At 42.2% G+C, this 72,089-nt stretch overlaps 1 protein-coding gene across 2 annotated transcripts; it reads left to right on the forward strand.

Annotated features, from left to right (window-relative positions):
- Window positions 1-25,980: 25,980 nt before the first annotated feature.
- On the forward strand, window positions 25,981-51,263 carry MMD (monocyte to macrophage differentiation associated). Of its 2 annotated transcripts, none has more exons than XM_081028369.1 (7): window positions 25,981-26,257; window positions 33,323-33,404; window positions 36,796-36,956; window positions 39,987-40,061; window positions 41,664-41,765; window positions 43,641-43,710; window positions 49,311-51,263. In XM_081028369.1, exons 1-7 carry the CDS (start codon window positions 26,232-26,234, stop codon window positions 49,509-49,511), a joined length of 717 nt encoding a protein of 238 aa, XP_080884495.1. In that variant the 5' UTR covers window positions 25,981-26,231; the 3' UTR covers window positions 49,512-51,263. The 2 variants fall into 2 exon arrangements, with proteins under 2 accessions (XP_080884495.1, XP_080884496.1); XM_081028370.1 differs by lacking the exon at window positions 25,981-26,257 and adding an exon at window positions 30,135-30,462.
- The last annotated feature ends 20,826 nt before the right edge of the window (window positions 51,264-72,089 follow it).

Genomic DNA, 72,089 nt, shown 5'->3' on the forward strand with positions numbered 1-72,089 from the left:
TCATTGGGGGCCAGATCAGGTGAGTAGGGAGGGTGTTCCAGTACAGTTATTTGTTTACTGGCTAAAAACTCCCTCACAGACAGTGCCCTGTGAGCTGGTGCATTGTTGTGATGTAAGAGCCATGAATTGTTGGCGAAAAGTTCAGGTCGTCTAACTTTTTCACACAGCCTTTTCAGCACTTCCAAATAGTCAACTTGGTTAACTGTTTGTCTGGTTGGTACAAATTCATAATGAGTAGTTCCTCTGGTATTAAAAAATATATATATTAGCAACATCATCGCAATAAGTTCGCAAACTTAACTGTTAGGCCTCATCTACTATCTTTCCCTTTAGTGAGATAGCCAGATAAAGATCTTGAGAACTGTCAACAGGATTTTTTTTTTAATACCAGCCTATGTAAACACTGTTCTTAATTTTCAGAGAGCATGTATGTATTTTCTAATAATGCAGACTTATTTGAAAACGGCCTGGTTTATCCTCTCCTAATCTATTCCTATCCTATGAACTAATCCCTTAAAAGTCTGGTTCATGTGTTGGAGGAATAATACATTATAACTGCTTACTGATTTGCAATGCTCTCTCTGACTGAGGACATCTGCAATTACAAACTGCTATGTAGGATTCACCAAAATGCCTGATGTTTAATGTTGCCTAAAAGACTAAAGGTCATGGCTTATTCAAATGTACTTTGGAAGCCTCTCACTTTGCCTTGTAATGTGTTGACCGGAGTGGAGATTTAATACCAAAGGTGACTGGAAAGTAATGAAACTTATCCATAAGCCCCAAAGAGTAAACTTCCATAATTATTTTTTAGTTTTACTACCTGTTTGACTACGATTCACAGTCACAAATATTTAACAAGCCTTTCTACTATATTTAAGAGAAAAACAAAAATAACCAAACTCAGACTTAAAGAACCACAGTTCTTAAACTCAGGTCCTTAAATGGACTTCTACTGTTGGTTTAATAGCCATAGTGTTATTAAATACCCGTATCTCTAAATCTCCATGGGGGAAAATTGGGCCCCAAACTTTCATCAGATTCTCAAAGGCACCTATAGCTTCAGGATATTTAAGGATCACTGTCCTAGTTGAGGAATAAGTCATATATAAAGGCTGAATGATAAATTGTTAAAGGCAAAATAGTACTTAAAAGTCATCTAGTCTAAAATCAGGCTTCTCTCAGTTTACAAATGAGAGAATTGAGGCAGGACAAGGAAAGAAGACTGGCCCTTAATACCAGATAGAATTTAAATATGGGCCACGGGTCAGACGGTTAGCTCAGTTGGTTAGTTGCCAGTTTGATCCTTCATGGGCCACTGTGAGCTGCCCCCTCCACAACTAGATTGAAACAACAACTTGACTTGGAGATGATGGGTCCTGGAAAAACACAGTTAAAATAAATAAAAGTTGTTTGTTTTCTTTTTAAAAGGCCACATCCCTCATTCTGGAACTAACTATAGATAAGACAAGGGTAGGGAAGATAGTTAACAGAAAAGAATTACAGGAGAAAAGGGGAACAATTACTTTTGCTTGGGAGTGTCAAAAAAGGATGGGATGAGGGATGTGGCCTTTGTAATCAAATAAGTCTCAAATAAGGGATTTTGAGACATGTAATTGGGAAGGCCCCGGTGAGAGTGGATGGAGTATGAGTGTCATCTGGGGAGAAGAAACTTAGGAAAAATAAAGTTAGGATGTATGAATTCAATCTGACCAAAAGTCAGTGTGTGTGTGTGTGTGTGTGTGTCTGTGTCTGTGTGTATCTGTGTACTCAGAGGAACACATGGAGATGGAACTGGAAAAAAGTATCAGAGAAAGAATGACAAATTACCCTCCACGCACAACACAAGTTAAAGAACCCATGAAGTATCTATCATATATCCCCTATTCAATTTCCAAAGACTTCTTTGAATGCTTATACTTACTCTGCATTGGCAAAAGCTCATAGAAACTGCTGGTGGGATTGTTCATCGGTACAACCCCTCTGGAGGGCAATTTGGGAATCAGTAATAAAAAGCTTTGAAAAGTACATAGCGTTTGACCGGGCAATACCTCTTTAGGAATTTATTCCAAGTAAACAATAATCAATGTGCGTAGAGATTTCTAACACTGTCCATTGCAGTGTTTGTTCTAGTCATGAATAACTAGAAATCACCTACTGTGACATGTAGGGGATAAGCTAAATAAATTATGGTACTTGCACAAGATTGGATAAAATATGATCATTAGAAATCATATTATAGAAGAATAATTAATGGGGAAGTGTCCATGATAAATTGTGAAAATTTTAAATTTGTTTGATTATTTTAGCTTCCCTATTATGTTTTTCTTTCTTTTTTTTTTTTTATTGGAGAAGGGGAACAGGACTTTATTGGGGAACAGTGTGTACTTCCAGGACTTTTTTTTCCAAGTCAAGTTGTTGTCCTTTCAATCTTAGTTGTGGAGGGCGCAGCTCAACTCCAGGTCCAGTTGCTGTTGCTAGTTGCAGGGGGCGCAGCCCACCATCCCTTGTGGGACTCAAGGAATCAAACTGGCAACCTTGTGGTTGAGAGCCCACTGGCCTCAATATGGGAATCGAACCGGCAGCCTTCGGAATTAGGAGCACGGAGCTCCAACCTCCTAAGCCACTGGGCCGGCCCCTATTATGTTTTTCTTAGATAAAAAAGCAGAGGTACTGAACTTCCTGTGTGTTTTATCTGCACAGAAAGCCCATGACACATTTTTAGAGAAATAAAGCAAGTTGCAAAGCAGCCATTATACTATCATCTTTAGCGTAAAAAGGCATGTAATACAGGTATATAGACTAAAAGGATATTCATCAAAAAGTTGATAGTGGTTATCCCTGATTGTGAAATTAATATTTAAACATTTTCACTTTCTGTTTTTCTATGTTTTCTAGGTTAAAAAAACAACAACAACAGGTGATAACTTAAAAAGTAAAACAAAACAGGTGTTATTTTTAAAAAGAGGGTTTCCCTGAAGGCTGTTTACTTTTAGTGAGGAAGTTAGCCTAACCAGGATGAGGTCCAACCTCAGCAGTTCTCTTTGGTATAACATATCAAAATGCCACATGTCACTTCCCTTTCTCAGACCTTCCTCTCTTATTTTGAAGACTTATTTAGTCTGGGCTAATTTGTTTAGGGGCTTCTATCTCTCAGTACTTCCTCCCTTTTGGAAGCGTCTCTACAAACCAGCTTTTTAAATATGAATATTCCAAAGACTCCTACCAAACACATATTCAGAACCTACTTCCTAGAAAAGTTACTTCGGGTGTTGTCAAAAGTTCCATCGCTGACCAGATGACACTGAATGATCAGATAGTTACTACCCTTCTATTGGAGAGAAGAGGAAGTAGCCTTGGCTCTAACTTGTCCTTCTGTCCTTCCAGCCTGACGTCTCTTTGCACAGGGAACTGATGAGTCAAACTAGAAGGCAAATTTCCATAATGTCACATGGGTAGATATTTCCTACAGAATCAAGGCTCTGCCACAGACTGTCAAAGGAGAAAAACTAATTATTCCAGATATAACCCAATGAAGATCCATCCCACTGCCATGCTTACATAGTCTTGACCAACTGCTCCAAACATCTGTAGAGTGTACTGTTAAAACCTGGGGACCTACCATTAACAGTAACCTGGATACACTGTGGTATATTCATACTTTCGAGAAGAGGAGGGAGTAGTGGGGGTTCCCAGGGAGCTAGTAATGCTCTATTTCTTGTTCTCGGTGCTGGTTACAAGGGTGTGTTCATTTCTAAAAATCCATTTAGCGTACACATGCGCCCCTTTTTGTATATATGATCTACTTCAATAAAAAGATTAAAATAACCAACCTAGGGACCACTACTGCTGTTCTCAGGCCAAAGATCCGTAGTTGGCAATACTGAACTTGCCAAGAGGCCTGCAGGATAGACTATAGAGGAGAGCTCGTTCTTTTATCTCTTCCAGCTCCTGGTGGCTCCAGGAGTTCTTAGCTGTGGTTATATCACTCCAATCTCTGCCTCCGGGGTCACGTCTCCTCCTCTTGTCTCAAAACTCCCTCTGCCTCTTTTGTATAAAGATACTTGTGATTGCATTTAGGACCCATTCAGATAATCTGGGATAAACTCCTACCCTCAAGATCCTGAACTTAATCACATCTTTTGCCATATAAAGTAACAGTCAATCTTTTTACCACATAAAGTAATAGTCACAGTTTCTAGGGATTAGGATGTGGACATATTTTTTGAGGGGCCATCATGAAATCTGCTACAGATATTAATTACCACCCCACCCCCAATATGCCCTCACATTCTTTTCATTATTTATTCATTATTTCAGTATTTATTATTCCTCTCCAGGATCCAGATCCCATCATGACTTCCATTTCTTTTGTTTCTCCTTCAGAGGGCCCAATAAAAGGAAGCTATCCCAGGGGTATTGCTCCCAAACAAAACTGCCGGAAACCCTTTAAAAAGAACATCCTGGGCACTTCCCTTACAACTCAAAGATCAGAAAATCAACTAGACATCAGCTGATTTGTAAAGCAACAAAAGATCACACTCCGTAAGGCCTGCAGAGATTTGGGTTTTAGTCCCTCCTCTACATCAATCTGTTTTATCACCCTGGCTGCGCAGTTATTTTCCTCTATCCATCTTAGGTTCATTGGCTGGGGCCCTGAAAATGAGACTGGCAAAAGATGGATCAACAAGAGAAAAACAAACAGAAGTTTAACAACACGCGCGTATACGCACTGGAGTATTCAGAGATAAGTAGCTCAACCGGTGGTTAGTATTTGGGCTTATGTAGCATCTTAACAAAAGAACACTACATTTGTAGAGAAGCCACAAGACGAAGGCAAAGGACTTTGAGTTTTCAGGGGCGGCAAACTGTGGGAAGGTAAACATATGGGGGAAACTATGGAAAGTAAGGGCTAGTTAGTCAAGTCTGCTATAGATATTTCTGGTGCCATCTAAGAGCTGGTAAAGCTCTAGAGTTGTCTCCATTGATTAAAAATCATCCTGCCCTTCCTAGGAGGAAGGCAGAGAGTTTCTTGTGTCTGCTTTTTCTCAATTGCCATCAGCTTAAAAATAATCCTTATGTCAGAGTGACATATTTTGGAGTGGCATATTCTGAACTCCTTCAAATTCAAGATTAAATATGTTCTTTCTCGGGATCCTTTGAAACATATGTCTTCTAAATTACAGCAGAAAAACATAGCCTTTGCCTTCTCCTGCTGCAATGTGTGTGGGGGGGAGGGAGGGGAGAGGAAGAATCTGCCCTAGAAAGAAGAAAAGGATGAAGCAAGATAAAAATCTTCATTTCCCAGTCCTGAGGACACAGATCTACACACTTGAGTCTTTTGCAATAAGGACGGTCAAGTTTCAAAGATTAGTATCTCTATTAAGCTCCATTGCTGTTTTGGAAAAAGTTAGAAAATCCTTCAGTTAACAAATGTTCTCAGGCCTAGCAACATATAACCCACTGAATGTGTGTTTCTATCTTCCACCCTCATTCTGTCCCCCACCGTACTCCCTTCCCACACCCCAGCATACCCTGAGGAAAACTTCCTTCTCTAAGTTATTGAAAGAGCCAAACTATTAATTAGACCAATTATCACAGAGGATCAGAAAAGGCACAGGAAAAGGAAAAGAATTATCATGACTTTTTCATCACACTCCGTTACTTAAGTTCTAAAGCAAATATGTAAATTTTTGTACCAGGGAGAAAGGAACAAAATAACATTAACTGAGCACCTACGATGCTCCAGGCCTTTTCCTACCTAGTTATCTTCACAACAACCCTGTGTACTAGACATTATCATTCCCTTTATAAGATATGGGCACAACAGCCAAAAGGTGGAAACAAATGTCCATTGCCAGAGGAATGAATAAACAAAATGCAGTATATATATACGTGCACCAGAATATTATTCAACCTCAAAAAGGAATGAAATTCTGATCCATGCTATAGCATGAATGAGACATTATGACATCATGCTCAATGAAATGAGCCAAACACAAATGGACAGATATTATGTGATTCCACTTACATGAGGTACCTAAAATCGGCACCATAGACACAGAAAGTAGAATAGAGGTTAGAAGAGGTTGAGGGGAGGGGGCAAAGGGGAATTATAGTTTAATGGGTACAGATTTTCTGTTTGGGGTGATGAAAAAGCTCTGGAAATAGTGGTGATGTTTACACAACATAGTGAATGTGCTTAATTTTACTAAACTGTACACTTAAAAATGGTTAACATGGTAAAATTTATGTTAAGTATATTTTACAATTTAAAAAAAGGATATGGAAACTGTGAGATTAATTGTCCAAAGCATATAGTCATTATGAGGTGAAGCCAGGGTTTGAACCCGTTGGTGGAAAAAAGAATCAGTAGATAGAAGTAATACTGATCTCCAGACAAAGCAAAAACTGCAGTTGAATAAACACTCTGTCTACTCCAAGCTAACTTCCTGACCCGAGGTGGTTTTTCAGATGATTACTGGGTGAGAGGAAAAAATGTAAACACATCACTCAGTGGATACCATCTAACCACATCCTCATAAGTCTCATCTGTAGATAGCTTCCTCTGCTGTGTTATCCCCTGCTTCCACCTCTATCTGAACTTTGAGAATAATTAAAGAACAAAAAGAAAAACAAATATGACTCCTAAAGCCTACAAATAACAGCCTTAAAGAGAATAAAGAGTTGACCCTTGAACTACGTGGGGGTGAACGGCACTGACCCCCCCCCACACCTACCCTGTGCAGTCAAAATATAACTTTGACTCCCCAAAAACTTGTTGTCCCTCGGTATTTCCAAGGGATTGATTCCAGGAACCCTTGTGGAGACCAAAATTTGGATTCTCTAGTCCCCTATATAAAATGGCATAGATCAATGCATATAGTTGGCCCTCCACATCTATGGATTCCAACCACAGATCAAGAACAGTACAGGTGTTGATTGAAAAAAATCCACGTATAAATGGACCCACGCAGTTCAAACACATATTATTCAAGAGTCAACTATATAATGATTCCCTTTAGCCAGTGTTAGATAATTTTGAGATGTCACTTGACTGTAACTCTCAAGTTCAGCTTTGTCTCCCATCCTAGGTATTTGGCACAATATGTAGCCAATAGCAATACTCGGAAATTGTTTAATTAATTTAAAAAATTTTAAAGTTTTCACCCCACACCTGATAGACGACACTGTATATGACCACCCTAGATAATGAATTATCCAAAATATCTAATGGAAATCAGCAGTCTGAGTTTTGTTTTGTTTGTTGGTTGGTTGGGTTTGTCTTCGCCCTTTATCACCACCACCATTACACACAGAGATTTATTGTCTTTTTTGGTACCATGTCCTGGGCATGTTTATCAAAAGGCCACTGAAGAAGGTATGATTAAGTACTGTATCCTTTCTTGGTAATAATAATAGCTAATGCTGACAGTTTGACATCATGTGCCTACCAAAATGATACAATATGAAGTACTCAACATGACCTATGAAGCACTATGTTTTTGCCCCAAATATATTATCCAGAATATAATGAAGCCTTTAGACCTTGTTTCCATTTTAAAGGAAATATCCAAGACAGAGAAATAAGTGAACACCACGAACAGTTGTATAATGACAGAATGTAAGACATTCCTTCTTACTTCAAAACATCAATGGTATGGGAAAGTAAAGGGTGGGGTGAGCTACTCTTTTCAATTAGAGACTAAAGAAATATCAAACCAAAATTTATTATGTGAACCTTCAGTAGATTCTGCTTTAAAAAATAAATAAAATGGGCAATTAAGAACATCTGATTATGGACCAGAAATTAGTTATTAGGGAACTATTCTTCCCTTATTATGATAATGATACTGTTATGCATGAAACCATCCTTTCTAGAGTATGAATGCTGAGGTATGTAGGGCTGAAGTGCTAGGATGTCTAACATTTATTGTTAAAAGGTTTAGCAAAAAAAAAAATATATATATATATATATACACACATGCGCCTATGTGTAGGTAAAGCAAATATGGCAAAATATTAACCATTGTTAAATCTGGATGTTTGGTATTTGGGTGATCATTGTACTATTCTCTCAACTTTTCCAAATATTTGAATGTTTTCCCAATTAAAATTCATTTAAAAATTACAACAATAAAAAATAGCTAATGGTTGCTGAGTATGGGCTAAGTGCCAGGTAATGTTCTAAGACTTGATATTACCAGCTCATTTGCTCTCCACAAACGCACTATGAGACAGGTACTAGTAGCCTTCTCACTTCAGTGAGGAGGAAAATATTCAATTATACAATACCGATCTCTCAAAAAGAGAACATGGGGCCATTTCCGGACAGGTCTGAATTGTTCCACTTAAACAATAAATGGCTTAAACAGGTACAATGCAAGCTCAGAATGAAAACCCCCACCTGAATTCCAGACTATTTAGTGCTCTCCTAACCCAGGAAACTCATATCTTCCATTTTTAGCCTTTAAAAATTTATTAAGGTAGCTACCAGTATTTTTAAAGCTCCATCTCTTAGGAAGCTGTATTATAAAATGGCCTCAATGTTTCCAGAATATTGTTTAGTTTTTAACTTAGGGGTCAATTCATTCAGACTTGAAAGCAGGAAGGGGAAGTAGTCAAACGGGCTCAGTACACTTGGCCATTTGTTCCATCTCTGCAGGTATGACAGCTCTGGGACTTGGGGGACGTAAATTTACCTCTGTGGGCCATTCTCTTGTGAAATGAAGAGTTTGGCCACAAAAACGATAAGATTCTTTCCAACTTAGCCTTGCTATAACCAGAACTCAGAAGAAACCGTGTCGCAATCAATCTCTTCTATTTTGTTTATTACATTTTTTAAAGGAAGTTTTTCATGGCTAGGTAAATTACTTCCCTTCTAAAATTTTATGGTTCTTTTTTATAAGTGTCCTGCGTGGCCATCCCATGGTCAATTTTTCACCCCACTGGTCTGTTTATTTAATAAAGAGGGCAGAAACCCCCTGTGACCAGAAGCAAGAGATTCAAGGTTCAAACAGTGGGACTTGTTGGAGGGATTTTAAATTGCAAATCTGCCCCTCAGGTCAGAAGTGCTCTGCAGGCTCAGCTCAAGTCTCAACCTTCTTCACTTCCTCAAGGTCATATTCCACCAATAGGAGGAATTGCGCTATGTAACCCTTAAACTACCTAAGGGTTTGGGATAGTCAGCTTAGAACTGGAATGCACAAGAGTTCTGCTAACGTATTAAATCTCCAGAACTGCACCATCAAAAGAGTCTTCCATCTTAGGTTCAGCAATAGTGACCGAGGTCAACTCCTCTGAGCAATTAGAGGTTATACAGATTCTAATCCTTCAAAATTGTCAAAAATGGGTCCTGGGTTTGATTTCTACAAGCTGCATGATTCTCCAAAGTGGAACTCTCGAGGCAAACTGCAATGCAGATGACCTTGCCAGAACCAGGCCGCGAGAAGGACGCCAAAACAGGAGACTGCCCTCCCACCCACCTGCCCACCTTCTATCCATCTTGCTGCCACCACGCCCACCCCCACCTCTCCCGTGGAGTGTTTTCTCAGCATTTCCTTACTTAGGAAAACGTTTCTGAGCAAAAGTAACTTTGCATGGCAATTGATTTTGTGCCTTTATTTTACACAAACACTAAACAAAAAGGTGTAAGTGGACGCATATCGAACTCCTTTGGGAAAGGATTTAAGGTTGTCAGTATTGTCTGTTGTCATTGGTAGTTTTAAAAATATCTACGGTATAGATTTCAACTGTAAGACGTAGCACTAAACCCAAAGAGCCCTGGGGAGAGTGGGGAGTCCCTTTCCCACCGGAGTGCAGCAACCTTGGGAAATAGACTTCGCTCTTTGCCAAGCTTGGGTGGGAATGCGGAAAGGCCTTGTTTCACTTTGATCTGCCATCCTTGCTCAGAGGCAAAGCTCCCTTCCTCCCACTTCCAGCAGCAGTCTTTCTAAATCAGGACCAAAGGCAACAAAGTGTAAACTCTGCATTCCATTCTGTGGGTACGATTGCCCTGTGAACTTTCCCTTCCCGAAAAGGGAGAAACTGAAGGCATGTGGGGGAGCTGCCATGGGACTGCTTCAAAGGGAGACTGGTTAGGGTAATGAATGCATCATGTCCCAATGTGGGTTGCGTGTACATTCTGCTACAAAACAATTCCATTTTTAAATAAGGTTGGGGAATCATGCATATGAATGACTCTTGGAGAGTCACACTGCACACTGGCGTGTTAAATGTTCTGAGAAAGCCTACTGTCAAGACCGATTTATGTGTAATGTAAGATTTCTAAAAGCTGTTTGATGATACAGTCTTTTTTCTCTGTCTTTTTTATTTAACACCTATGAACATCTGTTCTAAGGAATACAAACTGGGAAATACTGGTTTAATGGAAAATAATGAACTTCGGTGTAAGCAAATCTAGATTGGAATCACTTCGTTGCTGTGGGGCCCTGGGAAATTTACCTAACCACTCTGAGTCTCCATTTTGTCTCCTTTAAACATAAACTAATAATTCCATCCTCACAGGGGTCTGTGAGGATTGCATAAGCAAAGGTATTGCCTGGCACCTGAGGGAAGCCTGATAAATGGTAACTGCCATTTATAAAAATGACATCTTGTGGAATGGGGGCTGTGAAATACTTTCCAAATCCTCCTTCTGGAATTGTTTTCCCAGCTGCTGGTAATGCTGCTTGGAGAAAGCCCTCTTCAGGAATTGAGCACTGCTTGGCCCAAGGTTATGCCCCATCCTTAGGGCAGGTGTAGAGGGAAATAAAGGTCTGACTCTTACCCTATTTGATGACCAGGAAGAAGGGCTCTCTCAGTTTCAGAGCTTCCCATGGGGTTGGCTAAGACCTCCCTTGAAACTGTATTGCAACCTATGTTAGGAAGACCCTCCCTCCAAGTCCTACTTCCCTCCCGTCTACTCCCCTCCCGCCTACAGGTATTAACGCAAAAGCACTCACTCACTAATAAACCTCCTGCACACAAATTTCCACCTAAGGGTCAGCCTCCTTGGGACCCAGCAGGCCCCACTCTGATTCTAATAGCCCATCTCCCATCAGGACTTTGATGGCTAGAAAGAGAGGCATGCACAGCTCAAAGGGCCTCAGCACGACCCAAATTTATGCATCTAATTAAGCAGAAGTTCCTTAAAGAAATGCATCCCATGCTAGGAAAAAACGTCCTCTCCATCAATGACTCTGACAAGTCCTCTCAGGAAGACAGTGTATGCTCCTCAAAGTGTGGTCCCTAGGCATCACTGGAGCAACTTGAAAACAATGGGGCTTGCCAGGCCCACCCCCAGGCTGTCTTAAAAGTAGTCTGGATGATACTGGGAATCAATATTTGTAACAAACCCCTCAAATGATGCTGACACAGGCCGTCCTTGGATCACCTTTGGAGAATCAGTGTGGCAAACTTTTTCTGGAAGGGGCAGGTAGTAACTATTTTAGCCTGGCAGGTCATACAATCTCTGTCGTAACTACTCAGCTCTGCCATTGTAGCATGAAAGCAGCCACAGACAATATGTGAGATGAATAAAACTTTATTTATAGAAACAAGCAGTGGGCCAGATGTAACCATAGGCCATGTTTTGCCAACCCTTGCCCTAGACTCTTACTATTTAAGGCATGGTCCTGAGAGCATCAACATGACCTCAGACCCTGCTAGAAAATCCTGAATCTTAGGCCCAGCCCTAGAAGTACTGAATCAGAAGTTGCAATTTAATGAGACAGCTAGGTAACTTTCTAGTAAGCTTGAGTTTGAGAAGGAGTGCGATATATTATCCACTGGGGTAAGATCACAGATCAATATAGCCATGAGCTGGTTAGGTTCTGTCTGCTCCATGATTCCAGAAGAGAGACGGAAACTGAGGCTGTGCCAGCTATCTGTAAAAGTGAGCCATATAGATTGGCTCCATGTGCTCCTTTATGGGGAAACCAAGTACTGATCTTTCTCACTGAGAGGCCAGTGGCTAATTAATACAAAGGGCATGCATGTTTTTTAAAAGATAGAGAAAAGTTGATCTAGAGAGAGGAAAAAATAGAAATGTTCTTGTTTTTGAGGGGCGGTAGAGTGGCAGAGATTATCTTGATTGCCAAGTGGAGCTCATCCTTTTGATTCATGCAGTCCTGTTTTTCCTGTAGAGACTTTGCAATACTGCATTAGTCAAATGATTCTGCAACATCATTTAAATGACACAAAATGTCTGCTTGTGTCTGAGCATGATTCCGAGGGCGGATTTGTGCTTGCCCATCTGTTTCTCTGGAGAATATATCCAGAATTAGTTCTGTTAGAAACAACAGGCTCATTTTGGCGGAGGAACCCTGGTATATGTGAATCTATAATAAAAGGCCTGTGTCAGAAGAACTGTCCTTATAATGGACATGATATCAGCATGAGGCCAGATACATCTTGTCCTCCCCTCTACCCTGACAAGAGCCCAGAGATGCTTTCTTGGCTGAACTTAACCACTCTATCCTCTCATGCAGTGGTTGGCAAACAAAAAGGCCAGATAGCAATGATTTTAGGCTTTGTCAGCTATATAAGGTCTCTGTTACAACTGCTTGACTCTGCCACTGTAGCACAAAAGCAGCCGTAGACAACATGTAAATGAATGGGGTTGGCTTGTTTAATAAAACTTTATTTACAAAAGCAGGCAGGAAGCTGGACTCGGCCTAGGGATTTTAGTGTGCTAACTCCGGCTCTAAAGTCTGGTCTAGAGCAGTTCTAGAGAGACCACTGCCTGACAAATTGTAACATGCGTAGGAATAACCAGCATGTCTTGCTAAAATGTGAATTCTGATTCAATCGATGGGGCCCGAGCTTCTATATTTTTAACCAGCCCCCACATGATGATGATGGTGGTGGCCTAGGGCCACACTTTGAGTAGTAAGCATTGGCTCTAGACCAGTACTTCCCAACCTGGGTTGCACCCTTGGAATCACCTGGAGAGCTTTAAAAATACTACTGCCTGGTCCCTAGCCCCACACCCTGAAATTCTGATTTCATTGATGTGGCCCAAGCATCAGGATTTTGAAAAGCTCCCCAGGTAATTCTGATCTGCAGCTAATATTCAGAATACTGTACAGCAGATGAATGAAAGACCTGGGAGTTTCTTTGAGAAAGATGAAAGTCACTGCTCAAATTTCTAAAGTGGCACATTTGCTCAGAGTAAAGTTCTCCTTTGAGGAAAGAAAATTATTTCTACCTACGTGGAATGACACGCTTTCTTATGTGTTAAGTAACCACGCCCCTGAATTAGCCAAAGATCAGATTTAGAGCCCGTATGGACAAATAAGCTTTATAGAAGGGGCGAGCCCCTTCCACGGAGATTGGAACCAGAAAAGAAACATACAATTTTGTTAGAATAGAATCTAGAAGTTGAGATATTCATGTCAACTGTTTTGTAGAGGAAGAGATAATTGACCAGCAAGCACTTTGTGAGCATTTAGCATGTTACAGGGAAAGTCCTCTGCTGAGTATGCGATATGAAAGCAGAGGAAAGCACTTGGGGGAAAAAATGTAAAAAATTAGAGTAGGTTCTAGGAATACTAGGAGAAGATGCAGAGCCTGGGGCAAATTGGTATCCCAGTGCTGTGACAGATCAGTTGCCATTAGAGACATTTTTCAACTAATAAAAGGAAGACTCTGCTGACAGTAAAACTGTCCAAAGTTGTCATGATTCAGAAATGCTGAACTCCTAGTCACTGGATGATTTCAACCACTGGTGAAATAAGCACTTTTCATCCTCAAAAGTTATGTGTAAATGACATCAGAGTTGAGTGTTACCAGTCATTTTTGGCTATTTGTAATTAAACTGCCAAACATTGCAAGTGAATGACTTAAAAATACTGTTTAGAATATAATCAAGTCTGTCTCTGTAATACCGTGATTCCCCCAAAATAAGACCAAGTCTTATATTAACTTTTGCTCCAAAAAAATGCATTAGGGCTTATGTTCAAAAGATATCCTCCTGAAAAATTATGCTAGGGCTTATTTTCCGGTTAGGTCTTATTTTCAGAGAAACACAGTAGCATTCCTCCTAATTATTTGCATTATTGATTCCCTTTGAGTGGAAAAAAAAAAGGCGTGGCACAAACTTAGCTTGCCAGGAATTGCACACAACCCACCAACTGTCTTATCTCATCAGCAGAGGTAATGTATCTTACATGTGAGTATTACCCATCGAGTGTGGGGGAGTGGAAAAAAAGGACTGCAAACTGCTGAGACAGATGGTTGTCAGGGATCCAAGAACTGAATTCAGAGTGGAGATGTTGAACCAAACAACAGTCAAAAGTACTTCCCACTCTGATACCCAGTGATTCTAAGAAAACACCTGTGCTTCTGTTTGTTCTTGTGGTCCCAAAGTAAAAGCTTCATGTAAGAGGGGAATGAACCACTATATAAATTATTCAGGGCTTGAAGTCTTTTAGACAATTGCTCTCTGTCTAAAGTGATCTTTAGGCAGGGATTGCCTTCCATATCTCAAGTTTGGGTGAAGTCTGCATTTTTTTTATCTCTCACATTCAGAGAAAGTCTACTCACAGATAGCTAGGCCATAGGTAACCAGGCTTCCTCCATCTCATATCTTTATGATAAGCAAAAGCACCAGCTTGTGCATAACTTGCAATACATTTTTTTTTCTTTAAAGCCCAGAATTGTGGTATGAGCTAGATTAGGTATTCCTGGAAAAGGATTTCTGGGCTAGTGGGAAGCAGTGTGACATAGCAGTATGCCCGGGTTCAGGTATCAGCTTGACCATTTTCTAGTTGGTGACCGTAGGTAGGCTAATGCCAGCCTCATCATCGGTAAAATGAAGATAATGATGACTACCTCATAGGGTTGTTATGAGGACATAATACAAGTCGAGTGCTTAGATTAGCACCTGGCAAGTACAAAGGTGATTGATTACTTAGGCTATGTTTACTTATTATATAATTCCTGCCTTCTAGGAGCTGGGAGGCAGATAGACTTAAATGGACATACTTTTACAACATATGCAACCAACAAAATAAGAACATAAAACGAAAACAAAATTGGGCAGTGGGCATTTTATTACTTCTCTTTTATTTGTTCAACTTGTTTATAACTAAACATCAGTTATCAACATTTTAGCTTGGCACCAAAGTCCTTCATAATCTCATGCCAACATTTCTATACATGTAACATACTTGTTTTGTAGAGGAGGCAAATTTATGCTCAAAGACTGAGCCAATAATTCAATACAGGTTCACTGAGGGAATCATAATAATTTCACAAGCCAATAGTATATAGGATAATGTCTCTTAAAAGCCAGTAAAGAAGTAACATACTCTAAACCAATGATGGATTACACTATTGCTCCAAGCAAGGGGAGAGGAAAGGAATAAAGTTCAAATTTAGTCAAGTTATACCTTTCTATGAGTTGTTTCTCAGAGGAGTCAGATTAGCTAACCAAAAGCTGATGTCCAGTTGCCAGCACAAAAGACAAAGTACCCTGTTGCTAGAGCACAGTTGCTAGGGAACAACGCTGATGGTGTTGATGGGCAAGATGATCTCCTTCATGGGGCTACTGCATAGTTTTGCACTGCCTGTAAAGAATCACCTTACCACTGCAGGAGCTAATGCCCCAACGTCTCTGGAGAGCTATTTAGATCAGCAAAGGGTAGCCTTGCTCAGACCGAACACTCTCAGATGGTCCTCACAAACTCTGGGTATTTATAGTCTAAATGTCCCCTTGCCATAGTTACTTCTTCGTATGTTTTTATCAATCAGCCTCCAGTGGCGCCCCTCAGCAGCTGAGCTACTGAGAGCTTATCAGCAACCACAGGTATCAACAAGGACATCCTGACTCTGATATCAAAACAACTTTACTTATATAAACAACTTCAATCTTAGAACCAAACAGCTCCACTCTTAAAAACAATTTCATTTTTGTCGTAGACAAGTAAATGTGAAATCCTATCAAACCACTGCACAACATTCTTCCCCCTTAAGTAAATGGTCTACACTCGAACCACACCTGACCATTAACTGTGGTTCCAATGGGCTCCATACCGTCTCATCGCTGAAAACGTACGCATGATATTTACTTAACCTGTATGTGATGTACTTTGACAGTCAGTATCTTCCCATCCTTCACTATCACGGCAGAATGACTTTCTCAGTGAAGTCTTCTGTATAACCCCTGCACACAGAACTTATCTATCCTTCTCTGTGGTGTCTTAATACTTTATGCCTCCATGCTAACACTTTATTACCGTATTTATAATATCATACACTCCCTTGGTTTAGAGTTATTTTGTGAGGCCTACCATATTTTAAGTGCCCTGAAAGACAGACGCTGCTCTTTATTCATCTTTATATCCCATCCTCTGACCCGACCCCTCTACCCCATCACCACTTCACAATATGCACATTGCAGGCCATGTACATTGCAGGCCATGCACATTGCAGGCCTTATATTCTGCTGTGACATTTGTGGGCTTGGTATGTGACTTTCTAGGACGTAGAAAAGCAGATACTTAGAATAGAGGTTCGGGAGAATTCCCTCTCTAGCCCAAGTGGGGCAAGAAAGAGCAAATGGCTGTAACCCAGGCACTTATTAAAATGAGATACTTAATGTTTAAGAACAAATTCTTGCACACACTTAGTAAATAAGCGTCTCTCAGGTGCCGGCTACACTCATATCCCCTTCTGAAAAAAACTTCCCCGTACTCACAGCCCCTGAAGAAATGGATAAGTCCGCTGTGCTTTTCCTATTATAGTCCACCCTTCAGCCTGAGTTGATTGAATCAGGGCAGCCAATTCATAGAAAGCCTGGTTTACCTATGGCCTCATGAGACAAGACAAGCTGAGCCAATGGCTCTCTCCAAGGAGAATTTCAAACTGGGACTTGGAAATACTCAACCAGGAGCTATAAATACCAGAGTTGCTATAATAAGAACAACAACACAGCTGTATTTATTGAGCATGTACTATGTGCTGAGTAGTTAAGGACTCCTCACAGTATCCTATGAGGTTGTGACTGTTATTATTATAGCTCCATCTTATAGATGAGGAAAAAGGAGCCAGAGAAGTTAAATGATAAATCAGGAGTCAAACTCAAGCAATCTGTCTCTAGAGTCTGTGCCCTTAATCTTTGTGCTGAAATATTTGTTTCTCCAGGGCAGGAAAGGGCAGGATGAAATGTCCTGAAGACTCAGAGATGGGACACCCCTTTAAAGGTCATGGTCAAGCCAATGAGTAAGCAGAGGAAGCCCATCTACAGAGGAAAACACAACAACAGGAGGAGGAGCAAAAAGAAGCATAAATGAAAGATTACACAACCACAGAAAGACCTCCTTTCCTGTCAGCTGTAAAATTCCCAGGGGCTTGGCAATATTGTGCCTTAGGATTTTGTGAACCCAACTAATTGCTTATGATAAACTGAACTTTGTGAAAGCTAAGCCAAGTGGGGCTATGAGAATGAGAAGAACCTATATGTACTTGTTCAAAGCTTATGTTTCCATATTGAATGTTCAGCTTGTAGTCTCAGAAGTCACACTCATTACGTGGTCCTCAACTCACCTCAGCTCCTACTCTGTAGAAACTTCCCACTCAGAAAATAATTCCTTACTTAGCGTTGGAGGATCTTGTTGGAATGCTAGCTCTGTCGTCTTATTAACTGACCTTGAACTGGTCTCTGATATATTTGAACCTCAACAGCTTCCTTTATAAAATGGGTGTGGAGGAGGGGAGAGCCAATAACAAAACATTTGCCCGGCCTCCTACCTCCAGCCAAGAGTTGTGGTTATGGCTTATCTAATAGGAGTATGTGAAAAGACTGTGCAAATGTGGAGCATTCCTTAAAGCAGGGGTGCCCAAACTGTAGGCCGTGGGCCAATTGCGGCCCGCAATCCATTTTTTATTGGCCTGCAGCAAATTCCAAAAATATATTTAGTTTACTTAAATAAACCAGGTGAGGCAATACGTACTTCACCTCAAGTGAGTGGCCCGGCTGTTTGTGTATTTTACCGCATGTGCCCCGTGGTGAAAAACATTGAAAAAAGTTTGGACACCCCTGCCTCAGAGCCTGGGTATAAACCATAGCTTTTATTGATGGTACTGGGCCAGTCAGTAAATAAAAAGATAATGTTATCACCATTTCCCTCACTCCTGTGTCTGTTTACAAAGTCATAGGAATTGCCAGAAAATACTCACATTCCTTTGTTCTCACTAATTAGTCAACTATGGTAACACAAGTCTCTTTATCAGACAATCTATTTTTCCACAGCTCTGTTTGCACATCAGCAGAAACACTCTCCTGAGTTGTTTATTGGCTCTGAGTCTCCCCAGGTTACTCTGCTTTTCCAAACCTTACCTTCTTTGTCAAGTTGGGCCTAGATGGCCTCCTCCCCACCTCCCACAAGGGCTGTGATTCCTGTCCAAGGGACCTTGATTGGATTGTTTGTAGAGAAACTGACTTGGCAACAAAATGATGGGCCAGATAGATATCAGCTTGAGAGTCCAGCCAACTGTGTGATTCTCTGATACAGTTAAGTTTACAAGACACAGAGAGTTTCAAATTTAGTTTAATTTTTTTGGTTGGTTTGTTTATAAATGAACCATGCCTCCCTCATAAATACTTCGTGGGGTTTTCCCAACTTCGGAAAGAGTTAGTGTCTCATTAAAACCACGAAACTCACAAAATCATGGTCTTCCTATCTTGTAACTCACGCAGACATGACCAAAATATCCTATAAAGAAATTATGAGATAGTTGATTCTTACTTTATTAAGTTATGGAGTGGAATAGACCCTGGGGAAAGAGAAGCCCTGAGATAGGGTTGCCAAATAAAATACAGAAGGCGGAGTTGAATTTGAATTTCAGATAAATAATAAATAAACAACCAATTGTAAATTTAACTGAGCATTCAGTATTTTTATTTACTAAATCTGGCAACTCTACCCAGTTCTGACTCTTACAACAGATATTTAAATTCTTTGGTCCTCAGACTCCTCTGTAAAATGAGAAAGCTGAACAAGATGAAACCTCTAGTTTTTGCAACTCAATAATTATGTAATTCCATGACTCTCATACAAATGAACTACAAACGTGATATTGGGTGAGTTATTTCATCTCTAGGAGGGTCAATTTCCTCATCTTCAAAATAAGAAGGATAAAACCAACGTCACAGAATTGTTAGACCAACAGAACTGGCTCACACCTGTGTCAGAGAGATGAAGCCAGACATTAGGTAAAGTGGTGAAAACAGATTTTAGACAGAACTACTGACAGCAGGGGTAAGAGCTGATCTCCACTCTGATTTGTGCAAAGGTGATGGGCAGTTTAAAGGGAGAATGAGGAAGTGGGAGTGGTGGGGAACAGGCAATTGCGGGCTGAAGGAGAGTCGTGGAAGTGAAAAATTACAAAGGATTGGTTCGTGTACCAGTGATTAAGGCAGCTGTGTCTGCTAGCTGGCCAAATACTGAAGTAGGATTCTATCCTCCCATGGAGATGGGGCGGCTGAGGTCCTATCCTTATTGATGATTACATTTCAAAGGAATGGCTTTCAGGTCCTTGAGAAAGACACCCAAGAGTTGTGGGAGATACAGATACATCTCAACGGGACAAAGAAAGGATTTAGAATTGTAAGAGGTTTTTGTTGTTGTTGTTGTTGTTTGTGTGGTGTTTTTTTTAGCATACATTCTAGGAAAGGAAAGTCAGAGGCCTATTGTCAGGTGTTGGCTAGAACAAACTATAAATTATTTTGACAGCCCTGAGCTTTTCCGTACAGGAACACAAAAGGGGGCTGGGTTGTCCCAGGGACAAGGCCTTAGGCTGCTGGAAGCTGTGCGAGGGTTGGTCAAGTGTCTTAGTGCAGGCATTTATACAGAGTCCTTAGGAGCACAGAGTTCTTTGTAGTGCTCACTTCCAATACTGCCTGGCATAGGTACTTGTGCTTAACAAATAATCATTCATTTATTCATTCTAAGTCCTATAAGATCCTTCATATTCAAACTGTCTCCCACCAGAATGTTTGACAATTTGTATGTCCTTCACAGGGCTTTTGACGCAAAGATTTAGTGTAAAAGAAGGAATTGGAAACTCACTTAACTTGCTCAAGCTGTTATTAAGCCTTAGGAAATTGTTGGCAAGCAATGGACATACTGCAGTTTAAAGGGAATCTTATTTTTTCATTCAGGCATCTCTTAAGACTTGTCAACATTTTTGTTGACACAAAATACAGGCACAGAACGCACATATTTAATTTATTCTAGAATTTTTACTGCTCAATAGCTCTTAGCTTGCCTTTCCTTCATTTAGTCTGAAATAAAAAGATTTCTCCATTTCTGAATAGGTCAGGGGACTACATTGATTTAATTATATCTATATTGCAGCAGATGTGAGCTGGGTCTGGGGAAGAGCATAGGCCCTATTTTTGTTTCTCTATACTCATTAGATTTCTATTTTTAAATGGTACTGAATTGTGAGTTTAATGTAATGCTCACAGAAGCAGTCATGGATGGAATTGTATTCTACCTTGTGTTTTCACTGATTTAGCCTTTGTAGAAAGAATCCTTTCTTCCTTCTCAGGTGAGTTCCTTTTATTCCACTCCTATGTCTGTGCGTTAGTTCTGGCCTCCATCTCTTCTTGCCTGGATTAGTCTAATCATGTTTTAACTGGTCACTCTACTTCCAGCTTCTACTCACAGTATCTGGTAGGATAACCTGATGTGAAAGTATAAATGAAATACAAATTTATTTCTCTTGTGCTTAAAAGTCTGACTGGCATGGCAGCTCTGGACCAAAGCCATCAGACCCAGGTTCCTTCAATATTACTGCTTTGTTATGACACATAATCCAAATGCCTCGCTCTCTTGCATGTCCATTTCAGCCTGTGGAGAAAGAGGCATAACCCAGAAATGGCACTTCAGCTCACATCCCATTGTCCAGAACTTAGTTATACGGCCTGCACTTAGCTATAAGGCGAGTAGAAAAATGTGGTCTTTATTCTGGCCAGCCGTGTGCTCAACTTAAAAATTGGGGTTTCTATTAGTACAGACAAAGAGGAAAAAGATATATGGTGGTGCTGTCCAACATGGTAACCACTCGCCACATGTAGCTATTTACATTTAAATTGATCAAAATGAAAAAAAGAGTAAAAATGCAGTTCCTCAGATGCACTCGTCACACTTCAAGTGCTGAACAGCGTAAGTGGCTGGCTCTTATGGTATTTCACAGCACAGACATAGAACATTTCTACTATCATTGAAAGTTCTATTGGATAGAGCTGATGTTGACAACCAACAACCTTGTCTGCACCCCTCCAATCTAGTCTCCAAACAAATTTTATCAGAGATCTTTCTAAATATCAAACTGATCACCTCATTTGTGTGGTTCAAGTTTTCTTATGGGTCTCTACGGCTTTTGGTAGAAACTCCAAATATCCTTGGCTTAGCACATTAGTCCCTTGTTTAATCTGCACTCTTCTTACCTCTCCATCTTTGTCTACTACACTTCTCCACAAATGCCTTTCACTTGTATCCTGTGGAATTACAGGTCTTCAAATATATAGTGCTTTGGCATTCAAACATACAGTGCTCTCTCCTTTGAATGTCAAGTTCTTTATTGCTTAGCTTACTCTCTCATCTAATTACTGACATCTCCTCTTCAAAGCCCCCCCTTCTGTGTCCCGTCTTCAAATCATTAGAGATTCTTATTATGCACCACTAAAGCATCATGAGCAATACTCCATCATAGCACTTAACACACTGAACAGTGATTTATGGTTCATTGTTTTTCTCTCCCACTGCCTAGAGTTTCCTTGAGGATAGGGCATCTTACTCAACTTTAGGTCTGGCACCTATATGCTTAAAATATGTGATAGAGGAAAATAATAAATTATTAGTTATTTTCAAACCCTCCCCTTCCTATATCTTTTAAGGAAGGCAGATCCCCATGAAGACCTTTGGTTTTGCTCATCAGAGTGATTCCTGGGGATGCGAATGATAGAAGCCAAAAAAGAAATACCAAAATTCTTTGCGTGAGAAAATGTACAGACAGACCTTCTCTAGGTGGAGGGTTTTCCCACTGGCATGGAGAAGAAATGTTGCACGGGACATGGGGTTGTTTAGGAGGAAGAGCTATGGGATGTAGGACTTTGGGGACCCAGATGTTTAAGAGGAATGCACAGTGCAATTCCCTCTTCCATATTCACAAGAACTTTAGTAACAATTGACATAACTTGTCTGTGCTTTTAGAGAATCACTGAGGTTTGTGTGTCCTCCAGGGGGAAGAAACCCATACAGCAGGTGCAAGGGATTTGAGCCCAGGCTGTCTGACACCAACTCCAGTGAGGAATGAAGGGGAAAAGCACTGGACTTGGGGTCAGACAATCTGGGCTCAAATCTTGACTTTTTTTATCTACACTTACAAATTTAAGCAACTCACAAAACCTCTCTACGCTTTCACTTCCTCATCTATAAAATAGACATGATATTATCTGCCTCACAGGATAGTTTTAAGGACAAAATGAGCTCCAATAGATATAACAGGTCCAAGACCATGTTAGGCACTCAAAAAGTTGAATCTTTGTAACCATGATCTATCCCTTTCCATCTGGTCCTGTCTCTGAAAGAAGTCACTTTCCAATAAACACAGTCAAACGGCAAGAATGATAAAGAAGGGATTCCAAACTTTACTTGTTGGAAAATATTAGGGTATCCAACTCATACTCTTAGCAAAACTTCTCACAATTCTATGAATCTTCTTACTTAGCTAAATTCCTCCCCACCTCACAAAATGCCTTTACCAATATCCTCTAGATTATGAAATGTTTTTTCTCTTACTCATCTTCATCATGTAGATCAATACAGCCTACCTACCAAGGCCTTTCCTTTCTCTCCAGATCTCTTTTTCTTCCCATTGTTTTCATCATAAAAGTCCAGGAACTGGGCATGAAAAAGGCAGGTACTCCTCAGAGTCAGATGTCTTAGTCTATTTGGGCTGCTGTAACAACTTCTCACAGACTGGGTGGCTTATAAACAACAGACATTTATTTTCTCACAGTTCTGAAGGCAGGAAGTCCAAGATGCCAGCATGGTCAGGTACTGGTGAAGGCTTTCTTCCTGATTGCAGACGGCTGAGTTTTCCCTGTGTCCTCACATGGTAGAAGAGGCCAGGGAACTCTCTCAGGCCTCTTGTAGGAGGGCATTAATTTTATTCATGAGGATGATGGTTGACCTAATCACCCCCACCTAATACCATCACATTGAGCATTAGGATTTCAACATATGAGTGGGCAAAAGACTAAGTAGGAAAAGATGGCTTTCCTCTTTTTAGGGAAGGAGAAAGTTTGGGAGCATTTACATTTTAATACTGTGTTTCCCCGAAAATAACGTCTAGCCAGACAATCAGCTCTAATGTGTCTTTTGGACCAAAAATTAATATAAGACCCGATCTTATTTTACTATAAGACTTAGTCTTTAATGTAATATAATATAATACGATATGATATGATATATGATATAATATAATATAATATAATATAATATAATACCTGGTCTTATATTAATTTTTGCTCCAAAAGATGCATTAGAGATGATTGTCCAGCTAGGTCTTATTTTGGGGGAAACAGTAATTGCTTTCTTTTGTCATATTTGTAAAGAGACCAAGTGAATGCCAGCCACAGAACAAGACTTGCAATCAAAAGTTCAGGCAACCTTCCGGGGCATCTGGAATTACAGTCTGGTGCAGAGCTGCTACTTTCTGATTGTACAATAGCAGCCAGAGAACTAGGTTCCAGGTGCTTCCTATATAGTCAGCATCCTGTCCAGGAACTCTGTGTGCCTCAGCCAGCAGGGCAGGTGTTCTCCCAAGAGCTTCCTCTGAGCTGCCTGGCGTCTGCTTTATCGCAAATCCTTTCTTGTAGGCAAAGGTTGTGCCCATGTAAATGTGTGTCTGCACTTTTGCAGAAAGAAGAACTACGAGTGTATCTCTGAGATCAACAAAACGGTCATATTCTGCTAATGCGAAAAATTTTCCACGTTCTTCTGTTCTGCTGCACCCATTAATCTCTTAGTCGAATCTAGTATCTCTTTCCTGCAAAATACTCAGGATTCTGCCTCAGAAACAGATTGAAAAAGACACCTCACTAAAAAAAAATGTGGCAGGTATCTACATAATTAATTCAAAGCTGTTTTTTGTATTTTTATCTTTTGAGGGTTGCTTTTACTTTGGGGAGAGAGTTTCACGAACAAAAAGGCCGATTTCAATTTGTGATCATATTGTTTAAACAAGCCAACTTTGGTTAATAGTCCTGCATTTCTGTGGAAGAGACCAGTATATGTCAAGGTATTTTGTTCTATTGATTTAATCTGATTTTTATCTCTCATTTTTTTTCTTGGGTAAATACCATTCACACTGGAGTTTCCAAACTTAGATGGCCTCTCACAAATTTTCCCCATACTAACCACTTCTCATCCTTGTTCGAACCATTCCTCCCATTACAAAAGCCTGTTGCAAGTCATGCCCCATCATTTCTTTCAAAATTCATGTTCAAACTTCCTTCTCTCCCAAGCCTCCTTCCCTAATTAGCTCCACCACACTCCACATTCCTAAGTCATTGATAGGATGTGACCTGACATCTGTTGGTTCATTGTTTGTTTGTTTGCTTTAACCTTTCCTGTGTTATTTCATACCATTAACTTTAATCTATTTTTATTAGCTATTTCCTTTGTAACCTTTTCCACCCCCACCAATTCATTTAGCCCAGTAGTTGGACAGAGCAGATTAGTAAACTTTCAATCCGTGCTCATTTTCCTGATGTGATATAGAAAAAAAAAAAAAATTTAAAAGAGACATACTACTTTAAAACCTAGGGAGAGACAATCTGGTGTACTGAAAGACTTTAATGTTAGACAAAGCTGGGCACAAACTTAGTTTTGCCTTTGGCAAGTTTCTAAACCTCTCAGCCTCCTTATCTGTGAAATGAGTAAGATAATGCCTACCTCCTGCAGTTCTTGGGGGAAATGAATGAAATAACCATGGAAAGCACCTTTCTAGATTGTGCCACTTGGAAGGTGTTAAAGGAAAGGACACTAGAATTATGGGTGAAAGAATTCCCAGTTTTGCAATGTTCCGTTGCACGCACAGTAAACACTCCTAACAGGCTGGCCTTGTGTCCCCCAGAGAGTCTCCAGTATGGGGTGTGGGCAGGCTACCTGAAGGGGAGCACACCTAAATTCCAGGAACGATAAGGGAAAGGACCAAGAAGTCACCCATCATTCACTTTCCTTTGAACCTCTCATCCAGCAAGCCCACTGAGTTTAGGTTCAGCGACTGGATCCTGATTCAAGTCCACTTTTTGGTTTATTTGGAAACTGCTCAGATAAATATAAGTTGGAGGACAACATAAAAGGAGCCCCCACACACAGGATACCCCCATTTGTGGTTCTCTTTGAATCTGAGAGTAAGACCATGCTTTAGTGATTTCAATCTCGTTACATGACAGACAAGGAAAGATTTTAAAATCTTCCCTGAAGCCTCCCACAATCGCCTAGGGTGAGATGGCCCTCAAAATGATGGAAGGAATAAATAAATGGAGGGATGGAAAAGTGAATGATGAAGAATGAATGAATGACACAGAGCCAAGACTAGAACGTACATAGGGATTCTCGTCGCTATTTTCTTCACAGTTGGGCTTTTAAAATTCTTGGCTCCCCTCCTCCTTCACAATTTCTCTCCCCCCGCCCCCATCTGCCTTTTACGTTTTCACGCTCCAACACCTTTTATAGAAGCGCGCCGCCCTTCCAGCTTTTGTCTCCGCCCCTCGCCCCGCCCCCGACTCGAGGCCCCGCCCCTCCGCCCGCGTTTTGCCGGAGTGAATGGCAGCGTTGCCGCCGCGCCGCTGTGAGTGCAGATTGGCCGCCCGGCGCGGTGACGCGCAGGCGGCCGCGGGAGCACGCAGATGGGCGGAGCAGGCGGGGGGTGGGGCGGGGCCTCGGGGCGGGGCACGGGCACCGGGGGCGGAGAAGCCGGGAGGCGGGAGGCGCCGGGGCCGTTTAAGCGGCCTCCCGCCCGCCCCCAGCCGCCCGCTTCTGGCCCTGGCCCTGTCCCGACCCCCGGTCTGGCTCACTCCCGCCCTGCCCTGCCGAGCCGGGCACCCGGGCGGCCTCCAGAGCAGCCTAAGCCCATGAGGGCCGTGCGCCCGGCCGCCTGCGCTGACGAGACGGAGCTCCCGGCCCGCGAGAAGGAGCGGAGGATCAATGCGGTTCAAGAATCGATTCCAGCGGTGAGAGGGATGGAGCCCCCGCGCCGCCGCCGGTGCCGGGAGCCGGTCCCAGATTCCACCTGCTCCCGCGTGGGTCCCGGCCCCTCCCCTGGAGCCAGGCCCCCCACCCCCATCCCGCGCCTTGGCCGGGGACCAGCACCCACGGGATCCCCCGCCCTGCTGGCCCTGGGCGATCCTCTCCCTCCGAGGACCAGGATCTCGTGCCTAACCCGCCCCCCGCCCCCGCACACTGCAGACCTGGGATTTCCAGACGCTGGACCCCCAGCGCTCCCTCCTCCCGGGGGAGTCCCACTGCTCTCCGGCTGCACCCTCCCGATCCCCCTTCAGGCGGGGCTCTTACTTGCTCCGAGGACGCAGACGCCCACCCCCGGAGCTCGGAGCTCGGACCGAGCTTTGGCCTCCACCCCTTACCCACACCGGGGAGGGGGCAGGGAGGGCTCCAGGGGCGCGCGGAAGGCGGGCCAGGTAGCCACGGCGCCCAGCGGCGAGATGTGTCGTTAAGGGGGGGGTGCGGGGCGTTTTCGGTGCTTTGTCTGTAAACGACCCTGGCAGCAGGGAAACTGAGGCACGCTCCGCTGGTTTAGCTCGCCTGGCCACGCCCGGGCCTTGCGGGTTCTCAGGCTCAGCGTCGCACGGCTGTGCTACTGTGGGCATTGCGAAGGGGCAAGGTAGCCTTCAAGTGGGGTGAGATCTGCTTTTGGGGCGCCGGTGTTGGGAAACGAGGAGGAGGGACCGAGGAGGCGCCACCGGAAGGCTGGCAGGCTGCTCATTGACGGGAGAGCTGCTGAGAACGCCAGCCTGGGGAGGCACGGGGGCTTTCATCCCGACTCTTGGGTCTCTGCCATCTAGCAATGGATGGAGGCTGGCCCTTGGTTGCGAGAGGAAGCTCCAAGCTTTGTTGCTCATTCTTGTTCGTCTAAGTGGGTGAAAGTTCACCTCTCCTGTTTGTGGTAACTCTCCATCCCTTTGTCTGAAGCAGGCAGCCGTCCCGGTTCCCAGACCTTCATTCACCGGAAGGCTAGCTTAGTGTGCGGGGACGCGGAACGTGCAAGAAGAAAAGGGATGCACGAAGTCTTCCAAGGGGGTTATTGTTGAGGTTTTAGGCACTGTCTTTTATTCCAGAAACTTAAAGTGCATTTTTTGTTTCTTTCCAATTCCCTAATCCCTCCATGGCCACTGACCTATTACGCTTATTTCATTCCTGCCCCAGTCCCAAAGGCCAAAGGAGCCAAAAATGGCTAGGAAGAGTTGTGGTGGTCTGTGCCATCAGAAGGGCGATCGGTTTTAAGACTTGGATTAACAGCTGAATATTGCTCATCCCTCGGGGTGTTGAATGACTGGCACTGTTCCCCCAGTGGGAACGTCATATCTGTGCTTCTAAAGACAGAAAGAAACCATGATGTTCTGGCTTTAGAAGTCAGGAATGAAGACTGGGGGGGCTTGAAGGGAGAATGTAACATGCGTTCAGGCAGGACTGGCAAAGCCCTGTGCATGTGGCTTTTATGATTTGGTTTTACTTCACCTTTGTGCTCTTCCTGTTTTCAGAGAACAGTGGCAATATTCTGTGAAATTATCCTTCCTTATTTGATTAAGGGTTTGTATTTCTTTCCTAGACTTTGAATTCTTCTCAGACAGGAAAAAAAAAAAAAGCCCATTTTACCGTTGGTTGCACAAACATTAAAACAGTGTTAAGAGAAATGGAAAAAAACAGACAAACAAGCAAAAAAAAAAAAAAAACCCCACTTCATTTAGGATCCTACAATCTCAGCTAATTGAACTATCTTGTTTTTGCTGGACCCTTATCAATCACCGTTGTAATGCCATTTTGTGCTCCACTTCGTTTGTTTAAAAACAAAAAATAAAGGCATTTTCTTTTGGTGTGCCACAGACTTTGTAATTTTCTCAGTGGCTGCACAATACCAATGGCTATTTACCAATTAGTTTCTGGATGACATCTAGACCTACCCTGAAGGCTGAGTGATCCCATAGTTTCTTGTTTTTGTATCATAGGCTAGATTGGAAAGAGATTTCTAAGGGTCATTTTCAGCTTGGAAATAAAGCCTGACAACAAAAAATAACATAGCAAAAAACGTCCTGGTTTTTGTGGTCCACACATTAGAATGTTGAGAGCACCAGGCTGCACCTCGTAAAGGTGTGTTCATTACATATCTTTTGAGCCTTCCTGCTAGTTACAGGTAGGTAAATGACAGAGAATCTGAAGGGAGGAACACACTGCCTTTGAACGCATGAGCTCTTTCTGGTAGATTTAGCAATTGAAGAGCATTTGATTGCAGTGAAAACATTTCATTAGGCCATAGTTTGTGGCTCTGCCTAAATTACAAGAAAACCTGAACTGGTTTGTTCATAATGGAAACTTGGCGGTCACTGTGGCTTCGGATCAACTTCCAGAGTTCTGCCACTTCGGTGGAGGAAAGCTGTAAGGAAACTTAGGCTGCTGTCCTAAGTGGGTGCTTTATGCATGCATGGCTTTTCAGAAAGCTTAGGCTCTGAGAAATTCCACTGGGACACAGAGCGTATTTTAGCATTTTTGCCTTGTCCCTTCCACATAGGAGCCCCCCACCCCCAGTCATTCTCTTCCTTTCACACCCTCTCTGACTGAATAGTATCACTGCCAACATTCATGGACTGCCAACCTGTGCCAGGCAATAGTGCGGTATTTGTATATTACTCATCACATCCTCAGCTATACCCCTGGAAGACAAATTTTATACCTATTTACCAGAAGAACAAATAGGGTTTGAGGATAAAAGCCGTACTCGCCATAATCACCAGGAAAGAGCAGATCCAAGGGTTCGGTTTCTTGTCCCTTTCGTCACCCATGCTGCCAGTCCACCTCATTGCATGCCCACATGCCCACATTCATCTGCATGCCCACACTGCAACATCTGTGTGTCCAGCATAGAGGCCTAGGACCCACAGAGCTTCTACGATATACTGTTGGTGCATACACATTTCTCCAGCCTTGCAACTGAAAAGCCAAGGGAAAGGATGCTTTTTGCCTCAGCCCCAGCCTCATAACCACTGGTTAGCTTCAAATTGAAGATGAGGTAAAGCATCTTCTTCTAAAGCCTTAGGACATCTTCCAGGGCTGCCTTCTTTCTTATTTTTAACATGTGCTCAGCGTACTGAATCATAGGCATGGGTTTGTCTCCTTCTATAGGCTTTCTCCCTTCTTTAATAGTTAAATGTTCCCCACCCCTATCACCACCTCTGGCAATGGTATACATCATGATCATTCATAAAGGGGAACTAATTTACTGAGCACACGGGTCGGCGTATGTTGCCCCATCAAGTGATGTTGAAGAAGCCATTGGAATGTCCATGGCCTGGGCCTTTTAAGAATTTTCTTTTCATGAAATACAGAGTTCTTTTGGCTCGAAGACCGTCTGTTTCTCTTTGTTACATACAGAACCTCCTGAATCCCCAGTAAAACCAATTAATGGTGGGATATCTCTGTTAAGAGAAAATAGTTCAGCAGCAGGCACATGTCGGTCTTTCCGTTTATTCATTCAGCACCTACTTGTTATGCTCCCGCAGTAAGCTGAGCATTGTGTTTGGGATTGGAAAGGAAATGGTAGACAAGATGGCCTTCATGGAATTCACATTACAGTGGGGGGGGGGGGAATAAAACATGTAAAAAAATTAGATTCTTACTCAGTGTGAGAGGGCTGTGGTAGGGGGAGAGGGCTGAAGTGGAATTATAGGTAGGATGGTGAGGAAAACCTGAGGGAGTGACCTTTGAGCTGAGCTAGGTGGGTGAGGAGAGCTGAGCATTCTGGAGAAGAATGTTCTAGGCGGAAATAAACAGCAAATGCAAATGTACTGCAGCAGACTAGAGCTCCGGGATTTGAGGGGCAGAAAGGAGGTGGTGTAGCTGGAGGATGGAAAGTCAGGAAGGTAGGAGTCTGATGCCAGAGAAGTAGTGAGGGCCAGCCCACTTAGGGCTGCTGGGCCCCTTTGAGAAGCCCAAGGCAGGCTTTAAATTGGAGTTGGGGGTGTGTGACGACGCGATCTGGTTTTAGTAGGCCATTACAGCTGCTGGATAAAGAGTCTTATGTGGGGACAAGCAGGGAGACCAGTTAAGAGAATTGGTATTTTTATAGACCAGGGATGTCCACGTCTTGATTGAAGGGAGGACCTGTGGAACCGTGGAGAGGCGGACTGATGTGGAATATATTTTGAAGGTAATGTTGGCGGCACTTGCACTTGGAGAATAAATAAGGAGCACGTAGGAATCAAGGACAATTGGGATTTGATCTCAGGCCTCTGAGATCTATGTGCTGGGGGGGTGCAGATCTACTTTCAGAAGGCACAGTGCTTTGGGCTAAACTTAAAGTGTGCTAAGGAGTGTTGCTGGGTTCCTATCTGCTCATTTCATAGTTTTGAAATTCTGTCACTGGGGAGGGCCCAGGGGGCAGGGTGGGCATACGGACACTGGGCAAAGGGGAAGCAAGAGAGAGTGTTGAAAGTGAGGAAGTGAGTGAACAAACCCTGCCTACATAATGGCTTTGTGAAGTGTGGTTCTTATATCCAGGACTAAATCACCTTTTCTAGTGGTAATACCTCTAGAGTTACTCCACCTTAAACAGAAGTGCGTTCCATAAATGGGTGCTGTTTTACGTAACACTTGAGAACCTTCCTCATTCTTTCCTGGGGCAAGAGAATAGGCTCCTTGTGGGAGTTGATTTGCATTTTATACCTCCTTTTCCATTGAGGTCTTAGGAGTGATTTCTTCAGGAGTGACTGTGGAAGGCTTCATCGCAGACCAGGGAGAAAGGGAAAAATTGCATTGTCCATTTCCTGGCAGAACAGTTATGCTGTCTGTCCCCGTGAGTCCCAGGCAGGAATCTGCTCCTAGCACGGTTGCCGTTCCCTGTCCTTATTGCACACTTTTGGCTCTGTCCTTAGCAGAGACTACCCTAAGTCACACGGATGGGATATTTTTCTCTACCACCTCTGAGTTTATTTTTAACCTGAGTGATTCCAGGTGGGCAGGGTGACAAACACCCTTCTTTGCTTTTAGGAGAAAATGTGAAAGTCTATCCCTATTGCTGTGTAATGGTCTAACTATTTTTAGATTGGGCTGCCAGAGATATAAATTGCTATTTTAGTCTGCAGCCGGGTGGTGGGTAGACAAACCTACCTAATGCACCCTACAAAGCACTCTCAATTTTAATCTGCCCTCTACCATCTTGTTAGCCTCGCTCTTTATCCTTTAGAATTCCTAGGGTACCCTACTTATAGCGCTGTTGTTCTGGCTCTGAGTAGTGATGTGGTAGGTCCTTGAATGTTTGGGACACTTTTAAAGCATTCTTCCCAAGAGTGTTAATTATTTTCCTTTTTACCTTTTTACTAATAAGAGCTGTATAGCAACACTCTCGTCCCTCAGGAAATTAGTAAAATTATTTAAAGGATTATTAGGGGAGAAAAGATTCATCTATGTGTGAGAATAGCTTAGGTAAATTCTGAAGCTATTAACTGCACATTCCTGGGAAGCAGTTTTCAAGCTAGTATCTGGTGAATTCCGTTCAATCAGCATATATTTACACACTAATTAGACAGCTAAACCCTTTGGTGGTCCAAGTGAAATAACTTTACTGCCCCAAATTCCTTCTCCAGTAGATTTTCCACTTGCACTCTACATTGAGTGAATAGGACTGCCATTTTATTTTTATTTGATCTGAGGATTCCGGGTGCCTTCTTGTTTCAGGGCGAAAGTGCTGTTCTTTTGTTCATACACTGGGCACTGTGTAGAATGGCTTGACCATGTGCTTTAGCCATTTCTCAGCCACCTGGCTTTGCCATTTGGTTCAACCTGGTACCATTTTTCACTGTGTTAATAAGGTGTGACTAGTCAGGACTCCTTAGTGGCAAATAACCAAATTCCCTCCCCCCAACCCTCCCAAACTAGCTCAAGCTAAAGGATAATTTATTGTGCAAAACCTGTTGACATCTTGCAGGCTCCAAGCACAGGAATGCAGTGGGGCCTCTGACACCTGAATACTACTGGGGCCCTTTTACCTCTGTTTGCCTCTCTGCATCTGTTTCTTTCAAGCAGCTGCTTTTTTATATCCCTGAGTTTACATTACCTCTTTTCCAGAGAACAGACAGACTAAACCAGAATCCCTCCTGACACGTGGCACAAGTATGGGTGGGGTTTGAGGGATTCTCACCTACACACTGAAATGTAAGAATGCTGTTCGTCTCTCCGGGTCCCCTGGTGTTTGTGCTTTTCACTGTGTTGCTATTTGTCACAGAGTTAGCCCGAAGAGAAGTCTGGAATGTGGGTATGTGTCACAGATTGTGATATTTAGATACATACGCATTTGTCTGTGTCTATGAATTTTATAGCCGAAGTATTAGGTACTTGTCATATATTTGGATTTTGAAGCCAACGCTTCATTCACGAAGGAGGCATGTGAAAATGTACCTCTGATATAGGTGGCCTAGAGGTAGCCAGGTATCATTTATTTAAGCTGTCTGGTGCTAGAACAGACAATGCAATATAGGGAAGACTGGTTGGACAGGCTGGCTAATCATGGGATGCAGGGTTTAAAGATCTACACATACAAAGCTTTATACATTTTGAGAGAGAAAATAAAAACCTTTCAAACACATTGTATCCCCTTTCATTTAATGGCAGTTACTGGAATGTATAAAGTTTAGAAAAATTCCCTTGATTTGTTTTCTGGTAAGAGCTAAGATTTGGTTGTGCCTTTTATTTTTATTTTAGTGTGTGTATGTGGGGGGGGGTGGTACCAGCTGAAAGGGGTAGATTTGGTTTCTGTTTGCTTTGTGTTGACAGGTTTTTCTTTTGAATAAACTGAATGAATACTTAATCCAATAAACGAGGGCATTTGCTTTAGTATTAGTGCTGTTGTCTCAGTTTACACCTGCTTAGTGGCTTTGGTTCTGTTCCCGTAACTAGGTGTTTCCAGCGGTTGCCTCTCCGTTTGGAATAGACCAAACAACCAGTGGCAGCTTTCCCCACTGTTCTCCACACGCCCTGAGCTGTTCTCACGTAATGTCTTTTTGTTTCTAAAGGTTCATGAACCACCGGGCCCCAGCCAATGGCCGCTACAAACCAACTTGTTATGAGCATGCTGCTAACTGTTACACACATGCAGTGAGTATGCGTTTTCTGCCTCTTCCATCCTTCCCAAAAGGCTTTGCTGGGAAAAAGGGGCAATTCTCTCTAGTACCCTCCGTTAGGTGGATTCAGCCATCTCTATGACCTTACCTAGCAGGGTATCAGAGCTGGGTCATGTCACCAGAACCTATGTGAGCATGTCCCACACTGAGCGCTCTGACCTGTAGTCCACTCTGTCCATCCGGGACTTGCTTTCTCTGACAACATCTTCTCCAAAAGGATAATAAGAGGAACTAGCCTAGTTATAGGAAAACTGAAGATAACTGTTTATGAAAACAGTCAGCCCTGGAAAGATGTGAATTGCCTTTTAAAGATCGCTGTGTTCGTTTGGCAAGGAGGGTTCACAATTTGTTGGGAAAGGTGCTTTTTATTACTAAGTAATCTGTGCCAGGTAGTCACTTCTCCCCAACCCCACAATGACCACTGCCTCTCTGAGCAGATGTTATTCCATATTGTTGAAGGAAAAGATGATTTCATCCTTAGATGCGTAGTTTATCTCTTTTTTTATAAAAACAAAACATGCTTGTTGTACGAAACTTAGAAAATACTGAAAAATGTATAAGAAAAACAAAGCTACCTAGAAACTAACACTTTGGTGCATTTCTTCATTTTGTGTGTGGTGTTTGTAAATATGTATGTATTTTCATGTATGGACATTTTCTTGTGTCTTTATAAATTTCCATTTTTTTGTGATTTCATTATTCTCTTTCAAAGTTGTGTTTAGTGAGACTTGAAGGAAAAATGGTGGCTGGTATATAGTGTGAAAATAATAGAAAAGGAGACCAATTTACTCCTTTAGTGAAGAGTATTTAAAACAGGCTAATTTAATTATTGTAGACAGTGTTAGTACAATATGCAGGCTACATACATATGCCATTAGAATACAAATTTGCTTGAATTCAAGTTGTGCCTTTTCATTTCTTTAAACCCTTCCCTCAAAGAATAGTCACAGTGTTTTTTGTAAAGGAAACATGTTTCCAAATAACCCACTTTTCGGTGGATTCCTGTATAATCTAATAGAACAATGCCATTTGGTCATTTTGAGTAGCATAAATCAAACTTTATAAAGCATCTGTTTTAGGTATTGTAATAGTGGGATCCAGATATCACTTGGTAATACTGAAACATTATCCTAATTTATCACTGAATGTCCTTTTTCCTGAGATGCTAAAAAGGTTTTTATTTAAAGAATATGCTAGAATCTTGGTAAATTCTTTTTTTTTTTTTAATTCATTGGGGTGACAATTGTTAGTGAAATTACATAGATTTCAGGTGTACAGTTCTGTGGTAAATTCTTTTTCTTTAGAGAAAAATTAGTACCTGACATGCCTGTCCTGGATTCCATAAAAGGGCTTCAATAATGCAATTATAGTAGCATCTCCAGTGGGCAGCCTCCCCAGACCTATGGCTTCGATTCTAAATCGAAGGGAAGGGAAATCGAAGGGATTAGATTCTAAATCTAATCGGGAAGGATTTAGTGGAATTCTCTAGACTTGAGCTGACCCCTGTATTTGTCTTAATGACATGCTTATGTGAAATGAGCTTCGCAGCACTAGTGGGTAAAAGTGTTTAGAGTCCAAATTTGGTTTCAAAGAATGCATGGCCTAATTTGATTGTCTCCTATTACCTGCCAGGGTATCCATCTTTTATTCTTGACTAAATGTTAGATGAATTTCACAGATCTAAAAGTAAAATTACTTCTGAAGGTAATTGTCCACAGACCTGTAAGAAAAATGTGTGTGTGTGTGTGTGTGTGTGTGTGTGTGTGTAAGTTTAAGGCAGGATTAGAACATAAAGAATATAAAAGTTTGAAGAACAGTTTATATGGCCTGTTCCTTCACTCAGTGCTCCAATATACATCCATTATTTTCTCCATTTACCAACTGCAACACACTGATGAAAGTTACAGATAGAGTGCCTCGTTAGTTTCCATAGTGCCGACCAATAGAAGCAATCAATAAGGTGTTTGTTACTTAGCAAAATATTGAACTATTGACATGCAAGCTTTAGGAATATTATTTACTGGAGATGGACCTGAATAATCCCTTAATTCCTTATTTTATCTCTTCTGGATATTTCACAAATTAAGGAATACTTGTATCAAACAACGTTAAGGAAAAACCATCAAAGCCTCCATGTTAATTTCTTAGAAAAGAAAATGTCATCTTATTAAACTGTATTCCTGATTTTTGAATGTCAGAGAGCAGTACAATTACTAACACAGACAAAACAGAAAACTTCTATCTTGATCATCTCATTAAAGAGGGGATATTTTAACATGAAAAAGGTAGAAAGGACATAATCTCAAAATAAATTAATTAAATTCTGTTTTATGAAAAAATTACTTTACTGTACTTAATTTTCTCCTTTCGTCCAGGTCAATGAAAACTTAGGCATTTGAAAATTCAATGCTCGTTTTATCTAGGGGATTTAATATTCTGTTGCAAGAGGGCAAAAGTAGATGTTGGGGGAGAAAAAGATAAGATTGCTAAGGTTTGTGTTCTTTGCCATGTATGCTTATTCTAATGTCTAACGAAGTAGTTTATTTCTCTTTAGGATGTCTGTTATTATAAAATATTTACTGCCCCTGAATTTTACTGTGAACCTAAAACTTTTCCAGAAAATAAATACTTTAAAAAATGTTTATTAGTCATAGTCATACTCATATGACAGACATTGCAGTTTGTGTCCATATGAAGTAAAATATGGTGCAGAAAGCAAAATTCTAAGATTCTAGTCTCTCAAATTATTAAATAGGTGGGAATGGATTACCCTTGCTTACATGAAAGGTGCTATTAAAAAAATGAAACAACCCAAAAACCCCTTCACTCTGTACTAGCTCCCAAATTGATATAATGTACACATCCTTGCTAAAAATCAGGACATATGACTTGGACAACTGTTTTTGTGTGTGTGTGCTGTGTTCATTATAATACTTAATTGACGTGATTCATCCATTATCCTTTGCTGAAATATTGGAATTTCAGTAGCTCACGGGAGAAACAGGAAAGGATATTTGAAAATCGGGGTATATGTTTGGCATTTGATATTAAGTACCTACTCTAAATCACATTAGAAAATAGGATGAAATGTGTTCTTGTTTAATGAAATTAGGATAAAGAACACCGGTGGCCTCCTTTACTGTGTGCACCCATCGGTGGGCACAATTCCTGGGGCCTGAACAGCAGTACCTGTTCCCAGTACAACTGACAGATTCACCTGGCTGTTACTACGATTATTCAGGAAAGGCAAATGTTTGTTTTAAAGTGGTCTTTCTAAAGTTGTCCTTGGTAAACCTATGTATTTTTAACAGAGGCCTCAATTCAGTAAAAGCCAGGATATTTACTTTTCTTTCCCTTTCCCTCAGTTCCTCATTGTTCCAGCCATCGTGGGCAGTGCCCTCCTCCACCGGCTATCTGATGACTGCTGGGAAAAGATAACAGCATGGATTTATGGAATGGGCCTCTGTGCCCTCTTCATTGTTTCCACAGTATTTCACATTGTATCATGGAAAAAGAGCCACTTGAGGTACAGTGCATTGCACGCTATTTCGACAGATCACAATAGTTGACTCAGGTTAGCGTCCCATACTGGCATGTTTTACTCAAATGAAGCAAGAAAGTAGACATTTTCCTGCCTTGTAGGTTATCATGCTATCCATTATTTAGGAAACTTGCTGTGGAGTGGACAGAAAGAGCTTGAGAATCCTATGAAGATTGTCCTGAAGCATGATTATCCCCCAGAATTCTGTTCTCCAGTCCATCAGGGTAGCCTCCCCTCTGTCTAGAGTATCTGCCCTGTGTTGTGCTGTCATCTTCCTGATCGATACCTCTAGCCTAAAACTAGTTTCTGAAGGCCGGATCTGTCTAATCTACTTCTCACAGGCCCCTGGCACATTTTACTCCATCTGTCCCAAAAGAGAGCCGGCCTTTGCTCAGGAACCACACACGAAACCACACTGCTTCCCCAGGACTTCCAACTTAAAATCCTGAGACCTATTTGCCAGTGTCATCAAGCCATACTGTAAGAGTGTGGCAGCTGTGGGGTTGTGACAGAGTACTCTGAACTCGGAGGCAGCACTTGGCTTCGAGTCCCAGCCCTACCACTTCAGCCTTGCATAAGTCACCTCATGGAGTCCCAGTTTCTTCATCACTAAAATGAGGGTAATAATGCCTGACTCACAGGGTTATTGTGATAGGTGAATGAGATAATACGTGTGAAAGTGATTTGGAAATTTCACTTTCCAAAAGACTAGGACTGTGAGATGTAAGGAGGTATATACTATAGCTTGGGTTTACCGTCTTGCAACATTCAGCTTTCAGAATTAATTAGGTCCTGTGTCTCTACTCCAATAAAATTCTCATGTTTTGCTATGCTTAGCTGTCAGGCACTTTCCAAACAATACTATGGCCCCTCGCCTCCCAATGAGAAGAACATAAAAGCATTCCTTCTCTGAGGCAAGGATTAATTTGGGGGGATACAGGGAGAACAGCACACCACTTAGTTGCTTATGAAGGTTTTGCATAACCCAAAGGGCAAAATTTCTTACCAAAAAAGGAAGATTCCGAGCAGATGTAGAGGGACTTAAAATAATACTCGAATATACCTTTTGGTTTTACAGAATGTCCAAACCAACATCTCAAACTATTCAAACCATCTAATGTTAGAAAGACATGCTTTATTTGAGAGCAGGATTTGGGGTTCAGGAGATACTGGTTTCCTCATATGTGGAATCAGAGAGTTTTAGAGCTGGATGGATCCGTAGGGATCCTCTATTTAATTTTCATCTGAGGAAACATGCTCAGAGCCTGACTTGCCTGAGTCGGTGGTACCCGCAGGATCTGATCATCCCAGGATGACTGACTCCTAGTCCTGAGGCTTCTTCACCCGACCCTGCACAGTATTGCTTGTGGTATGCAGTTTGCTACCTTTGCTGATGAGGTGACAATTCCCTGGGCTTAAAATAAAACCACAGCACTAACTCACATGGGAGCTCTGAGACACTCATCAGAGAGCCTCAGAGCACCTGTCCTGATTCCTCTGGACGTACCGTCACAGAGCCAGCGGCCAGCACACTTCATTATCGTCTGGGCACAATCCAACACTGTGGTCGCCTCAGCTGACTTGGCTTTGATGCCCAGATTTCTGAATCAATAGAGTTGTAGATGCCTTCTTCAGTATCCAAAGCCTCCCTGCCACGGGCTGGGGAAGTAGGTGCAACAGAAACCAGACTCTTGAACCTTGAAATAGCACTGCTAGACTCATAAACCGAGTGCGGATGTTTGCTCTGCCTTAATTTATTTTAAATATCCAAGTATAGCCTTAATTTAGGTAAAAGAAGGAAGGGGATGGGGCAAGGGGATTGGCATGGATTGAGTACCTACTATGTGTGCTGGGTGCTATGCTAAACACATAGCTGCATTATCTCATTTAATGCTCACACATACTCTGTGATAGAGATGTTATTATTTCTATTTTACCTGGAGGAAAGTGAGGGTCAGAGACGTGTGTGGCAGGTCTTGAGGAAAATTGCAGGTCTGACCTTACCTGCTGTAGTAGTGTGTACCAATTTTGAAAGCAGAACATAAAGGCCCAAACCTGGCTGGGAATCAGTCATCCAAGGAGTTTAAAAAAACAAAAACAAAAATTCTCCTCCACCCCATCTTCTAGCCCTTTTAAATTAGAATCTTCTAGACTGGAGTCCATGACTACATATTATTAGCTCCCTCAAGTGATTCTGAGACACAGTCAACTTTGAGAAGCTAGTGTTTACTGTTTTAGATCTGTGAGCTAAGTTATGTTCGTTGCTTCACTAACTTGCGCCTAACGCTAACGTGACTAAGATATCCTAAGCCTGCTTCCGTTGAACATCGTGTGTGGGGTGAAGCAACATATTACTACTGCACCAAATCATTGCTCCTGAAAATGGATTCAAGACAATGCAATGCATTCCTCCTTTTCAGTTTACCTCAGTAAAGGGTGGATTCTGTCTCATCCATTGTGTGAATACACCCCAGTGGGCCAGATCTTTCTACACTTGCTGACTTTCCAGTTTTGGAAGGGGGGACTTGCATAGAAATCCAGGTGGCTGCCCTCTTGTAGCAAATGCACCTTTTTATTTACCTATTTTTGTTTTTATTATTACTGTTTCTAAATTAGTTTCTGAATTTCCTTTATTACAACTTATTGTCTGCACTAAGATACTTGAAGTAAAAGCTTCTCTAGAGACATTCTAAAAAGAGGTGAAAACTGTGACTTCAGGGAGTGTTTACCGAGCATCACTACACTGGGGTAGGAGTGGAGGGCTGATCCGCCCTCAAAGAATTCCATTTTTCTGTTAGATAGGATTTAAAATAAATGGAAAACACCAGAAAAGGCAGATTTTGTGTGTTTGTTTATTTTAACCACATCAGAGTTCCTGGTTATTGTGAGGTTCTGTCCCTGTATCTCCTATGGTGAGAATCTATTGTATATGCAATCTTAAAAATAATACAAAGCTTCTACTCATGGTTGTATTTTCTGTAAACTTTGTTTAACTTGGCTTTTTTTCCCCATTAGGACAGTGGAGCATTGTTTCCACATGTGTGACAGAATGGTTATCTATTTCTTCATTGCTGCTTCTTACGCTCCATGGTAAGCTACAGTCTTTCTATTTTTGAAGATTGTGTTTTTATGATAGAATTCCTCACTCCTTTCTTCCCTTCTTCCCGTCTCTGTCCTCAGCCCCTATGCACATATCCAACCCCTTTCTCCCCTGCACACACACATGCATGCTTTCTTTTTTTCCATTTTGATTTACTTGGATCAGATTGCTGCTGTTAAGAATATATATATCTGGCATTGGACTGTTTAAGAGAAGTGTTATGAGCTTGTGTGTAAGAAGCATGCTCCTTCTGAAATACATTACATTTGCCTTCCATATTCTTTCTATATACATCTGCTGCTGTTCAGAATACTTGGTCATCTAATAGTTTAAGTGGAAAGGCTATAAATATGTATGAGGAAAACAAGCTCACTTTTGAAATTTATACTGTTTGTCTTGAGATCATGGCACAGTAGCTATTATATATGAAGTGCATTTCTCATTTTTTTAGCCATATAAGTAAGAGAACGAGCCAAATCCATTAGCTATTTAAAATATCTAGTATTCCGCTCAATTTCCTTGATCTTTTTGGCCTTTTGGTACCGATCAGATAGAATCTCTCACTGCTTTGAAGGTTGTAATTAAAGAAATATTAGTTTTTCCTATTAAGATGTGGTCCGGTGTTAAACAACTGCCATGGTCACTTAAAACAGCAGGCCTCTATATTCTGACTAATGCAGAATGCAACACTCAGAAGAAACCTAGTTATCTATTGGAATAAAAAGGAAGTGCTGTCTCTCTCCAGCACCTGTTACTAAATTATAGGTCACATCATATTAGAGGGAGGACACTTAAAAGCTTTTGTGAAGTATACCTCAATTTAAACTTAGTAAAAATTTTTAAATGTAGGCTGAGGAATCATATTTACAGTAAACAACGTGTTCACATGTTATTTTTGATATGCAGGTGGAACTTTTTCCAGTTGGAAATATGACTTTTATAGTAATAGCCGATCAGAACATTTGTTTTTTTTTTCCTCATACTTAGTATGAAATTCGTACAAATGTATTTGCAGCATTTTAAACTGCAGGCTTCACAAGAGTCCATGGTTAAATTCTAACAAAATGTCTTCTATCTATAATATATGTTGGGCTAATTCTTCTCATGTTCTCTCTTGGCAGAGAGATTGATAATGGAAACACTTGATCTGTGTATTAGATCTCTGCTGTGGTTATGTGATCCCATTTCAGGCTTTTGTTCAGAGTCCCCTTTAAGCTTTGTAAGTAATCTGCTCCCAAATACATTGTCAGAAATAAGAAGGCAAGCAGCCTTTCCAGCGTCTGCCTAATAAGGAAAGTCGGGCATTATGGTGTGCTGGGACTCACTTTTACATACCTCCTTTTAGCTGGTTCTGTTTTTAAACCACGTTGGGACTAAGTCTAAGTCTTAAAGGTCGACTGACAATTTTATCTCTGAGTTATTAATATCACCCAAATTGCCCAAATACCTTTATGGTGTGTTGAATGTCTTTTCTTCTTGGTCTTGTCCTAGTATTTGCTCTCCTGGGTTTTCAAAACTACAAGAAAACACGGGCTCTCTAAATTCTCTTCATTTATCACGTCTGTTCTTTGTTGTCATGTTTACATTTTTAGGTTAAATCTCCGTGAACTTGGACCCCTGGCCTCTCATATGCGTTGGTTTATCTGGCTCATGGCAGCTGGAGGAACCATTTATGTATTTCTCTACCATGAAAAGTAAGAGAAAATAATTTACGTTTGATAGTTGTAAAATTAACTGCCCAAATTTTATCTCCATCACAGTTTACTTCAATTTATTTGCACTTCAAAATAGTAGAAATACATAAATAGAATATGTATCGTTTTAGACAAACCTTCAGAACCATTTGATATTCATTGTTGGTGGGCAGGGTGCCCCAGGGGAAAGAATGAATGGCACTTGTGGTACAATGTACTTGAGGGACAAGGTGTACTGTCATTTTAGAGTTAGTTGCACCTCATTCACATCCTCAGGCAGGCTGGCCTTATCAGAAACTAGCCTTATCCTCTGCGATTTATAGTTACTATGTGAGAAAAGTAACTGCTTTTCAAGAATCCTATGAAGATTGAAGATGATAGATATTAAGTGCCTGGCACAACACTTGCCTAGATAAGAACCTCCATGATGTTCCAAACTAGGATTCCCAGAGAAAGGAAATGTTTGGAAGGCATCTCAACTCTTTATATCCCAACCATGGGGCACAATTTTTGAACCCATTATCCACAGCTCACGGTCCTCAGTGTTATATTCAATTATAAAAAGGAAAGCTTATTGAAATTTAGCATCGTAGCTCTGGAGGAGACCTTCAAAGTCATCTATTCCAGCTTCATGCTGAAAAAATGAGGACATGCTTCAAATTTGTGACTCCTCTGGAATTAGGACCGAAGTGTCCCAGTTGCTATCCCATGGCTCTCTTTATTCCACATGGCTGAATGTGAGAAATTCACAACCGTGAAATCATTGTCATTGGATACAGCTTATTAAATTCTTTATCTATTGTGGTTGGCAGAATGGCTCACAGAGTTGAACATAATTCCTGTTTACCACAAAGCATTAAATTGTTTTCCCTTTTCAGAAGAAAGTGGTAGTTAACTTGCTAACTCGTCTCCGACTTGGAAATTCACTTAAATGTATTTTTCACCATAATTAGCAATTCTGTTTGGCATTATGCGGTATATACTTGTGTAAATCCAAGGAAACCGTTTGCTTCTTGGACTCAAACCCCTAATTTATATCCTTGGATAAAATAGGAAGAAAAGTAAGACAACTCTTCTCCCCTCTTCCAGGTCTTCTAATGTAAACCAGACCTGCAACCCATTCTCCCCCAGTTCCCTGATAGGATTGCTTCATGGTGGACATTGAGTATGAAACACTAAGAATGAGATGAGGGTCACCCTTGGCTGTTTGGTTTGGCAGATACTAAGAAGTATCTGAATGGTGCCAGGTACTGTTCTATAGATCCAAACATAAATAAAATTTGGCTCCTCCCTTTGAGGAATTTAGGGTCTAGTTTCATCAGATAGACATGTAAGTTGAACTTCAGTACAATGTGTTTCTTAATGTTTCAGACACTTTAGCCTCACAGATTGGAGTTTTTTTGTACTCGTGCAAAATAAAGACAAACAGAAATGCTTGCCCTTGGTTCTTTAGGGTTGCTCCCTTTGCCGCTGATCAACTAGGTGGCATGCCTGCCCATCATAATTTCAGTGCAGTATATGTATAATTTCAGAGCAGTATATGGGAGTGGTAATGCAGACCAACACTCTGGGATTGGAAGGGAAAATGCATGATGGATTGGATTCACAGTAACTACTTGGGGCAGAAAACATTTTGCAGCTAGTGTGTGGAGTCTGATGCCTTTTCAATCCTAAAAGAAATGCTAGTTCATTGTTACTCAGCTATAGTTTCAGTTAGGCCTGATGGTCTCCTTCTGGGAAAATACATTTCATTGGAATAGTTGAGTTTACTTTCCGCCCCCCCACCCCAAAAAGTAAAAAGGAAAAACTGGTATGGAAATGGTCTAAGTGTTGTAGGAATAGATACTTTACATTAACTGCATTTCCATCCTGCAGGTATAAGGTGGTTGAGCTCTTTTTCTATCTCACAATGGGGTTTTCTCCAGCCTTGGTGGTGACATCAATGGTAAGAAATGGCTTCATAATTTTAGTTGTTTCATCTTATTTCCCTTTAAATCACTAGGAGTCTTAATATGTCTATAGGTACTATATTTAGTTTTTCTTTCTGCAGTTATGACAGGTCCATTAACTAGAGGCTCAAAAGAAAAAATACATAAGTTATAAAGTGCCCACAATTTATACTAGCTACTGTCTATAGTTTGAAAAGTTTTACATTTAAGTGTATTTATTTCCCTGTTGTAACTTCCTGTATTTATTTTGGGTAACCTTTCTGTTCACCCCTCCCTCACCCCCACTCTTCACCCCACTTAGGTGTTATATTATGTGAAAATGGGTATTTCTGCTTGAATTATTTAGTGTCTTAACCCTAAATCCATGGAGGAGGGTAAATTTTGAGTTTTCTTACAATGAAGAAAATACAAATCAGTGATTTCTTAAATCTTAAAAATTGGAAGGCCCTTTAAAGGTTGTTTAGTACAATATTTCATTGCTTTTAAGTCATACTATTTCTCTTTTTAGGAGACTGCTTTTTTTTTTTTTTTTTTTTACTTTGCTTAAACATTTCACTTAGGGACTTTCATGGGTAAAAGTTAACATCACCGGTAGTAGGAAGTTGCATGTATATATTTTGAACTCCCTTTCAAACTGAATTTCTGTTGAGAAATCTATGTACATCTGTCAATTTGAAACAAAAAGATATCATTGCAACCTCGTGATCCAGTCTACTGGTTACTTACGCTTTTAGCTTATGTACTCCAGGGTCTTGTACTCTACATTTTTTGGCCCTAGCCACTACGTTAATTAAGGAAGTCACACAGTTTGAATTCTCTTCTCAGCCTACTATGGGTAGAAGAATCGTACCTATAATTTCACTCCTGAGCTCACAGGCACATTATAAGAATGTAATTTTACTGTATGTAGTTCTTGCTGTGATCATAAAAATACCTGTAGAGGGTTTAGGAGTTACAAATTTGCTTATGTTTTTTTCAGAGAATATGTCTTGTGAGAATGTGATGAAATATGTTCTTTGAGATACGAGGTTTGTGATGGCTTGAGTAATTACCCAACAGCAAAAATACATATAATTTAGTTAGCAAAGGCAACAGGGCATGGCGAGGAGAGGGAAGTGAATGAATGAAATGAGAAAATCTGCCTTGGAGGCCATATAGTTGGAGGGCGATTGAGGACACCCAAAGCAACATAAGCGAGGTCTGTGTAGACAGAGTATTAATCGTTAAAGACCTTCCAGTACATTCCCTCTGGGTGTCATAAGAGCAGGTTTAGCTAGTATTTTTAGTAGTCTCAGTCTTTAATTAGCATTTTTACATGTGGTACAGCAGGTGACTCATGTTTATGATAATGAAAAAGGATCCCCACGCTTGTCCTGGCAGAACTTAGAATCAAGCAGGAAAGTACAATTCATTTTCAGCAAGAAGCAATAATAAAGTTTTATAACTTCGTTGATTGAGGAAAGCACAGGCTGCGATGGGAGCGCAGGACAGAAGTACCAGAGGAAATGAACTGTGAGCTCATCCAGAAAGACAAGTAGGAGCCTAGAGATACTACTAGTAGGAGTGATGTGAGTGGTTATCAGTAAATAGTGCAGCCTGTGGGGGTGGGGGGTGACGCGCTAGCATCTTTGAAGAATTGAAAATAGTTCGTTGTTTGGAACAGGAGTGTGTATGTACTTGTTTGCGTACATATGTGCATGGGGGGGGCGAGATGGATGGTGGGGAGTAACAGTGCAGGTATCCCAAATCTTATGATAAAACTGGAGAGCGGGACAAGCCCAGACCAAAAAGAACCTCCTAAGCCATTTGAACTAACAAAGAAACAGTATGAGTGAAGACGCCCAGCTTTGGTTCTGGTCAGAATGGTGGGTATCAGACTTACCCTTCTGCCGTAAAGAACTACAAAACTAGAAAGAGTATGTGGAACCACTAGTTTGGGGTATTGGACACAGTAAAGGCCTGTGACCTTTGAGAGAAGAGAAACCAAAAGATGAGCTTCAAATTCACCCGTTTTCTCCCTGGTTTCACTTTCCAAACTGCGACAAAAGAAAGGAACCAGAACAGCAGTCAGGGTGAAGGAGACAGAAGCCGCATGTCAACTGCATAGCTAGCTGTAGTTTGGGGCAGGGTATCAAGGATGAGGGAGCTTCCAGGGAAGAGTCCAGAAACCTGCAGGGGGGTTTCTTGAGCCCTTGCTTGAATACTAAGCTGAAGTGGTGCAGGGCAGGCCCTGGCCTAGACTACGTATTGGAAGGCTGTGGGATAAATGGAAATTCCAGAAGGTGCCTAGTGTGGGGAGGTATCAGAGTTCCAACCAGCCAGAATAGACAGACCGTGCTGAACAGCTCAGGTACTCAGCTTCTTGAGTACTTAGGAGAAGAGCTCTTCTAGCCCTAGAGTGAGGAAAGCTCAGAAACTGTCCTTAAAAAAAAACCAAACAAACCTGGAAAAGATACAATTGATCCTCTAGTAAATAAACTGCCTACCAGAACAAAATTCAACATTCTTTAAAGGAAGATAACAAAATCTGTACTCTTTAACAACTTGGCGTCCCTTATCTAAACATATAGTACCAGATAAGCAGGAAAACGTGACACACATACCTAAGGAAAAATAGGTCATTAGAAACAGAGCCAAAATGACAGAGATGTTGAAATTAGCATACAAGGACTCTAAAACATAATGAATAATCTCAGAGAAATCTCAGAAAAGACATGGAACTATAAAAGAGGAACCAAATGGAAATTCTATATCTGAAAACTATTTGTTAAGAAAATAAATTATTGGAGGGGTTTAACAACAGCTTGGATATTGCAGAAGAAAAGCTCGATGAACTTGAAAATGAACAGACAAGCTATAGACTGGAGAAAATATTTGATTTCTCTGTATGTATCTGACAAAGGACATGTGTCTTGAATGTATAAAACACTCCAAATCAGTAATAAAAGCTACTTCTATAAAATACTTGAACAGACTTCAGAAAGATATACAAGTATCCAATCCAATAAGCTTTTGAAAAAATGTTCAATATTATTAGTCCTCAGGGAAATGAAAATTAAAACTTCAGTGTGCCACTACACAGCCTATGCATGACAAAAATCAAAAAGATTGACAACACCAAATACTGGCAAAGGTGTGAAATAACTGGAACCGGATTCATTGTTCGGGGGGTGGGGGAATTATAAAATGGTATAACCACATTGTCATCTTGACCAGAAATCTCAGAATTGTTTAGGTATATTATAAAATTAAACATACATACACTTATGACTCAATAGCTATTACCCAACAGAAACAAAAACATGTATCTACAAAAAGACCTGTAAAATAACATAAGTACTAATTTTATTCATAAGCCCCCAAATGGGAAGAATTGATAAGCAAACTTTGTTAAATAAATAAATGGAATATTAAGTAATAGAAAGGAGTGAATGACTGATATACATAAGCACATGGCATGAATCTCAAAAATATTACATTGAGCAAAAAGGAAGCCAGACATAAAAATGTACATAAAGTATAATTCCATTATGTGAAGTTCTAGAGCAGGCAGACCATGGTAATAGCAGTAAGAACAATGGTTGGTGGAAGGGGGCGTCCAGGATTGGATAAAAATTTCTTGATAGGGGTTTTGACTTAAATAGGTAAATATGTTTATCCAAACCCATACTGTTAAGATCTATGCATTACATTCTGTAAATTAATCATCAATTTTTAAAATAACTCTCCCCCCTGCCAAAAAACATAGGATGTAAGTTCAGGAACTGGACCACCTTGATTCAAATCCCGATTCAGACACTTAAAAGCAAGGTGGCCTTGAGCAAATTATTTATCCTCTCTGTTTCAGTTTTCTCATCTGTAAGTGGGGATAATAATAGTATGTCATTTAGCGTTGTGAAGATTAATTGAATAAATACAGGGAGTGCTTCAAACAGTGCCTGGTACACAGGAACACAGTGACATCGATAATGAAGAAAACATATTTCATTTTATTTAAAATGACCCATGAAAGTTCATAAGGTCAATGTGGTATCTTAAGGAACTACCTATTAACAGAATGTATGTCAAAACCAACCTGTGTACTTGGTTTGGTCTCTTGCTTGGTGTTTTAGGAGAAAGAAAAAAAAGGGTGATATCTTGGTCAGTGACCAGCTATGGGACTTTGTTCAGGTTACTGCATTCATCTGGCTGTACTCTTTTCATCTCTAAAATAAGGGGGTTGTGTTACATGAGTGACTCTTAGCCACTGAGGGTCATATCCCCCTCTGAGAATCCAATGAAAGCATTATTAACCCTCTCCTAGAAAAATGCTCCTACTCTACAGTTTTCTATAATTAATGGATATTGATTGCTTTATAACTTTTAGGAAGAGTGTGTGTAATAAAAGAAAACATTGCTATGTTTCCATCTTACCAAGGTTAATGAGAAATCTGGTATGGTCGTTTTGGGTTGGCTCCCTTTTCATCTTTTGATCCTCCCCATACCATGGGGGCTTAATGTGAACTTTGAAGAAAGGACTGATCCTTGCCCGTGGCCCTAGATCCTCATACCTGGTTCTTAGCTCATGGTTGTCATTTGCTTCCATTGCTTTGGCCGGGGCCCTTCGACCCATTCAAGTAGGTGGGTGCATTAGAACTTCCCCGTGCCCCTGCTGGATGGGCCACAGGACCTGCTCCAAGGCTCACAGGCCACGGCTCTCAGTGCTGAGAACTGTGGGACATCCACACAAGGCCTGCCACCCTCGGCTACAGTTTGCACCTACCCTGCAGAACCCAAGACCTTTCTATTCCTAGAACCCAGGAGTCCAGGGGACTGACTTGTTTCATCAGCTTCCTAGCCTTGCCTCTATTCTCCCTCTCATTTATACAACCCAGTTCAATATTGAAGATGGACCTAGGTCTTTGAAAACCATGAGCAGCCTAAAAATTCTCCTTTTTGTGCTAAAGCACACATGACTGTTAACTTCCTGCTAAGCTAAGAAACACCCAAGCTCAAAGACAAAGGGCCTGGCAACATCTATCACGTTAGAAAGTATGTTGTACAATACGATCTCTGAGGTCACTTCTAACTATGACTTTCCTGTGTAAGCCATAAGGAAGTCATGAGCTCACACAAACAGGGAAAGCCTTAAGAAAGCAATCAGTGTAGAACAGTGTTTGAGGAGGACAAAGGGAAGTTAGCTCAGGCTGAGATGTAGATTATAAGTGGAGTGGCGTGGGGATGCCTTAGTAGGGAAGAAAGCTTTTAAAGGGGAAGATGAAAGCCAAGGATTGTACTGTACTGAAATGAACTACTGTATCTTGATGCGATTTGATTGCAGTCCACTGAAACACGCTGTAGGTGAGCAGAGCTTCTCTTTACTGTGGGACCTGTAAACTGACTGCTTAGTTCATCAAGATGGTCAACCCAAAGGGTAATCAGGGTGGATGGGTGTGAGCCTTTTAACTTTAGTTTGTATTTACAGATCAGGATTCTGTCTATGCAGAGCTACTTCATCATCTAGAACCTCAGGAGGCTTAGGGGGAATTGCAGTTATCTCTTTAGCTTGTCACATCAGAGTAACCTCAACCTTTTCATTTGTTTCTTCTGTTGACAGAATAACACCGATGGACTTCACGAACTTGCCTGTGGGGGCTTAATTTATTGCCTAGGAGTTGTGTTCTTCAAGAGCGATGGCATCATTCCATTTGCCCATGCCATCTGGCACTTGTTTGTGGCCACGGCAGCTGCAGTGCATTACTATGCCATTTGGAAATACCTTTACCGAAGTCCTACAGACTTTATGCGACATTTATGACCAATCTATACTAGGTCTCCGAACCAGTATTATTTCAATTATGGCACTTGGGAGTGGGGTAAGAGCTAAATATTGCACAGAGGTAAAAAAAAAAAAAAAAAAAAAAAAAAGAAGAAGAAGAAGACAAATGCACTGACTTTATATAGTTTGAATATAATTACTGTGAAAGTATTAACGCTGTGTTCTGGTATTTCCCCCCTCACAGCAAATAAATAGGTAGTGAATTAATTATTCATTCCATTCCACTCTCATGCAGGACTCTTGGATAGACTTGGCCAACTGATGTTTACAAACCAGAATTTTGTATTTTAATTTTACAGATTTTACTACATGATTTTTCTAAATTACTAAGTCAGGTTGTCAAAGTCAGTGCAATAACAAGCTTCCTTTTTAAGAGAAAATTGTTTCTATCACTTTCCCATCAGCTGTGTAAAGAATCATGGACAGAACTTACACTACTTTTACCATGTTTCATCTGAGCATAACATGATTATTTTTTTAAATAGTAACTTTAGTTTTTTGTAAATTTTTAAAAAATATTTCATTGACACGCATCTCTGCGGTTCCTCATTCATGTGAATTTTTGCAGCAAGCTGTCAACATTCCACAAATGAACAAACATTGTACCTCTTCTGATAGTTTTATTAGGCATGGACAAATTGCCAATTTTTAAAAACTGCAGTTTTCCAGACTTTTTCTGCCAACCTCCGACTCTGAATTCCATGCTGCTTTGGGCCATATACTTGACCTAGTTTGGTTTACTAGTGATGGAAAAGTATTTTGATATCATTAACTTTTTCAAAAAATTCAACTTTTTCTCTATGCCTTTGCTATGTTTTCTTTAGGGTCTCTTTCAACAGTGAATGAGTATTCAGTCTGTATTATCATGTTGTTGGGTTGGCCATCCTCTGAAAACTCCTGAAGACATTATGAATTACAGGGAATAGTGGTATTGCCTGGTCAGTGCCCAATGGTTAAGTCATTGTCACTTAGTTCTATATTATCAATTTGACATTCATTTTAAGTTGTGGAATTAGATGCATAAATTCACATTTCTGCCTTCCCTCTGTATCTCCCAATATACTTTTTTTTCTTTTACATAGAAAAATATTTAAAGCATTGTGTGACAGATAGAAACTCATGTGTCTGTAGTCCATGGGTTATATTCTGGCTCAGTGGAGTGGTATTTAATATATTATTTTTGGTTTTCCCTCAGTGTCTTATATTAAGATTAATGTATTAGTTGCACTATTGATTAATCTCCTGTTGGTGTTTTAATAAATGAGGCAACCTTGCCTTTAGATCAGGTGCTGATATTGACTGTTTTCTAGTAATGGGTTTGATCAACGGAATTGTTGGTTTGATGATACATTTAGACTTATCCATTGAAATTTTGCACTGATGTAGCTTTAAAAGAGGATTTAGTGTGTGTGTGCGTGTGTGTGTATGTGTGTGTGTGTTTAGAATTCTAATTTTGGTGAATTACATGGGAATGAAGAACAGAAGAACTGATATTCACTAGTGACTTCTCAAATAGGCAAGGTACTCAGTGACAACACCAACCACACCACTCGTACCTGCATGGTTCTGAACATCTGGATGCCTGTTGTTTTATTGTGTACATTTTATATTTAATATATTAACTTTTGTGGATTCATTTAAAGTCTGCTCAAAAGTAACACTGTCAAAACCACTAAAATGTATGTAAAAAATTGTGCTGTAGACTAGAATAAAATTGTTACTTGGATTTGTTCCACTGTCTCTAAATTAGATGACTGTGAAAATGATAATGCAGTTTTGAGAGCTTGAGCTCATCTAGCATTTGTAATTCATATACTAGCCTTTTTTTTTTTTAAAAAGTCAGGATGGGAGGAAAAACAAGTGTGCTCTATCATCTAGAACTTTCCAGTCTGCTTTTTAATTTCCAGTCCACTGGAATGCCAGAGCCAGCTCAAACATTAGTCAACACACATTTTTCAGTTTAATATATGCTAGTCAGCGTCTAAAGATTATAAATTTTATAAATAATGTATCTTTACCAAGAGATGCCTTTTAGTAAATAAGCTAAAAGTTTAGACAATAAACCGTCGGGCTGAGATTACATTCTTTTATATTACCAACCAGACATGCATCACATTGCAAACCTAACAACTCTGTGAGTGTTAGCTGTCATTCTTTCTCCTCTACCATGCAGGAAATGGAGAGTCGGAGTTGGGACAGGAACCCAGGTCTATCCAGTTCCAAAGCCTCACATTCACCATCCACCACTGCTTTTTCAGAGTCAGCAAAAGCAGACAAATCAAAACACTTGATCTGAAAATTCATCAGGCATGCACGTGGAAAAGAAAACACTATGGGGAAAAGAAAACACTATTCACGCAGTTTAGAGCCTCAGTAAACCCCGAGGCAACCTGCCATCAAATCTCATTTTAATAAGACTTGAGTGTCTTGAAGCATGATTATCCCCCAGAATTCTGTTCTCCAGTCCCCATCAGGGTAACCTCCCCTCTGTCTAGAGCATCTGCCCCCCATTGTACTGTCAACTTCCTGATCAATATCTTCAGCCTAAAACAATTTTCTGAAGGCCAGACCTATCTAATCAACTGCCCACAGGCCCCTGGCACCCTTTACTCAGTTTGTCCCAAACTGAGTTCATTATCTTTCCTTAGTCCCCCACCTATTCCCCCACCAAACCCATTTCTGTGGAGTTTCCTATCTTAGTTAATGGCATGGCCTTACGATCCATCCTTCCTTGATTTCTGTCACCACTCCCCATCCCCCACCCCATTCCAATCATTCAGTCAGAGCTATCACCTCCACCCCATTCAGGACTCTGATCTGTTTCCTCCCCTACTTCCTGCAAGTCCCTGAAAAGCTCTAGTTAGCAGTCCTCAGACTCCTGCAGCCACCTCCTGCTACTGGTTCCTCCTCGCCAGGGCGCTCCTCCAGGCAGCTACCAGTGTTCTCTCCCTAAAAGAGAATCTGAGCATCTCCTCTGCTTTAAGAACTTCATCTACTGTTAGCCTGTGCTCAGGCCAGCCCTCTTGGTTAGCACGGTCTCCTCCCACTTCCTGACCTCCCCTCTCTCCCTGAATCCCACGGACGCTGGCCGCACAGGGAATGTCACAGCCTTCCCCACAACACCGGGCCCTCACAGTGCTTTTGTACATGCTGTTTCTTGGCCTGGAATGCCCTCACACGAACCTTTCTCCTGCCTGGCAAATGTTTGCTCATTCCAGGCCTCCCGTCAGAGGGGCCCAGGCCCCATGCACAGGGAACCACGTCCTCCTCTTTGACCCTACAGCACTATTATTCCTTCATGGCCCTTGTCATGTTGCATTGGGATCAGTTTGCTTGTCTGCTCCCTCTGGGGTCCTGGGGCTGACGTCTTTCAAGGCAGGAGCTGAGTCTCTCCCACCTCTGTTGTCAGCTTTTAGCATAGCACTGAGCTCACAATAGGAGGATAATGAATGAAAGGAGGGGAGGGTTGGAGGAGAGACTACAAACCAAGTGTTTTCTAAGATAGACGACACGCCAAGTGTTTCTAAGACCACACGCCGAGCACATGCACACGGAGAAAGGCTGTCACAGACGAGAAAGGCTCTCACAGATGGCCTGGAGCCTGACAGCCTAGCTTCCCCACTCAGGGTCAGCTAGATTGTAACGCCTGCAGGAAAAGTAATGAGCAACTGGTGTGGAAATGTTATTGTGTCCTCAACAAGGACAAACCCAAGATTGTTATCAAAGCTTCCAGAGACGCAACTATCAAGAATTGATAAGCCTCGAAAATGGTTTTGCCCACCCTCCTTCCCTCTGGTCCTCTTTTGTGAACATAACAAAACAAACAACACTGAGTTCTGCACCCCTTGAACCTTAAGGCAGATGATAGTCACAGGACAACTTGAACATCCTTGAGAATATTGTTTCAAACACTTTGGAAAATAGAGAACAGAAAACTAAAAAGGACCCAGAGTTCATTGATCCCAATGCATGTGAATGTATTTCCTGTCAATCTCTTTGCCTCGAGTTATAGGATTTGTTTTCTAGTTTACCCAGTTGTAAATGTGCCACATAAGGAATTTTATATATCGCTTTTTGTTTCACTTATTTTAGCACAAGCATTAAAAGAATTTTCATAGCCAGAATTTTCAATGGCTCCGTCATCTTTCTGGATTGGATATGCAGCCTACTTTCCTTAATCATTCCCTGAATTCTGGAATTGTAGATTGTTTTTGATTTGTCATTATTATAAACAGTGCAGCAGTGACCCTTGCTGCATAGCTTTATCCATATTTATGATTGGGTCTTTAAGATATTAATAAATAATTGAGGGTGTTCTCTGTATTGGGTACTGTGCTACTTCACATGGATTCTCTCATTGAATCTTTCTTAAAAACCTTGGGAGTAGATAACTGTACTATCCCCAGTTGACTGATGAGGAAGCCAGCACAAATCTGGAGGGTCCTTTCCACAGTAAGTGGCAGAGCCAGATTGAACCCAAGAAGCTTGGAGTCTATTTTCATTCTCAGGAGTGCAATTCCTGGGTCAAAGGTTTGTGAATGGGTTTACCCAAAGGAAGACCTTTAAAAAAAGCAAACAGCTCATTCCAAGCCTCCACGTTTTTCCTTGGAGTCTTTAGGTGATGTCCACCCTTCTCATGTGCCAATTAGATGTACAGCAGAACAGGGAGATCTCCAAACGAAACTGACCTGGAAGGCGCGGTTCACCTCCCTTCTTGTGAAGCAAACTAGTTTCCCAAGAGGAACCAAGGCATGTTTTTTTTTTCGTTTAACGAGGTTAGAATTACGGCACTCATGTCTTTCTGGCACTTTTTGCTATTTTCAACAGACAGCACCAACATGTTCTTACGCTCGGTGCCATTCCCACCTACATCCCTGCAATGTAGCAGGGGTGTTTTTTTCCACGAACCAGTGCCACTGTGCACTCCAGACGCTTTGCAAGGAGAGTTCAGCTATTCTCATCAGGGGCCTGTTCAACACAGCAGAACCCGCTCCTTCCCCTACACAGCTCATTATCTCTCCGACTTGCACTTGCAAGTCAGACGTCGTTAACTCGAAATAGACCAGCCAGGCGGAAGGAGGCCTTGGGAAAATGTGCTTTAGAGCCTTACCTTATGTCCTAGGAGAGGTCTCGGGTCCTCTTGCCGTGCGTGCCAGGCCAAATAAGTACCCGATCAAATGTGTCAGCCCCTGTAAGTCAGGAAGATTTGTTGATTACAAGGACCTGGATCTTTGAAAATCACGAGTGTTTTCTGAATCCCATTTGGGGGCTGCGTGTTGAGTGGGTGTAGTATCAGTCAGCCTGTGACAGATGGGCAGGATGAGCTTAGGCAAGTTACTTACCACCTTTGAGCCTCAGTTTCTATCTGCAAAAGGGGTATAGCACCTCCCTCATAGTGCAGCCATAAGGTTTAAATAAAATACCAGAAGTGTCTGGTGTACGATTGGCACTAGATAAATGTTAGCTTCTTTCCCATATGTCCAAGCTCTTAAAATGGTGGTAATAGCCCACCTGCAGAAAATATTCATACAGAAACAACCTGAAGAGTGTAGGAACACTCTTAAAAATATATCTTGGGCATTTTATAGCTTTTAAAAATGGTCCTGGATCAAACTATGGCCGAGGTTAAACTGAGGCATGCGGTCACCTCAGATTTCCCAATGATTTTGTGTCTTTTGTAACAAAGATTCTTTAAATAGTATTTCCTGAGACAGAGGCTGAGCCCTACAGGGAGAAAAGGTGGAAAAGGAGGAAGCTGGGCAGTTGTCTTTTTGTGCCCAGGTGGGAACCTGCACATTCCACTGATGAGCCAGACACCTTTAGTTCACTGGACCCACTCCGGACAGCAATTTGGTCACCATCTGTCGTTCTATGAGCATGTCTCTTGGGAGACTCACCCACCAGACCAACGCTTAGTGGCTTATTGGGGTCCCCTCGTCACACATTCATTCAGCAAATGTTTATTAGGTATCAGGTATGTACCAGGGACTGTTCTAGGCACTGGGGATGCTATAATGAAAAAAAGGAAAAACCCTGCGTGTTGCTCAGGTAATTCCCACTACATGCCCTTCATCTGGCTTTGAGGCCTTGGTGAGTTTCTGCTGCTCTGTGGTGGGCACCACCCAGAGGCCTGTGGCCACAAACGTGACGATGTGTGCAGACACATAGAAAGCAATGGTGATGTAGCTCACTGTTCACCAGGGGTGCCTTACTTCATGCAATAGATTTGCATTTGCGGGGCTGGGTTCCTATTCCCTGTCTGAAATCAGCTCTTGCTTCAGAGAGCCCTGAAGAAACGCACTGTGTAAAGGAACTTTGTGTTGAGCTCTGCCCTTCAAAGTGTAATCCTCTAGAATGATACACCCTCTCCTTCAGCAGCACATCTGCCAAGTGTGTCCGGTTCCTTTGAAGCAGGATTTTCCGAGCCGCCCAGGCACGGGAAGATGAATAAGAAACACCTGTGCAGGCCGAGGTGCTGTCCTTGTCGGCAGTGTGTGGGCTACCTACAGCCCCTCCATCACTCACCCCAATCTTGGGGTGTGTCATACACATGTTACTGGCTGGGGGTACAATACTGAATAAGTGAGTCTGCCTTCCAGGCTCCTACGGTCTCTTGGGGAGAAGGACTTTGGGAACAAATTAGCAATTTTGCAATGCAACATAACCTCCGTGTTTGTATTGGATTGTATTATTGAAGGAGGGAATGATTAACTCTGCCCAGGGGAGTCAGAGGCCTTCCCTGCAGAGGTAATTTCAGTCAATCCTTCAAGGGTGAGTGAGGAATTACTAGGGAGACAGGAAGTGAGGGGGCAGAGGGCAAGAGACAGGGCAGGGGAAAGAGCATTCCAGGCACAGGAAACTGCCCAGGCCCTTGCATGTGACAGGAGAAAGCGTGGCAGGTTTCAGGAGCAGTATGGGTACACTGGGAAAATGTCTGGAAGGGGAGATAACCGTAACAGCTAATATAGGCTGAGTGCCTGCTAAGGACCTGTTATACACAATGTATGTGTATCAAAAACTCATTAATTATTTTGGGGAGCGAGGCAGGTGATCTTGTATGCGCGTGAATTTCTCCGCAGCGAACTCTGAATTCTAGATGGGCTTCTTTGTTCCAGTATTTCTGGGCTTCCTTTTCCTTTGTTTCTACCCTTTATAATGACACGACACCATAGAACTCTCATGGAAGGCACATATTTCATGGCTCATCAGAGCTAATTCCTAGGTTACCATATTAAAATTGAAAGAATGAATGACCAAGTACATTATGAATGGGGTTGGACCAATCATCCATCAGAGGGGGTTATTACCCTTTGCTTTTATCATAGCTTATCAAGATGTGAGGGTGTTTATAGAGACCTTCATCCAGGTGTCCCATTCATTTGACAAACAACGAGCCTCTCCTACGTGCCAGATGCTGTTCAAGGTGTCTGGAACAAAACAGATGCAAGTTCCTGCCTTGTGGGACTGACATTCTCCGTGCGGGGGAAACAGACTAAACAACACGTGTAAGTGAAACATATAGTATGTTAGTTGGTGATAAGTGCTACAGAGGAAAATCCATCGGGAAAGAGGCAGGGGGAAGGAGTGGATATGCCCTCAAAAATAGGCCACTTGGGGAAGGCCTTGTAGAGAATGGGAAGTTGAGTAAAGACCTGAGAAGAGGCCCTGATACCTGCTGGGAAAGGCATTCCAGAAGAGGGACAGTAAGTGCAAAGGCCTGGGAGGGAGTGGGAGCGGGCCTAGTGCAGGAGGGGGCTGTGGCTGGAGTATTGGCAGCAAGCAGAGAGCAGTCTTGGCCACAAGTACTGAGTAAGACTCTCTCCTTTGACCAAACTTGAGTCAGGTTCCTGAGTTTTCTTTCCGACTTATCTCTGACCTTGGGCTCTGTCCTTGGCCTGTTTAGTCCAGGTTTCGCAAAAATCCTACTGAGTCAGCTTAGTGAAAATCCCCCACCCTTGATAGCTAATGAAATTCCTCATTCCCAGTGGTGACATCATCTCTCCCTGGCCCGGCTTCGGGAAGAATCCCCCAGCCCTGATGTTTCCTCTTAGTATTTTTCCATCCACTGCCTCCTCCCTGCTCCTTGGCTAGGAATCCCCACTTGTCCTTGTTTTAGAGTTGGGTTCTATCTCTTTCCCCTACTCCCAAACCCCAATGCAGTAGCTCCCTTGAATCAAGTCTGCCAAGTCTGTCACGAGTAATTTTCTCTTTAACAGGAATCAACTGTAAGTCCACAGGCACATGGGTGGGGTTGTTATTAGTGATGATATTCCTAGTGGAATCACCCATCATTGGGTTTTAGAAAGATCCCTGCCTCTGGATTCTGAGCACCTATGGTAGTCCATTTCTGGCCCCTACATACCGGTAAGGACACGGGCAAGTCCCTGAGTCTCAGTTTGTTTATTCCTTAAAATGCAGATGACAGTAATACAGCCATCAACCTCAGAGGGCAGTGAAATACTGTAAAAATGTTAGCTTTAGTAATGAACACCAATCTTAAAGATAAAAAGTGGGCCTGTGTATTCCCAAACAGCTTGTATGATCTAATTGTTCAGGGCGGGAAACCTGCAGCTCAGAAACTGGGAAGGAGCTGAAGTCACCCTGGTTGACCTTCCTCCCCTGCCCATCCCAGCTCTGCCCCTCCCTGAATGTCCTTTGCCCCTTTAAATGAAAGCTTCTTTGTTCAGTGTCTTCTCTGTCTTCTGCCCACTGATTTAACGTGTTCACGTGGAGGCCTCGGTAGTAGAAATAGTATCCTACATCTGGCTCAGATAAAACCCATCTTTTTCACTTATTACCTTTAGGAGCTTTAGCCAATGAAGAGATAAAAGGTGAGCTCTTCACAGATCTGTTTTGGGGGTGATGACCTGGCAACTCGTGGAGAGGAGTTAGGGACTTGGCTGTGCAGAGGCTTGATTTCCTCCTTTTGAAAGAGAGGATTATGCTGCCAGCCTCCAAGGGCCACGGTGAGATTATTTGCATAAAGTGTCCAGCACAGAAACTGAAAATCAGTAGGTGCTGAATTCCATTCCAACTATTCTTCATCTGAAGAATGTGAAATAGACTTGGGTAGAAATTAGGGCAAAGGGATACAGGCAGATTGCCTCTTCATTTAGCTCCTCTTGTCCCCTGTGAGTGACAGGTGGCCGTGTTCCTTTCTGAGGCTTTTCCTCAAGCCCATGGGCCTTGCCCTACCACCCATGCCTCCCCCTGGCCTTCATCATACTCATCTTCCCTGGGGAACTTGACAGCCTTGTCTACTCGCCCCCTGAAATCTCCCTGCACCCCTGGCCTCTCTGACATTGCTGCCTCCTGGTTTCTTTCATGCATGTCTGGACACTCTGTCTTCTTTCCTGGCATCTTGGGAATGAAAATAAAAGGGTTCCATGGAAAGTAACTTCACGGGGGATCTTACCATAAATTCCTAACTGGATAGGTCATGGGGGGTAGTCATGCCCCCGGCCACTAACTTCTTTAGTAAAAGGTTTTAAGCCAGCCCTGTTCATTGTTTCAGTGCCTCTAGGTTAACACACCTTTGAAATCAGCGTAACTACCCACAAGAGAGCACAGAATCTTGTTACCTATCCTGCAGTCCAGTTCCCGCTTTGCTTTCTCCAATTTTCCTTATGTCCCCTCCTTAATATCAGAAGCATAAAATAAACTGCAAAGCTATTATTCTCTGGAGCATTTGAGCTCTTGCTCCCCAGCATAGGTTATCGATTTGGCTCAAATAAACTCATAAAAATTCTCTATAGGTTTGGATGTTTCTTATGTCAACAACCTCCCACTCTACTTATCCTTAAAGTTGGTTTCCCGGCATCCTTCTCAGCCCTGTTACTTTCTCTCTCTCTGCACTCTTCCTTGGTGGTCTCACTGACACCCATGGTGAGGGTCTCAAGCCCCAAACTCTCTCCTGTCTTCTAAATCTTTAAACCTATTTTCCTCCTGAGTATTTCCACATAAATTCCCATACTCATCTCAAAGTCAGTATTTTCAAAGCTAAAATAAATCATCTTTCCTCCCAAACCTGATTCTCCGATATTTCCCATGTAGGCCAAAACTATGATTATCCACACAATCACCTAGGCCAGAAACCTATGAGTCATTCCAGACTCCTCCCTCCCTCACATCTGTCCCCCACATTCTGTCAGTCCCCAAGTCTCATACTCTCTGCTCTGCTCTCTCCAACTCCTCACCTTCTCCATAGGTAGGCACTGTCTTAGCTGAGGACATTATACAGTCTCAGGTAGTTTCCTGTTGGCAGCTCCCAACAGGGCTCTCTGCCACCTGTACCCCATCTTCAGTTTCACACATCTCTAATAGTGGGGAAGGAAAAAACTTGACCCTCACGGGTTTTTCTGCTAGTCTAGTAATCAAATAGACATGAGACAAACTCGCCAGAGAAAACAACCAAAAATAATACATGCAAAAATAATACATGCAATGTGATGGAGCTGCCCTTTCTAAACCCTGCATACCTGAGAGAGTCGGAGACCCCACTTGTACAAGAGGTTCAGAGACAGAAAGACATCCTGAGCTAAGGATGTGGTGGTGCCTTGGGGGCTTCAGAGTGTCATGACAAGATGAAAAGAAGAGCATGTGTTTAGTAAATGGAAGTTTGCCCTGTCCTACAGATAGGTCAAAAGAGGTTATCTCTGATAATCTCTTATTATGGACAAGGTCCCTAATTCAAGTTTCTCTAGGAAGTTAAGGGAGGGTCAGAGATTTCTCTTGAGCCCAGAGCTAAAGTTGCCTTTAGCTCAGAACAATCCACATACCAGAGAGGCACATCTTGGGGTAACTTTTTCTGAACCCCCACAAAATCTAATCTCAATTTCTACCAGAGTGCTCGTTCTAAAATAAGAATCTGATCTAATTCCCTGAAGTAGTTCTTTTTCTCCTTCAGGATAAATCCAGTACTGGATTTGGCACCTACTTGATTCATCTCCTGCCACTCCATACGCACCCTCCAGTCAATAAAAATGCTTGCCACTGCTTGCCTTTGCACATCCCATACCCTCTTCCTAGAATGCCGTCCTTTCCCCCACCCTCACCTTTATCTATCCATATTGAAAGTTCCTATCCAAGTTCCTATCTAAGTCCAAGTTCAAGCATTACATTCCCCTGAAAGTCTTTTCTGACCCCACAGGGTTTAGAAAGGGCTCCTCCATCTCATGCTCCAAAGGCATTCCACTATGATAGTCATTAATCGTATTGTATTGTACTCATCTGTTTCATAAAACACACCTCACGGTAAAGGAAGGTTTCTAATCTTTGTACTCCTAACCCTGAAGAAATTCTTGACACACAGGAGCTACTTGAAACATGCTTATTGAATAAGTGAATGAATGAATGATTAAATGGTCAATGGCACTGAAGGGAGCATTTGTTGAAAGAACATCAGTGGCACTGAGAAGACAAGAAACTGGGAGGCCAGGCTGTAGGATGAGCCATCAGCATCATACTGAAGTCTTCGAAAGTAACAGCAAAGAGAGGCAAAGTCTTAAGCCAGGCTTGACCCCAGATGACTCTCCATGTACCACCCCAAATCTATCAAGGCCACCTCTCCCTTTCATCTGGCAAAGCTCAGCCTGAGCAAAACAAAATAATGAAGGTAATTTTTTAAAAAATTAGTACAATGCTGAATTAAAACGATTGACACTTCTACAATCCTTCAGATTATCTGCTCTTTGAGGTTCTGCATTGCCCCTCAACATGGATAATCAAGGACTGACCCCATCTCTTCCAGAAGACACTGTTTCCTGAAGCATCAGAGAAAATTGATAACACTTTATGGGGTGAAAGCTGCGTCAAACCAACTAAATCAAACAGAAGGCATCCTGGAGGATCAGAAAGACCACCGACTTCAGAAGGTCTAAGGTCCCAGTCAGCCAGGTGGGTCACTACGGTCTTTTCAGCTTTAATTCCAGGGCAGCAGAGGGCCCTGGACCGTAGGGACCCACAGACTCAGGAATTCTGAGGACATTCTAATAACATCTCCCAGCTTAAAACATTCTGCTTTGGAAATTTTCCAAGTGCCTTCTTGGCTCGCACCCTGCCCTCTTTTTCAGTTTTCATAGGAGGCCATTTGGTGGTAAATGTTCTAATTCCTAGGTTACAATTGGAGAAAGTGAACCTCCTAGAAGGTAAATAATAACCCAAGATCGCACAGTGAATTGGAGGTCAAGCCAGGACCTATACCCGGGCAAAGATAACTTCTGAAAGGCCACTTTACCAAGTCTTCTATAAAGCATCATCTGCTCTTTATTTAAGTCTGGGGGAAAATTAAATTTGGAAAAAAAGAATACAAGCGTAATTAAAGGATCTGGCAAGAGAATATAAAACCCGGAGGGAACAACTCATTCCTTTGTGCCTTTCTTTTTTTTCTTTTTTTTAGCTGCTTGAACACACACATGATTTTTCTTATTTCTTATTCCCAAATGTTCTTCTTTTCTTTTTAAAGTCAAATCTTAAAGCGCTGAAGCCCAAACCCTTCATCCCCTGACTTCCTTGGGGCCTGACCTCCCCTGGATTTACTCTGCCAGGGCTGACCAAGCAACTCAACCTTGTTCTTTTAATTTTGTAAAACTTTTTGTCGTGGAAAATTTCATACGTATATAAAAGTCCACAGTAACTCAACTCTAAATCAAATAATGCAAAACAAAAGCACCTAGGCCTAAGGGGCTTAAACGTATTTCCATCCCAGAAAATCACTGGCCTGGTCTTCTTGAACCGAACTGAAGTAGGATCAACTCAAGGCTCATGGAGAATGTCTGCATCCAGCTTTTCCTCCTAACCGTGTGGCTTTTGGAAAGTCACTCTGAGGCGTGGTTTCTTCACTAGTAAAGTAGGAATAATCAAACCGACCCCCCAGAATGGCCATGGCAGTATAATGAGCAAATGTCTGGGAATATGCTTTGTAAGTTCTCAAATGCTCTTACCATGTGAAGAACTATTAATACTGGCTCACAAGGCCCTTGGAGCATCTCCACGCACGTGTGGTTAATGTGCTCAGCAATGCAGACAGAGGGCGCTCTGCTGTTCCCAGCCGTCTGTTCAGACTTGTTCCTGAACCGTTCACCTCACACCGTTTTGCTTTCACACACTAGACCACCGACCTTGTTACTCCTTTTCCTCCTTACTTCAAGGACACCTTGTCTATCCCTCTTGTCTTCCCATCTTTACCTGGGCTCCTCCAGTCCTGTGTTCCACCCAGGCTACCCCAAATCAGGCCGTCTTTGTTTAGAAAAGCACTCCTCCATGTGGTACATGAGTTTCTATTATTCCAGCAAAATCATAATTGGCAGCACTGCCACCGCCCCGTCAGGACCAAGGCGGGAAGCAGCATAGGTTTAGGAAAGAGGACCCCCACCCCAACAGACTCAACCTCTCTAGTATGGATCAAAGAGGCACCCGCTCTTTTTAGAAGGTGGTTTAGGGACTGGGGGGATGAACAAAATGAAATCCATGACCTCCCTCACGGAGCTTATATTCCAGAGGGAAGCTGACTATATACAAGTAGACGTACAAATAATAAGGAAAATAAATATTTCAAATTGTGAAGGAAATAACGCAGAGTTAGGAACTAGCAAGAGACTGGAAGAAGGGGTGGCTAATTAAGATAGGGTGGTCAAGGTCACGAGTTGTGCCCTCGCGATCGCCACCTCATGGTGAACAAGGAAGCTAAGAGCCCCACTTGCTACTGGCAGCCATCCCATATCCTGAGGGGAGCTAGTTATAGGATGAAGCCATCACTGTAGATAACAGACCAGAAAAAGGAAACTAAAATGGAGTCCTTGGTGCTGTGGTTAGGCCACTGTATCATTGAATCCCGAAGTCCACTAACTCTGGACCTTCTTGTTAGCAGAGACAATAACTTGTTCAGGCCATTTTGACTTGGGTTTTCAATGCCCAGCAACCAAAGGCATCGTAACTGACACACACTTCCTGTGGGTTACAATCCCCACCCCAGGCAGCTTATCCATCCAGCCACACATAAGTCCTCCCATGAGGATTCTGACAAACCTAAGTTGCTCCATCTTACATTTCCGGGGATGCCATTCCCCAGAGGAGGCACTTCTTAACGTGCCTGACATGAATGATACTTGACAAATGTCAGTTGAACTGAATCGAGTGAAGAAGCAGAGCACTGCTGAAAAGGAGAAAAGAGGCAGCAAGCCCTGGTCTCCCAAAAGGACCAGGACATTCCAAAATAAAACTTCGCAGCCCTTTCTAGGTCACAGAAAGCTTTCACATACCTTATACCACTTAACTGTGTACTACCCCAGGGACCATCATTATCTTCATTTTATGGATGAAGAAATAGAGAATGAGAAAGGTCAAGTCAGGGGCACAGGAATTAGGTGACACTCAAATGAATGCAATGGAAAAGAGGGGACTCGGCCCAGGTGTGCCAGGAGAACATTATTTCCAACTCAGCTCATTTCAGAGCAAGTTCACAAACCTCTCAGGTGGGCTTATGATGTGCAAACCCCGGGCTTGGGAGAAGCTGGGAAGCATAAGACACAAACCACACCATTAAGGAATTTGCAATCTACCAGGGATCCAGGCATAAAAACAACTATCCATAGAGGATGTGCTTTCTCTTTTGGGTTCCAGAAAAGCATCCTTATTTTGTTATTGTTCTGTAACTTGACGTAATCTCTATAAAATTCAACATTCCCCACCACCTTCCACTGAATTCTTAGTCAAACTAATTCCAGGCTGTCTCGGTCAATTCCATGTTTTCTTCTTTTCCTTCTTGGGCCTTCCTAGGACCTGTATCTGACTTGTCAGCGTCATGCGCTGAGTGGGCAGTAGAGGTGGGGGAGGCACTGAATACCTGGGTGTCACCTATCACCATTGTGCTGGCCTCTGCCTGACCCTCCGTTGTGGTTACCTGTCCGTCCTTCGTGGGGACAAGGGAGAAGTTTGGAGCTCTCCCACACTGCTTCGGAGCCTAGGAAACGGCGAGTGGCTGCTTCAGACCCTCTCTGCGCTCAGCCTCTCGTGTAAAAACCTCTACCTTCTGCTCTCCGGCCACAGGGCTATAAGGAGCACCTGGCAGGCTGCCTGGGTCCCAGACGAGATTCAGGGTAGGGTTCCTCTACTCTCTGCTATTCATGCGCATCTGGGGGCACCGTCATCCCACCCCCTTTAAAGCTGACTCTGGGGAGGAGGGCCTCTTCTCGGTATACTCACCATCGGCTTTCTTGCTTTCACGCCAACCTTCTAATGTTCTTCTTCTTGGGAGACGAAAGTGAGCAGAGGGGAGCCTAGCTCAGCAAGCATTTTGTTAAATCTTTACAGCTTACACCTGGACTAGGATGTTGATCTTAAGACCCAATAATTTGGCAGTGGTGTTCTTGTTTTGTAAGCCCCACGTGGACTCCAGACCTTTTATCTAGCGGCCTGGATGCAGCAAGTTCTCAAAAGGATAAAAGAAGATTTGGAAGGAAAACAGCCAAATGTAGTGATTGGATGACACACCAGAACCAATGAGAGTATAAAGCAGCATCTTCTCCCTCTAGGAACGTAATGTGATGAAGAAAGCAGGACGGCGTCAGCCTATCCTCATCACCAGGGACCTCATCACACACTTAGTTCACGCTTGATATGACTCTGTGGGTGGTGTAGACTCCTGCATAAGAGAGGCGATCTCTCTCTTCTAGTATTTGGTACCTTCTGAGATTAAATGATAATAGGACCTTAGGTTGCCTAAGTTGTTACAGTTTACTAAACATGGTACACCCCTTAGTACATTACATTATCACATCTCCATGAGGAGGGCAGGTATTATCATCCCCATTTTACAAATGAGGAAATCAAAGTTCACAGTGGTTCAGACGTGGCCCAAGGAAACGAGACGATGACAACAGTCTCCAGAATTTACTAGTCCTTTTTTTCTAAATTCTTTGTGAGGGGGGTATACTCAAAGGTGTCGGGTAGAGACATGATCAGATTTGCATTGAGAAGAAACATTCTCGTAAAAAAGGGGAGGATAGATTGGAGGGATGTAAGTCTGGAGAAAGATACACTGGTTAGGAAATGATTGCAATCGTTCAGGTGTGAGATGATGAGGGCCTACCTTAAAATAGGAGCTTCAGGAATGTAGTAATCAGAGAGACATTACAGAAGGTCCGTTTACAGCATGCATCTGAATCAGCTGGAGAGCTTGTTAAAGCACAGATTGCTGGGTGCTACTCCCAAAGATGCTGATTCTGGGCAACTGGGGTGGGGTTTGAGTGTTGTTTTTTTAAATTTCTAATTGGTTTCCAGATGCCGTTGCTGGTGGTAGTGACTTGGAGACTTTACTCTGAGAACCGCCCCTCTGCAGGACTTGGCCAATAGGATAGAGGAAGACAGCGAAGTTTATGGAGGTGCAGGTTGCTGCTATGGCTGTCAGGGTACACCTGGACATGAAAGAGGCTTGTTAGGGACAAAATGGGGTGGATTCAGTTTGGGATGTATTGAGTTTGAGGTCCCTTGGGAGCCCCCAAGAGGAGGTATCTCATGGGTAGTTGGATACATATATAAATCTGGCATTCTGGAAGGAGATTGAACTATAATTCGGGATTTGGAAGTCATCAGAATAGAGTTGGAAGTGTAAGCCCTAGGCGTCAGTGAGATTGCCCAGAGAGATGATGGGGAAAGACAAGGGCAGGTTCCTGTAGCTGAAGTTATATTTTGATCCAAATCGTCAGTGCTCAAGAAAAATAGATTGGCATGAATTTCCACTTGTCCTTTTTCAACAGTATGCTTTTTGTTTGGTCACAGTGGCCCAGGCTTAGGTCACAGCTTCGTAGGGCTTTAAAATCCTCCTGAAGATTCTAATCAAAGGTTAGCTTTGCTTCATCACTGACAGGACAGATATTAAAGAAAACCTTTTATTTATGAATTTGACCATTAATAAAATAGTTTTGGCCAAGCAGCAGAAGCCGCATAAGCTCCAGCCTCTTCAAAAATGAAACTGGGATACTTATACCTCTCGCAGAGTTTCTGGGAAACTGGGGATAATGTATGTTAGGCGAAGCACCTGGCTGACACACAGCAGCATCTCAATAAGGGTAATTATTGCTGTGAGACCACCTCCCAAGTCAGGTGGCTTCACTAACTAAACCTACTGGATAGGGGCCAAAGGAAGACTCACTTTACATGGAATTCCACCCAACGCAGACCATGACTTAGTGAACAACAGCAACAATCATGTCAGTACTACGGCAATTTCAGGATTCAGAGGGGAAAAAACAATGCTGTAGAGCAATGTGTGTTGTCCATCGTTTCAATGTATTTTCATAACAATCGAAGTGGAAGGAAAGTAGCCTTCCTATGTCCTAGGCAGGCTGGATATATTATTTCACTTAATTATCTTTAGATAAGGCCCCGGTGAATGGCTCTAAGTATTTCTTAGCAAGAGGAAGAGTTGCTGGGTCTCTGCGGTCCCAACAAATGCCACTGCTGAGGCAATCAAAAGTGGGGTCATTGCAGGTGGCGTCTTGTCATGTATTCAGAGCGGCAGATGGCTGGACGCGACTGACGGGCAGCCAGGCTTATGTAGACAAGCACAGCTTTTCTTTTCGTCATTCAAACCATTCTCTCTATCACCCTCTCCAGTTCTCGTTTTTCTCTGGGAGCCCCAGCACTTCCTTTGATTTGCCCGCTGTTTCCCCAATCAAAACGCTTCTGCACCTGAGAGAGTCGTCCTCACATTACCTTTAATCTGAATATCAATTTCAGCATCTAAACCAGAGCGCCTTATCTAGTCCAGCTGCTTTGATTCGATGTGGTCTGGAAAGAAGTAAAATTGAATTTGTGGGGCTTGGCTGATATCTCTCCTAGTCCTCCTGTGCTCTTCTTTCCAGAGAATTCTCACCTCTCCAAGGTCCTGGTGTGCTAATGAAACAGATACTCTTTTTTGTTGTTGTTGTTTCTGCTGGGCACAGAATGAGGCCCAAATGCATTTCCTAATGGTTTGTTTTCCAGCTGGGCTGAACAGAATCGAAGCCACAAACCACCAACAAGGGCCCAAGCCATCTAAAAGAACAGAAGAAGCCATTGCAAATGCCAGAGACATAGAGTAAAAGAAAATTGGAGGCCAGCGGGATTCTCTGTAGTTATTTTATTAAGGGTTGGGAGATTATTTTTATATACATGTAAATGTACGTCATTAACAAATTATGTCATAGTAAGTTATTTAACAACTAGCAATGCTAATGATGATTTGGTAGCAAAATAAAAGCATATATATATACATATATAGCGGAATAATTATATACATATTATATATGTATAATATAGGTATGTATATAGGTATAATATAGGTATGTATATGTAATATAGGTTATTATAATATATACATATATATAATATAATTCCCCTATAATGTAGTATAGGGGAATATAATAATATAATATTATATATATATATATATATATATCTCCCCTCATCTAACCAATCCATTACTCCTTCCCTCCTTCCTAACCCCTATCACTGCCACCAAGAACTTCTACTCAGGGATTAGCAAACTCACTGATATCCTCAAACACTTTTCTGAGTACGTCCTACACCTCCCTGCCTTAGTTAAAACGCAAGGTAACCATGTGCCCCCTTATTCTCCCACAGCTCGGGGTTGGATGGTAGGAAAACAGTCCTTGTTCACCATTGCTACTTCCAGACAATTATTCCCCTACCCTCTTATGAAAACAAACTAACCCCAATGCACACAACAACAACAAACCCAGCTCCTTTGAAGCGCATGCTAGCTTACGTCACCTCCCTCTCCCCTTCCATAGTTGTCACTTTCCCTCGTTCACTGGAGATTTTAGGCCCCCATTCATGGTCACTGTCTCTTGCAATCCGTGCCATGGAGCTTAATAACTTCTACATGCGGGTAAGTTGCTCACCCAACGCCTTGAGCATCAAGTCACTGACCTTCTCAACTGTACCTCAACCTACATGCCCATGATTTCACCTCCAAATACCTGAGCCCCTCTCCAAATCCTGATTTTGCAAACCTGATTTTTAGACTACATCTTATCTTACCAGACATCCTCCAGCCTCGTGGAGGCCTCCAGTTTATTAGTCCAACTATTTTTTTTCTTTTGTTCATCTGCCCTCTCTTGGCATCACTTATGACTTATATTTCACTTATATTTCACTCATTTCACTTATGACTTATATTTCATGACTTATCAATATCATCACTCCCGACACCATCTTTAACTATTTTACCCTTCTCTCCTTTCATCACACTTGTCTTACATGCAGAACATGTTCTGTACCAGCACCTCCAGGAATGGCTATAGAAAGCCACAACCCGGAGCAAACTGTTGTCACTTTAAATGCATCACTCACTTCAAATGGGGACATTGTGATGCCAGGAGGCCTGCTCTGTCTCTCTGGTCAACTAATCTCCTATTCTCTCTGGAAACATTTTCACACTTTTTTTTTCACTCTTTAAATGTCTCATTCTTTCCTCTTCCTGTTTACTTTATGGTTAAAATAAAAGAAGTAAAAGCCATCATATGAAAATGCTACTGTCTTTACTTGACCAATTCAGTAAATCTGCTTGTGTCTGCATCAGTCTTTCCTTCCATTATTCGTCAATGGAGCAAGTGTCCCCCCCTCCTCTGAAGGACCAGTCTCTTAGTGTGCACCTGATTTTCTCTCAGAGGCAATGTTGCTTCTCTATTACATGTAATTACTTGCCCCCTTCTTAACTGGATTAATCCCATCCATGCACCAACATGGTGCGAGAGCTCCCATCTTAAAAACTTTACAAACTGGCAAAACTACTGATGAGCCCACATCCTTCTAGAGCTCCATCCTATTCTCTTTTCTCCTCAAGCTAGCTTAGGACCAACTGTCTGTCTCCACTTCTCACTTTCATTCCTCCCACATCCCTCCTGGACCCATGCTCATCTGGTTCCTGCCCTCATCACTCCAAAATGGCTCCTCTCAAAGCGCCCAATGATTTCTCTGTCCTCATCCTGCTCTGATTGCTTCTGGGGTGGGGGGGGGGTGAGGGGTTGGTGGGGGCGGTGCCGCAGAGCATAGCATTCCTGACCTCAGAATTGACTGTGATCAAAGCAAAGCTCTTCTTGGCTTCCTCTTTCCCTGGTTTTCTCTATTAAACTTCTGGCTGCTTTGCCATTTTGCTTGCATCATGCAGACACCAACCTTCTTTAATTGCTCTCCACAAAGATGGCCATTATTTTCATCAATGCTTTTAGGCATGGAGTTCTCGACTATTCCAAGTATAGTCAGTCTCCTCGGGCAGACCTGGGCCGCTTTTCTTCCTTATGGCCTGCGTCTCCCACGAGGCAGAACCCTTCCAGTACTGCACTGGAGCTGGGCCGGAGATCCTCTATTCCCAGAGTGACTCCCTTGCTCTATGCGTGGGTACTGGGAGGAGGAGCTGTGGACCCTCCCCCCAAGTCTTCTCAGGTTGCTTCTCCCACCATCGACTCTCTGCTCTCCAAGTGAGCTGGGGTGTGGCCTTCAAGTGCCTCCATATCCTTGACTTCCTGGAGTACAGCTCCCGCCCTACAAGTGGGGATAGGTGAGGGAAGGGAGACCTAGTCTTCTTGGTGTGCCTATCGGGAATAGAACTTCTGCAAAATGGGGCTGAGGACTGAGAAACACTAGCAACCTGATCATCTGAAGTCAGGCTGCAGCCCCAGATTCGGGAGGAAGAGCCTTGGCTGCTCATGCCCTGGGTACAACTTCCATAGCAACGAGCTGGCGTGAGGGGTGACAGAGCAGAGCGTGGTACAAACGCTACAGACTCTTCCTGTTCTTATTGAGATTTCGTAGATTTTCTTGAATGTCCCTCGTTTGCTGTATACCCTTAGGACACTTTCCAGAGACATTAAATGATGGCTATTTAAAATAATTTTCTCAGTCAAATTGTTATTGTGCTGGGGAGAAAGTCTTCCAAGCTTGTTACTCCATCATTCCAGAAGCCTCACCTCTTAATTCATCGTTATGTGTTTAACCCTGATGTTTCTTGGCATGTTAGCGAAGGGGTTTTAATAGTAGATCAAGATCCCATCTAACAAGGCTGAATTCAAGTCTATTCTGCCACTTGGTAGCAATGTTACTTCGAACAAATTATTAAACGACTGGTGGCTACCTCAGCAGATTGTGGGGAGAATAAATTAGCTAGTCCATGAAAACATGCCTCCCTCACAGGATATTTGGCTCAGAGTTAGGTGCCCACTAAGTGATAGCTCTCCAGCTCATCTTGTTAACCTGTGCCTGGGGACAGGTGCCACAAGGGGGCACCAAGAGCCAGTAGTAGTGAGGAAGCCATCGAGGGAGGGATTCAGTTAGGTCATCCCAACAGTTTCATTTGTGGGCCAACCAGAAGTGGGCATTTTTCCAGACAACAGAACATGGAAGTTGAAGGCACTTCCTAGGCATTACCAGGTCATTTTGTCAAATGGAATCTTAGCTATGCAAAGGAAGTATGCAGTGAAGAGGAATGTCTCATTCAATTTAAAAGCCCTGTTCCCACGTGCCAGGTAGTGTTTTAGGAGCTAGGAGGGTGCAAAGGTTCCCTTAAGGAACGATCAGATACAGAAGGTTGATATTTATGTATTCCATGCTCATCATGCACTGAGGGTACTAAAGAGCATAAGCCATCATCCCGTTCCTTTCATTCTGATTAAAGAGAGTCCCGGAGGCTCCGCTGAGGATTTGACCTTTGTCAGAGGATGATAAAGAGTCAACAGATATTCTGGAGCAGGAAGCTGGTAACTCAATGAAGAAGGCACTTAGCATGATTTATTTGAGTGGAGCGCTGGAAAGAAGAGTGGCAAAGGCAGGGATGCCCCAGGCAATAGCCCAGGGAGAAGCCAAGCTTTGTTAAAGCAAAACCTCTTGATCAAACTAAATTTTAAGAGAAACCCCAAGAGTTACATGAAATAAAAAGGAGGCTATTGTTCTGGCTGAACTAGGAGTTTGGAACCTGAGTTTCCACCTACTGGGCCTTTTTCTCACCTTCTCAGATCCCCGAAATGGAAGATTGGTGAGCTTTTAACAACCAAATCAAATGTTGGAAGAACCTTTGGGTGTGTCTCTGGTTTTCAATTTGAAAACCACTGTAATGGTCCAAACAGTCAAGGGAATGGGTGAAGACTGTCGAGATGGAGAAAATGGGGTGGAAGGATGACCCAGGATCTTACACGTGCTGCCCTTGCTCAGTCATAGCTGTGTCCTGTGCACTTTGCCTCCTGCCTCCTGGCACTATTTCTCCTGCTTTTTCTTCATATTCTGCCCATTGCCTCACGCTAGGTTCAGGGTATGGGCTCAGTCTTTGGCATTCATCTTGGTTCTTGTCCTTGGTTATAATTCACATTTGCCTCTCAGTTCCAAGAGGCAACCCAGCTTGACTCAGCCTGACCCAGCCTGACCCAGCCCCATAGATGGGAGTCCTAGAATGGACCTGGGAGGCCACGATTTCTGCCAGGATTTTCTAGATCCTGTGAAACTTAGGAAATACGAAGGAAGAGGATCAAGCTACTGATTATATTTAGAGGCAGAACTAATAAAGGA

This window comes from Rhinolophus hipposideros (assembly GCF_964194185.1).
Source record: "Rhinolophus hipposideros genome assembly, chromosome: 20".
NCBI classification, from domain to species: domain Eukaryota; kingdom Metazoa; phylum Chordata; class Mammalia; order Chiroptera; family Rhinolophidae; genus Rhinolophus; species Rhinolophus hipposideros.

Bases quoted from the DNA above. Each gene is read 5' to 3' on its own strand.
- MMD (XM_081028369.1), top strand. From the start codon at position 26,232: ATGCGGTTCAAGAATCGATTCCAGCG. The intron at 36,957-39,986 runs GTACAGTGCATT...TTTCCCCATTAG, and splicing joins TGGAAAAAGAGCCACTTGAG to GACAGTGGAGCATTGTTTCC. The intron at 40,062-41,663 runs GTAAGCTACAGT...TTACATTTTTAG, and splicing joins GCTGCTTCTTACGCTCCATG to GTTAAATCTCCGTGAACTTG.